Here is a 72,089-nt window from a genome sequence, read left to right as displayed (position 1 = left end):
CCTAAGCTTCATGATCGTATCAAAAGAGTGGGGTATTATTGGCCCTCAATGGTTCAAGATTGCATGGAGTTTGTTAAAAAGTGTGAAGCATGTCAATTTCATGCAAACTTCATTCACCAACCTCCAGAACCACTACATCCAACTGTGACATCATGGCCATTCAAAGGATGGGGTCTTGACGTGGTTGGTCCGATCACACTGTAGACACCCATTTGTGTCTCCCCAAAACCAAACCAGTGATGAGTACCTTTCGCGTCGAATCATAATCGAATGAAGTGAAAGTGTGGAAAGTTTAGTGTTGCGGATAGTTTTTTAATTTCTTTTCTTTTCTCTTCTCTCTGTTTTTGAAAACTTATTTTAAGAAAACAGCCAATTCAGTTTGGTTGGTCCATGATATGGGTCCAATAGTAGTGTAGTTGGATGGGGATTGACAAGAGCTTTCCAACAATATATTATAAGCCCAATTCCGATGAATAATGAGGAAGTTATGGCCAATTTACTAAACTGGACCCAGTTTGAGCATTATGTACGGCCCAATGATCTTGGGGAGGGCCTAATATGATTTATCATTCCTAATGCAATTAGGAATGGTTTTAGTCTTCTAGATTTTTCTAGAAAGTTCTTTTCATTCCTAATTCAATTAGCATTGATAAATTGACTTTTGTTGACTTTTCAGAGTTTTAATTAAAATCAAAGAGCATTTTTGAGGAAAGATACGATTTTATCCTCCTGTACGGCAAAATTTATCTAATTTTAGAAAACACGTCAAAAACAAGATTGGCGCCTAACGCCAGGCATTGGCGCCTAGCGCCAGCATTGGCGCCTGGCGCTGACGTTGGCGCCTGGCGCCAATGGCCAATGCCTGGCGCCAATCTCGTTTTGCGTGCGCCAGACTCTGTTTTGTTAATTTTATCTTTTTGGCTGATTTTCTCTATAAATAACATATTAAAAACTCCGTTTTCATTCATCAACAACCAGCTTTTCAATTATATTCACCTACAACCAGTTTTCAATTCTCTCTCATTCTCTTTAACCATTCGCCAATTCTCATCAACTCTCATCAAGAAATTCTTGATTCTCTCTCTCTCTTTCTAAGCCTAGCCTTTTACAAACAAAATTCTTCATACATTAGCACTAGACATACCTAGCATAGTTCGAAGTTGCCTTCGCCCTAGACGTGAAAGGTTTAATTTCTGAGGGTTTGGTCCCAAATCTCTCTTTCAATTATTTAATTTAATTGTTTTGATTATTATTTTCCTTGAAGTTACTAACGTGTGTATTTTGTTATTAGAAAGAGGTACGAGGCATCAAAGTAAGTACTTTAATGGTTGTTATTGATCTTATGATGTAGAAATCATGTTTAATTTGTTATTATGATATTCCTAGTATCATGTCTAGGGTAATTTTAATATTAAGTATGATTAAAAGTACGATGCTTCCTATGTTCTTCCTAATATTTATATTTGTTAGTATCATGTTAGGATTAAAGATATGATTTTTATTGCTTAGTGACATGCTAGGGTTTGTTATTAATCTTGTTAGTATCATGCCTAGGATCTTGCTATTATTATTATGCTTTAACATGAACATGATTATTTTTATGATTATTATTATTATGTTTATAATAATTATTTTGATTTTTATTATGTTGCTTGATTATATTTATTTATTGTTATTGCTTGATCACGCTTTTTATGCATGTTTAAAGGGAATTTGTGCTTGTAATCACGCTTAATAAGATAATTAGTAATCTTGTTTAGGGTTAATATGATTATAATTTCAAGTGATCGCCAATAATAGATTTATTTGAGCATAATATTCAACCAACATAGATAAAAAGGTTTAGGGTTAATCCTATTGATTGCATGTTAGTCAGAAAGCGCACATGAATACGATCAGAATAAAGTAGAGGCCTATTATTAGGGCAGATTCAATCTCTTTTAGGTTGGATTTGTACCTTCATCCCCGAACCCTTATTTGGTTCAAGACCTTATGGAGTTAACGATCTCTTGGATCGTTAAGGGGTGTAACCTTCACCCTGTAAACGGTTTACAAGTTCCTAAAAAATTTGTTGGCGACTCTTTTGCTCTATCTTCTTTGCCTTTGGACGCCACCGTACTTTAGTGTATGATCACAGTGGGGTTCAAGCTAGGGGATTAACGCTTGAAATTATTCCCTACACACACCAAAGTCATCTGGTGGCCACGCTTATATACTGGCTGCCACTGATTACTTTTCTAAGTGGGCTGAAGCTATTCCCCTTCGTGAGGTGAAAAAAGAAAATGTTGTCGATTTCATTCGCACCCATATCATTTATAGGTATGGAATTCCTCAAAGAATTGCCATTGGCAATGGAAAGCCATTCGTCAACAACTTGATGGATAGTCTTTGCCAAAAGTTCAAGTTCACGCAACATAAGTCATCCATGTACAATGCTCCTGCAAATGGTCTAGCTGAAGCATTTAACAAAACACTTTGTAATTTTCTAAGCAAGGTCGTTGCAAAGTCTAAGCGTGACTGGCATGAAAAGATTGGGGAAGCACTTTGGGCATATACGACGACATACAAGAATGCAACACAATCTACCCCATATTCGTTGGTGTATGGTGTTGAGGTTGTCCTACCCTTAGAAGTTCTAATTCCATCACTAAGAATTGCCATTCAAGAGGATTTAACTAGTGATGAAAATGACAAGCTTTGATTGGCTGAGCTTGAAGCACTTGATGAGAAAAGATTACAAGCTCAACAGAAATTGCAATGCTATCTAGCTCGCATGACACGTGCATTCAACAAAAAGGTTCGACCTCGTTCTTTTCAAGTGGGAGACATGGTCCTGGCAGTGAGAAGGCCTATCATTACTTCGCACAAAACTGGAAATAAGTTCACATCAAAATGAGATGGTCCTTATGTGGTACGAGAAGTCTACACTAATGGAGCATACAAAATTGTTGATGGTGAGGGATTGCGCGTAGGTCCAATTAATGACAAGTTTTTAAAGCGCTACTATTCATAAAGTGAAAGCCTTGTAAACTCCTAAGTAAGAGGATAAATTACTTACAAAATAAAATAATAATAAAATAAAATAAAATAAAATAAAGCATTGTTTGAACTACGTTGGCTTGATCTTGCAAGATAACCCGTTTATTTAGCAAGTACGTAGGCAGCTTGAAAAAAAAAATCAAGTGCAGCCACATCAAAAAAAAAAATCCCTACTCCTGGCCCGCAAGAGTATAAACTGTGTACGGTTAAACAAAAAAAAAATCTCTACTCCTGGCCCGCAAAAGTATAAACTGTGTACGGCTAAACAAAAAAAAAATCCCTACTCCTGGCCCGCAAGAGTATAAACTGTGTACGGCTAAACAAAAAAAAAAAATCCCTACTCCTGGCCCGCAAGAGTATAAACTGTGTACGGCGAAATTTAAAAATAAAAAAAAAAAAAAAAAACACTCCTGGCCCGCAAGAGTATAAATTGTTTACGGCAAAACAAAACAAAAAAATATACTCCTAGCTCACAAGAGTATAAACTGTGAACGACAAAGCAAAGCAAGCAACAAAAAAAAAAGGGTGTACTGTTTGACATGATATGGCATATGTATAATGAGTATGTCATGAAGTCAATCTCATATTGGAATTTCGAGTAGGCCAGTCTTAAGATGTCAAGTTCATAACAATTGGCATACATGACTTGACATCTCCTATGGGTTCATAACAAAGGGTCCTGACCCATCGCGACATGGGCGACTCAAATCTTCAAGTTATCAGACCTGTCTTAAAGACGTCAAGATCATAACGACTGGCATACATGACTTGACGCCCCCGATGAGTTCATAACAAAGGGTCCTACTCATCGCGACAAGGGCGACTTCAAATCTTCAAGTTATCAGACCTGTCTTAAAGACGTCAAGATCATAACGATTGGTATACATGACTTGACGTCTCCGATGAGTTCATAACAAAGGGGCGACTTCAAATCTTCAAGTTATCCGGCCAGTCTTAAGATGTCAAGTTCATAACGATTAACATAGATGAATTGACATCCCCGATGGATTCATAACAAAGAGTCCTGACCCATCGCGACATGGGCGGCAACGTATGGCTACCTTGTGAATCTGTCATATGCACTAATGCTACAAAGAACAAACACACATGCATATACATGTAGACAAAAAGGTCGTCTACTATTTAACGGCAGAGTATAATTAGTCAAGAAGTCAGGATTGATGATCATAATATACAAAGTGGCGCATCACATTGCAATAGCTACTACTCGAGTCTTCGGCCGCAGTATCTCAATATATACAAGACAAAATTGCAATTAAAAAAAAAAAAAAAAAAAAAAAAAAAAAAAAAAAAAAAAAAAAAAAAGTAAGCAAGCAAACTTACTGGACGTGAGTATACAGTATTTGTTTTCTTGAAGATATCTTGATAACCCATATAATGCAAAGTCAGAAAACTCCAAATTATTATGCTCTTATTGCTGTAAATTCATGGAGTATCATTCATAGTTGACTCATATTGATGGTAATTGATTAATTAAAAAAAAAAAAAAAAAAAAAAGAAAGAAAATCAGAAACTAGGTGCTGACTACCTTTGCGACTGCGGATTCAAGAGAAGAACAAGATTGATTAATTCATCAAATTTGTGGCAAAGCAAGTCAGATCATCAAGGAAGTTAGGCGATACAAAGTCAATATGCAATTGCAAATATGGATAGCCTAATTTAATCACCATGTGAACGACATTGTCCAGATAAAAAAAAAATCAAGGAATTGAGATTCTTTACTCTAGATGTCGAATGATTAAATAGGCGTGGAAGAGAATTGCCTAGATTTGACTGCGGAAGTTGGTTAAACGTGGTCGACGACGGTGATGAGTTGATCAAAATTTGGTCGCTCAGCAAGGAGGTGCTGTTCGACAACTAAATACGTAGTAAATTGTTAGCTACCTTAATTTATAAGTTAGGGTGGACAATGGTCTTTTAGGAGATCAAAACCTAGTGCAATTAGGAGTCTAACCTTGGGGCTCAAGAGTTCCCATAAACCAAACCTAGTACTTAAAAAAAATAAATTAATTAAAAAAAAAAGTACTAGTGATTTCCAAGTCAAATAAAAGGGTCAAGACTTTGTCACGCCAAACACTTCAAATCGTGTATGTGACACAGTCTCGAGGGGGCAATTTGTAGACACGGAAATTTTATAAGTGTCATTGTTGATCTTAAGTTTTGATGATGACTCAAGGAACCTAAGCAAACCCATAAGGGCCTTAACATTTGTCTATTAGCTTTGATGTGTTGACAGGTTTTATATGCCACGATATTCTAGAGTCAGAATGGAGCATGGAACAAGGTCAAAGGAAGAGCTTTGGATGAGCATAGAAGACAATCAGAAGCCAAGTTCCTTGAGTGAGGAACTGAAGCTCCAGAGTCGAAGCTTCACTGAGTTTCAAGAAGTCTATTGTAACTTTATTATTTATTTTAGACTTCTTGTATATATGTTAAGTACTTTGATTTTTGATAGGATTTTAAGTGGATTGAATTTCAGTTTATAAAGATTTTATTTTCCTTGTTTAAAAAAAAAAAAAAAAAAAAGATTCTATTTTATTTCCGGAAAATTATCTTTTAAACTATTCTATTTTCTTAAAGATTTTCTGTTTTAATTATCCTAATATTTTGGAAAATCTGACTTGGTAAAATCTCCTTTGAAAACTCTCTTTAAACGGATCTTTTACTTGGTCAAGGAGGTTGAGAAATTTAAGGAAGCAGTAAACCACTTCCTCAAGTATACTTCAGCTTGTTGCCCAAGCCTCCACGAACTGCACTTCCTAGTTTCATGGGAGTTGTGGTGAAGTGGAAGTCAAGGCAGACGTGGGAGTTTTTCAACTGATTTCCTCTAGTATAAATAGAATTGGCTTTCTATTTTGAAGAGCACACTTGAGCATTACAATCTTATAAGCTTTTCGAAAAGAGTCAAAATCCACTTAAGTCCTTGAGTGTCTTTGTACTTAGCATCTTAGAGTTTTAATTCGAGTTGTATTGGGAAGAGTTTGGGTAAACTCTAGAGTGTGTAGATTGCTTTGAGTGAAGCAAAGAGAAAAAGAGAGATTTGAGAGCTCAACTGATTGAGGGATCAGTTGAGGGGGAACTTAAGTTCGTAGAGGAACTTGAGTTTAGAGTCTTAATTTGTAATAGGTTGTTTGCCCTATTATTATTAAGAATTGAGTTTAAAATCCTTTGTGGTCGTGGTTTTTCTTCTTGATTAGGGCCAAGAAGTTTTCCACGTAAAATCTCTCTTGCACTTTAAAGTTTTTGTTTGAGTTTCTTTTAGAACCACGCAAAAATTACCCCAGTTCCTCCTCAATACAATTCACCCCCCCTCTTGTATTGTTCATTCGAGTCAACAATTGGTATCAGAGCTGGTTCCTCGAAGAAATCAGGAAACCCTGACGAGTTAAGTTCCTGGAATCAAGATGAACAATCACAAGAAACTGGAAGAAGGTTACTCTACGCAGCGTCCTCCTATGTTCAATGGGAAATTCTACACCTACTGGAAGAATAGGATGGAAATCTTTATCAAAGCTGACAACTACCAAGTTTGGAGAGTTATCGAAGTTGGTGATTTTGAAATTACCAAAACCAACAGTGAAAATGAGGTAGTACCTAAACCTATGTCTGAGTTTGATAAGGAAGATTTTGAGAAAATGGAAATTAATGCACTTGCTGTTAAATTACTTCATTGTGGTCTTGGACCCCATGAACACAATCGTGTTATGGGTTGTAAAAATGCTAAAGAAATTTGGGATTTACTTCAAGTAACTCATGAAGGAACTAACGAAGTAAAACGCTCTAAAATTGACTTGCTTATGTCAAAATATGAACGGTTTGAAATGCAACCAAAAGAATCAATTCAGGAAATGTTAACTAGATTTACTAACATCATTAATGAGCTTGTTTCTCTTGGAAAGCAAATCCCTATTGATGAGCAGGTCAGAAAAGTCCTAAGAAGCCTCCCTCAAGATGAGAGATGGAGAGCCAAGGTAACAGCCTTACAAGAAACAAAGGACTTCACAAAGTTCAATATTGAGCAACTTGCTGGTTCCCTCATGACTCATGAGTTGCACCTAGGAACAAGCAACAGTGAAGGAAACAGAGGAAAAGGCTTGGCTCTCAAAGCTGGAGATCAAGAAGAATCTGAAGTCGATGAAGAAGAGGCTGCTATTCTGGTGAGAAGGTTCAAAAGAATGTTCAACCGAAACAACAAGTCAAGAAACTTCACCAAGAAACCTTCTACTTCAAAAGCTGACTCCGGTTGTCACAAATGTGGATCTCTAGAACACTTTATTCGTGAGTGTCCACTTTGGGATACAGAGAAAGGCAAAGGGAAGGCAAAGGAACAAAGCAAGAGCAACTACAACAAAACTCCTTTCAACAAAACAGACATTAGGAAGGCTATGATTGCTGCATGGGGAGATTCTGAAAGTGAGGATGAAGAGGAACAACCTGAAGAAGAAGCAGCTCATTTGTGTTTGATGGCCAAACGTGATGAAAAGGCTTACAATGATGAGCTTGCCAAAGAGGTATTCCTTGATCCTAATGTGCTTAAGACTTATACTAAAGATGCTCTCATTGATTTAGTATTTGAACTGGAAGATGACTGGTCTCATACTAGTATTCGTCTAGGTGAATGTCAAAGAGCTCTCAAAGTATGCAAGGAACACAGTACGTGGATTGAAAATCAACGAACTGATGTTCAGAGTAGATTTTTTGAACTTTTTGACAAGAATCTTCTCTTAAAAGAAATAAATGAGAAACTCAAGTTTGAAAATATCATGGTTAATGTAGAATTGACTCAATACAAACTTGCTAGTGCAGAAGTGTCTCCAAGTTCCTCCTCCGAATCTTTGCCTAAATTTGATGAGGATTTTGAAAAATTAAAACATAATCTTGACGAGTAAAGGATTGAAAAGGCAAATTTGGAGAAGGAACTGGAGCTTCGAAAAGAAAGAAGCATTAGTCAGTTTGGAATTCCTAAGTGGATTGAGAATGCTCAAACCAAAAGAACTGAAGGTCTAGGATTCATACGGTCTAAGCATAAGGGCAAGAAAAAATACGTAGACCTGCCTAGTTATAAAGTATGTACCTTCTGTGGTAAGACTGGTCATCTTGTTGCTACTTGCAACAAGAAGGAACAGTCTCTTAGCAAGAATGTTAGGCAAGTTTGGGTAAAGAAATCTGATATTGCTTCAACGTCCAAGGAACCCAAGGAAACCCGGGTTCCTGAATCTAACCAATAAGTTCTTTTGCAGGTCCTAGTGAGGGGGAACAACACGTGGTACCTCGACAATGGTTGTTCAAAGCATATGACAGGAGATAAATCAAAGTTTCTCTCACTAGAGGCCTATCCAGGAGGAACTGTGACCTTTGGAGACAACAAGAAGGGTGAAGTAATTGCTAAAGGAAAAGTAGGAAGGTCCAGTTCTCATTCAATAGAAAATGTACTTTTGGTCGAGGGTTTAATGCACAATTTGCTGAGCATATCACAATTTTGCGATAAAGGAAACTCTGTAAGTTTTACCTCTGATTCATGCAACATCATTAATGATAAAACAGGAAGGGTTGTTCTTGAGGGAACTAGAAAAGGGAACACATACATTGTGGATCTGAATTCTGTTCCAAGGAACAACCTTACCTGCCTGAGTGCCATCAATGATGATCCTTTATTATGGCATAGACGTTTTGGACATGCTAGCTTCTCACTCATGGATAAACTTAGAGCAAGGAACTTGGTCATAGGGCTTCCCTCAGTCAAGTTCCTCATACAACATATCTGTGATGCATGTGTGAGAGGCAAGCAAGTCAAGTCCTCCTTCAAAAGCAAAAACATGGTCAGCACCACAAAGCCATTGGAGCTAATCCATATGGATTTGTGCGGCCCCATGCGTGTTCAAAGTAGAAGTGGAAAGAAATATGTTTTAGTTATTATTGATGATTTTTCTAGATTTACTTGGGTGATTTTCTTGTCTAGCAAGGACGAGACTTTTGATGAATTTGTGTCCTTTGCCAAAAGAGTTCAAAAGTCCAGTGGAAATCAAATTATCCACATTCGATCAGATCATGGAACAGAGTTTGAGAATTCAAGATTCGATGACTTTTGCAAAGAAAATGGCATGGATCATAACTTTTCAGCTCCAAGAACTCCTCAACAGAACGGAGTTGTTGAAAGGAAGAACAGGACTCTAGAAGACATGGCAAGAACTATGCTCATAGCAAGTGGTCTTCCAAGGAACTTCTGGGCTGAAGCTATTAATACTGCTTGTTATATTATTAATAGAGTTATGATGAGACCAATCATCAATAAGACTCCTTATGAACTGTTTAAGGGCAGAAAACCCAATATTTCTCACTTTCGAGCTTTTGGATGCAGGTGTTTTGTCCATAATAATGGGAAAAGGAACATAGGAAAATTTGATGAAAGAAGTGATGAAGCTGTGTTCCTTAGCTATGCATCAAATAGCAAGGCTTACAGAGTTTACAACAAAAATACATTGTGTGTAGAAGAAAGCATTCATGTGATATTTGATGAATCTAATATGTTTATGAATGTACAGGAACAAGACATTAATGATTATGAAATTGGAATGATTAGAGACAGGAAAGAAGAGGAAGAAGCTTCCAAGTAAACCAAGGAAGTAGAAGAGGAACCTGAGCAAGAACATCAAGAAAATGCTGAAGTTCCTGATCAAGAAACCCCGGGGGAACAAGATCATGAAGAATCCGGCAACGAGGAAAATGCAGAAGAAACCGAAGAAGAAGCGCCTCGAATTGGAGTTCCTGCTAGAGAGTTTCATCCAAAGCTATTCAAATATCAAGGCTCTCACCCAACAGATCTTATCATAAGTGATATTGGTAAAGGAACTCAGACCAGATCACAGATGAGGAACTTCTGTGCCTTCCAAGCCTTCTTATCCACAATTGAGCCAAGAAATCATGACGAAGCTCTGAAGGATGCTGACTGGATAATAGCCATGCAAGATGAACTAAATGAGTTTGAAAGGAACAAGGTCTGGCATCTTGAAGAGAAACCAGAACACAAAAAGGTTATAGGGCTCAAGTGGGTATTCAGGAACAAACTGGATGAATATGGAACAATTGTGAGAAACAAGGCCAAACTTGTTGTGAAGGGCTACAATCAGCAAGAAGGTATTGATTTCGAAAAAACTTTTGCTCCTGTTGCTAGATTAGAAGCTATTAGAATATTAATTGCTTTTGCTTCTTTCATGGGTTTCAAACTGTATCAAATGGATGTTAAATGTGCTTTCCTAAATGGTTTTCTTGAAGAGGAGGTGTACGTAGAACAACCTCCTGGTTTCGAAAATCCCCAATTTCCTAATCATGTCTTCAAGCTTGATAAAGCTCTTTATGGGCTGAAACAAGCTCCTAGAGCTTGGTATGAAAGGCTCTCTAAGTTCCTTCTTCAAAATGATTTTAAAAGAGGAAAAGTAGATAAAACTTTGTTTTTAAAATCTGAAGGAACTGATTTACTAGTTGTTCAAATATATGTTGATGATATTATTTTTGGAGCAACTAACGAAAACTTGTGCAAGTACTTTGCTGAACTAATGAGTGGTGAATTCGAGATGAGCATGATGGGGGAACTCAACTTCTTCCTTGGACTACAAATCAAACAAACAGAAAGAGGTATTGCAATTCACCAACAAAAGTATGTCAAGGAACTACTGAAGAAATATAATCTTGACCAAGCAAAGACCTACCATACACCTATGGGAACAGGCACAAGGTTAGATGAAGATCTACAAGGAACTAGTGTAGATCAAACTGGATACAGAGGTATGATTGGATCTCTTTTATACTTAACTGCTAGTAGACCTGATATAGCATTTAGTGTTGGCTTATGTGCAAGGTTTCAATCTATCCCTAAAGAATCACATCTTACAGCAGTGAAAAGGATCCTACGGTACCTCAAAGGAACTGACAATCTTTGTCTCTTCTATCCTAGAAGTGATACTTTTGATTTAAAAGGTTTTGCAGATGCTGACTATGCAGGGGATCTGGTGAATAGAAAAAGTACTTCAGGGATGATTCAGTTTCTTGGGCCATGTCTAGTTTCTTGGGGATCCAAGAAACAGAACACAGTGGCCTTGTCAACTGCTGAAGCTGAATATGTGGCAGCTGCTGCTTGTTGTTCCCAAGTACTCTGGATAAAACAACAACTAAGGGACTATGGTATGAAGTATAATTGCATTCCTATTTATTGTGATAATACTAGTGCCATATGCATTTCAAAAGATCCAGTTCATCATTCTCGTGTAAAGCATATTCATATAAGGCATCATTTTCTTAAGGATAATGTGGAAAAAGGCTTAATTAAATTAGATTTTTGTGAGACTGAAAATCAAATTGCTGACATTCTTACTAAGCCTTTGAGCAGGGACAAATTTGAAAAGATGCGCATGGAACTTGGTATGATACAATTGAGTTAGAAGACCTTAAGGTTCCCCAAGGTATAAGTCAATCATGCATGCATTATATTTGTCTTACACAACGTGTATATGTGAAAACATAGTCCTGAGTATTAGAATGTATGGCATTGCATATGGGATTGTGGCTGTATGTGAAGAAATCAAATTGCACTTGCTTATCTGTATTACTAACAAACTATGTTGATTTGTTCCAAGTTCCTCCTAAAATTTCTTAAGATTTCGTTCTATCTATTCCTAAATTAATTAGCTAGTCAGTTAATTAATTTTATCTTTTTGAAAAATCTTATCATATATTCAGAATTTTTGAATCATCCCTTAAATATCTATCCTTTGAATTCAAATCTATTTAAATACCCTAGAACCTTCGCATTTAATTTCATTCTGATCAAGCAATTAATCTAGACCATCTTGTCAAATCACTTCAAGATTAATCTGACCAAGTGAGAAGCATTTTTACCATATCTCTTCAAACGACACATACCCCATTCAATTTACCTTCTACACTATTCCACCGACCTAATTCACCTCTCAGAATTCACCCCACTATAAAATGAAACCAAACCCTAACCACTGTTCCTCACCACCCTACTCCGTAAAATACACACTTGTCTTAAGTGATTCTTCTCCAGTTCCCATGGAAATCTCACCAAAAATCCAAAATTCACCTCAAAAAGCATCACCCATGGAAGTTGAGACTGAAACCTCAACTCAAGCTATCGCTGAAACCCCACAAAACAAGCCCATGGCTCGCAGTGATTCAAAGAAGAGGAAGATAGAGGTTGAAGAGGAATTGGACTACGAGGAACTCGGTGAACCGATTCAGGGGGAAAAATCAAAGTCACCTGCTGTCAAGAGGCTTGAAGCAAGCTCTGATCGATTCATCGCTGGTCTCTGCATTAATCTCAAGTGGTGTGAGATAAGTAAGTATACTGAACTTCTTGATATTCTTGAGGCTCAAAATTGGGTTAAGTTGTTTAGTGAATGTTATGACAATGTGATTGCTCATGCTCCGTTAAAAGAATTTTGTGCAAATTTTAAGAATGTGAATGGTGTGTGTACTAGCCGAGTTAAAAATAAGAAAATTAGTTTTGATGCTGATGATTTGGCTGCTGTGTTTGGAACTCCTATTGAGGGGTTTGATGAGTATTTTAAAGGAGAAACTGAATTAAGTGTTGATGATGTTTCTATTGAAAAAATTGTTGAGTCAATTGGAGGTAAAGCTTCCAAAGTAAAAACCAACCATAACCTGTTCTCTCCCATCCAAAAACTGCTGTTTATCTTTGTTCACATGGCCATTATACCAAGAACCCAGCACAGGAACGAGGCTAACCACCTTGATGTTGTGCTCATGTACTGCCTTGAAAACAAGATACAAATAAACTTCCCCTCCCTAATGATCCAGCATCTCACTCACTGCCTTGCCAACCATTTGAAGGTTGGATATGCAAATTTGCTAATCACTCTCCTTGAAAGTTGTGGTGTCTCCATGACTAACTATGAAAGCCTCAAGCTAAAAACAAACCATTATGTACAACCAAGAACCCTCGAGGCCAGAAACCTAACTGTTATAGATGGAGTCACCCAATTCCTTTCCAAAACTCTTCCAAAACCCAAGCAGGATGAAGGTAGTGTGAAGAAAATGGAGGAAGAGGAGTTGGATAGATGGCTGGAGGGAGAGGACAGTGAGGGTGAGGGAGAAAAGAAGGCTAAGGAAGTGCTCACAATGCCTGCAAAGAGTGCTCCTAGTGTTGGAAAAAGGAAGAGTACAAGGTTGGCTTTTAGGCCAAAAGGAAAAAACAAAGCTGAATCAACTGCTGTTGAAGATTTATGTGATGATAAGGGAGAAGAGAGAACTTTTGTTCAGGGGGAATAGGGCACTTTCACTGAGGCTGCAGTTCAAGTAGAAGATGAGGTGGGGTTGACTGGTCTTGGTTTTGTCAGCTCTACTCTACAACTGAGGGCTCTCAAGGATACAGTGCAGAAACTTGTTGATGCACAGCCTGTTCTAGTCCAGAGGATTGAGTCTCTGGAGAAGATGGTGGCAGAATTGGCAAAGGCTTCTACTGAGCTCACATCAGCAGTACAGCAGAGCACCTCCAGTATATCTCAAGGGCAATCAGATCTGTTGAAGAAGTTGGAGGATCTGGTCATTGAAGAGGTGCCAGCAGAAGATGCAGGAGAAGAACATCTATCCTCTGCCCCTGAAGCCTAATTCTGTTTTCTCTTATGTCTTAGCCATGAAACTTTTTATCTTTGAACTTGGTCTGGATTGAACTTTGTCTTATTTTGCTTCTTTTGGTCTGTAAACACTTAAACAGGGTATTTTGTTTGCTTTTGGATGTTCTGGAGGAACATCAGTTTGTCTATATGGATGTTGCATGCTTGCTTTATGACTATTTGCATACTATTTCTGCCTATATGTGCTTTGTTCTATGCTTTGGACACAAACCATTATCATGGTGCTGTGTTTAGATATATATATTTGTGTGCATTAATTTTGATGAACGCCAAAAGGGGGAAAAGAAGACAAACTCAATTGTTGACAAGCTTTCCATCCATCTAAAACTAGAAGGTATAATTTTCAGTTCCTTGTTAATTTTTAAAGCTAGTTCATTTTTATTTTAAAGTAGTTTTTCCTTTTCTGATTGTCTTTCAATTTTATTCATGAGTTTGCTTTGGTTTGTCATTCATCAAAAAGGGGGAATATTGTTGATCTTAAGTTTTGATGATGACTCAAGGAACCTAAGCAAACCCATAAGGGCCTTAACATTTGTCTATTAGCTTTGATGTGTTGACAGGTTTTATATGCCACGATATTCTAGAGTCAGAATGGAGCATGGAACAAGGTCAAAGGAAGAGCTTTGGATGAGCATAGAAGACAATCAGAAGCCAAGTTCCTTGAGTGAGGAACTGAAGCTCCAGAGTCGAAGCTTCACTGAGTTTCAAGAAGTCTATTGTAACTTTATTATTTATTTTAGACTTCTTGTATATATGTTAAGTACTTTGATTTTTGATAGGATTTTAAGTGGATTGAATTTCAGTTTATAAAGATTTTATTTTCCTTGTTTAAAAAAAAAAAAAAAAAAAAGATTCTATTTTATTTCCGGAAAATTATCTTTTAAACTATTCTATTTTCTTAAAGATTTTCTGTTTTAATTATCCTAATATTTTGGAAAATCTGACTTGGTAAAATCTCCTTTGAAAACTCTCTTTAAACGGATCTTTTACTTGGTCAAGGAGGTTGAGAAATTTAAGGAAGCAGTAAACCACTTCCTCAAGTATACTTCAGCTTGTTGCCCAAGCCTCCACGAACTGCACTTCCTAGTTTCATGGGAGTTGTGGTGAAGTGGAAGTCAAGGCAGACGTGGGAGTTTTTCAACTGATTTCCTCTAGTATAAATAGAATTGGCTTTCTATTTTGAAGAGCACACTTGAGCATTACAATCTTCTAAGCTTTTCGAAAAGAGTCAAAATCCACTTAAGTCCTTGAGTGTCTTTGTACTTAGCATCTTAGAGTTTTAATTCGAGTTGTATTGGGAAGAGTTTGGGTAAACTCTAGAGTGTGTAGATTGATTTGAGTGAAGCAAAGAGAAAAAGAGAGATTTGAGAGCTCAACTGATTGAGGGATCAGTTGAGGGGGAACTTAAGTTCGTAGAGGAACTTGAGTTTAGAGTCTTAATTTGTAATAGGTTGTTTGCCCTATTATTATTAAGAATTGAGTTTAAAATCCTTTGTGGTCGTGGTTTTTCTTCTTGATTAGGGCCAAGAAGTTTTCCACGTAAAATCTCTCTTGCACTTTAAAGTTTTTGTTTGAGTTTCTTTTAGAACCACGCAAAAATTACCCCAGTTCCTCCTCAATACAATTCACCCCCCCTCTTGTATTGTTCATTCGAGTCAACAGTCATACACACATCGGGGTGGTGCACTGCTGCGCTGCCCCCTTGACTGACCCGTGCCGAGCCCACCCTCCCTCCTGGACCACCACCGGTGCGGCAGTCGCCGTGGCTGCCGCACCTTAATAACTTTTTTTTTTTTTTTTTTAATTTAAAACAAAACATTTTTATTAAAACTAAAATTAATGTGGTCCATCCAATTTTAAAATTAAATCATATTCAATTTTAAAATTAGGGTTCTTCATGAATTTAATCCCAATTCAATTTAACTTTTAAATTAAATAGGTTGATCATGAAATCAATTAGATTAAATTCTTTAAACATAAAACTTTTGAATTAAATCAAAATAAAAAAAACACAAATTTCATAAATTAGGGTTCTTGATTTCGAAATTTTCGAAATATTAAGGGGGGGTTCAAATTTTTGAACTTGATAGGGCAATTTTCGGATCAATTTAGGGCTAATATGGAGCAAATTAAACACCTTTAATGATTCTATATTGTTAAATCACATTTAATATAATAATTGACCCATAATTAAATTATTCTCCCTCCTAATTGAATTAAAATTGTGGATTAACAAAGGTTTAATACTCAATATATGTAATTGCAAGAGGCTAACTGATACCACTGTAGGGGATTATAGGTACTGCGCAGCGGAAATAATTATGAATCATATTCATATAACACCTAACCAAGGATCTCATGCATAACACATAAAGAGTAAGAATAATACCTTTGAAGTGTGATTCCACAAGTGATCGAGCAAGAACAATAAGGAGAACAAGAACCCCACGTGTGATTTCTCTACTTAGTCCACGAGCACGGATTAAACCTCCACTAATGCTAGTTAGTTGTGACTGAACGCTTCAATCAACCTTCAACGGAGATCCGAGTCACGAACACACCACACCACCACCCACGCGCCGCCCACAAGGGAGAGCCGTACACACAGGGAGGAGAGAGAGAGAGGGCCGAAATAGAGAGAGAGAATTAGGGTTTTGGGATGCTTGTTTGCTTGTGTGACAATTTACTGTATGTCAAATTGTTCTGTCATGCAACCCTAGGCATAGTTTATATTTATAGATCATATCTAAAAATAAAACCATGTCATGTCCAAAAACCCATTAGACTCTTCTAATTCTCCAAGCCCAAATATCAATGTGGTATGTCATGAACTCATGAGGCCCAATAATGGGCCTCTAACTTGTTTAACCCAATACTCTTATGTGTGACCTTGTAGGATCCATTCTATAAGGCTTTGGGCCATTAAGCTAGCCCAAAGATCAATTGTCATATCTAGCACCAAACATTGACGACCCTATAGAATGAACTTATTATCTCCATAATAGTGATCCTTGGTATATCTAGTAATTGCACTTATCGAAGACATAACTCCTTCAGTGTCAGCTATTAATAGGTCAAATTATTTTTTTAATTATTAAAAAACAAAATAATTAAAATATAAAAAATATAAAACAAAAAAATAATTCAGAAACTTAGCCCCACCCTCCTTCCCTGACCACCCCATCCCCACCGCCCACCAACCACCTGCCACCGGAACCCAGCAACCCCATTCTCCTCTCCACCGGAAAACCCACACCACTCCTTCCGCCGGTTAGCCGCCCTACACTCCATTTCCAATTTCCGTTTCAGCAGCCCTGCAACAACCACAATCACAACCACGCACCACCCTCCAACTCCAACCTCACGCTGCATCTTTCCCACAAATCCCCAATCCACATCCACCTTGCTCGCCACCACATGACACCAGCAACACAACCGCACAATTAACCACACACTTCAGCCCACCAATTTACCCAACTTGATTCTATCAAACAATCTCAATCATTGTTTTTCCTTTGCTTTTCTCTCTAAATATGCTTTCTGGGCAATTTTCTAATCTCATACTTCTTTACCCAACTTGCTTTTTTCAATCAATTTTTTTATTAGAACTTGATTAATTGTTTGGTAATTTGATTAATTGTTTGATGTTGTTTGCTGATTGTGTTTTTTGAAATTGATTGAGCGTTGCCACCATTCGAACCTCAAAAAGCCCCAACCTCAAGAAACAATTTACCAACCCAAAGGCAACCTCCACAACCATTATTGCCTCACATCGCCACCAATCGCAAACCGCACCCAACAACTCCCATTCAATCAACCATTGCAGCCCCAAAATCAGAGCAAATCGCAAGTTTAATCGAGTCTGGGCTTGTGGTTTTGAGCATAGGTAGGAGTGGGAGAAGGGTTTTCAGTTCTGGGTTTGGGTAGGGTGGGGTAATTGGTGGCAGAGGTGGTGGCGGCGGCGGCAGAGGTCCGTGTTGGTTATGTTGTTTCAATTTTTAGGAGAGAGGAGAGAGAAAGAGGAGCGAAAGAATTAAAAAAAAAAAAAAATTAACCTGTTTAACTGGTTAAAGGTCAAATGGGCCTGTTGGAGAAGGTAGGGTATAAAGGTTGGATTTTTGAGGAATAAAATGAAGGTTAGATTTTAGGAGGAAAAAGTGTAAAGGTTGGATTTTTCTTTTCCATTTTTCCTCAAAAAAAATGAACATTTAGTATATTAGAAATGAACATTTATCATACAACCATAAAATGGGATCATATACATCGGAAATTGTCCAACTTAAAGGCAAATTCGTTGTAATATCATATACTTCTTCATCACTTCTTACTTGTTTCTTCACTAATTCAGAGTCTTTGTCTTCTACAAATACAATTAATCTGTACTCACTAAAATATAACAAATAATCAAAATTCATAATCATCATAACATATGTTCATAATAATTATTTAGAATGTTCATAATATATAATCATTAATACAGTAGTTAAAAATATAAATAATTATCACTCTATATGTCATATGTGTTCATAATCAATAACAGATATGTTCGTAATGAATAACAAAACATATATATTCATAATAAATTGTTCATATTTTCAACACTAAATGTTCAGATAATTTAACTTTCAACGTATTATATTTTTTTTTCAACCTAATAAAAATTAACATTTAGTATTAAAAAATAAACACTTATAAAATGAACATGTAAAAAAAAGTTATGAACATTTAGGATATTAAAATGAACATGATTTTCATAAAGGTTCAAATTCATTGTATATAACTATTAATGAAAAATAAAGATAAAATAAATTGTTGAAATATGTTCATTTTTTATGTATGTAATATTCATTTTCGGTGTACTAAATGCTCATTTTGTAAAAGATGTTCATTTTTAAATTCCTACGTGATCATTTTTTTTTTACTGAAATTATATTCAAGATCGATTGTAATTATTGAAACTCTAAAAAATTGAATATACACCTTAAATCTAATCTTGATTCATCATAGAGAAATTAATTATTGATTTGTAACATGATTAGAAATCAAAAGAAAAAAAAAATCAAAAGAAAAAGAGAGAAAGAGAGAGGGGGGGGGGAGAGAAAATAACTACAAATTAAGCAATACAATTGATATTCATTAACAATTAAGCAATTTAATTGATATTCATCACAAACTCATAATAATTTCAAACAATCAAAGAATAAATCATCATGCACGGTCAACGAAATCATACAAAATACAATTACAAATTGATAAAATCTAACCTCCATTGTTTTCTTTGACATTCAACTTTCTCTCTCCTCCATTTTTTTTCTTTCCTCTTTGATAAAGCCAAATGATTAAATCTGAAACTCATACCCATTAAAACATGAATTAGTAACTCAAAAATTTATATAAAGAAGAAGAAAACTTTAAAGATTGAAGGGACATGAGGTAAAGAGGAGAGAGAAAATGTTAAATTGAGAAGAAAACTGAAGAGAGAGAAAAATAATAGAGCTAAGGAAGAAGAAGAAAGATAATTAAGATATAAGGAAGAAAAAAAAATGTATGTTCATTTTAACGTACTATATGTTCACATTTAATGGTGTTGCAGCTAGCTTGGCTGCACTAGAATGCAACCAAGAATTTGCACTCTAGTGGGTAAGAACTAACCTACTTTGCTTGGGCCCTAGCAATAGTTAGAACAATTTCATTAATTGACTAATTCATCTTAAAACTTTTTATGCCATATTGGAAAAACTGTTGTCTAGCTACCTAAAATTTATAGTTCTATACCCTCATAAACAAACAAATAGCATGTGTTTGGGTCCAATTTAGCCTAATTGGGCCTGATCCATAAATGATTCAATTATAGCCCAAGGTTAAAGGTCCAAATCTCCAATCCATGCCAAGTCAAGCCAAAGGCCTGGTCAACGTGGTCAGCCCACTTGACCTCAAGCCCATTTCTCCTTATTATGCTAAGGTATAAAAGCCATCAATTGTACCATTTTACATTCATTCACATAAGCTTCAAGCAATTAATTCTCTTGTATAACTTTCTCTCTCTACACATTGTACTGACTTCGGCATCGGAGGGGCCTTCCTCGGCACAACCCCCGAGGCTAGTTTACGTGTGTTTGCTGTGCAGGAAACCCTCGGCCAAGCATTACTTGGACCGAGCCCAGTCTTCAGCCACCTCAGAAGGACCTTGCCGAAGGTCCCATTGTTTTACCCGAAACAACATGTTTATTCACCTCTTCGTATAGTAGTCTTCACACTATTTATAAGAGTATTTTCCCACTTTTTATAAGGTAAGGATTATCACTAAACAATTAAATAACAACGTCATAGCTCAACGCGAAGGCAACAACACACTTTCTATTCTAGGACTGAGTAACCAAATGAATTTCACCTCACATACTAGACCCATTGGAGAGTGGAGATTAAACAAACCCTTTCCTTAAACCCCAAAGTCCCAAATTCGACCTAGTAATTATAATCATAATCATACAAAAGAGGGATTCAAAAACCCTAACCCCTCTCTAATACTCTTCTTCATTTCCCCAAATTGAAAGCTCTCAACTTCCGTCAACAATGGCGGAACCACGTCAAGCAACAATGGCGGAATCGGAACCTCCATCATCAACAACACTGGAAAATCCAAACGATTCACTTACAGAACAACAAACCCTAGGAAAGCGAAAACATTCCGAATCCGAACAACCATTACTTCAACAAAACTCACCAGAAAAACAACAACAACAAAATCAGCAACAATCTCAGGAAAACTCAGAATTACCAAGCTCAAAACGACGAAATTCGACTCGAACTTGCGTACACGAAGTAGCAGTACCGAAAGATTTCACCTCAGACAAAGATTCAACCATTTATGGAACTCTTGCAAACCCTAGCTTCGATGGTCCAATGGCGAAAACGTATGCTTTTACTCTCGACCCATTTCAGCAAGTTTCAATTGCTTGTTTAGAGCGTAAAGAATCGGTTCTCGTGTCCGCCCACACTTCCGCCGGCAAAACCGCCGTTGCCGAGTATGCGATTGCCATGGCATTTCGCGATAAGCAGCGAGTAATCTACACTTCGCCTCTCAAAGCATTGAGCAATCAGAAGTACAGGGAATTGAGCCAGGAGTTCACTGATGTTGGTCTTATGACTGGTGATGTTACTATCTCTCCTAATGCTAGTTGTTTAGTGATGACAACGGAGATTCTTCGCGGTATGTTGTACCGGGGTTCTGAGGTGTTGAAGGAGGTTGCTTGGGTTATATTTGATGAGATTCATTATATGAAGGATAGAGAAAGAGGGGTTGTTTGGGAGGAGAGTATTGTGTTCTTGCCTACTGAGATTAAGATGGTGTTTTTATCTGCTACTATGTCGAATGCAACCGAGTTTGCTGAGTGGATTTGTAATATTCATAAGCAGCCTTGTCATGTTGTTTATACTGATTTCCGGCCTACACCGTTGCAGCATTACGTGTTTCCGGTTGGAGGGTCGGGGTTGTACTTGGTGGTGGATGAGAATGAGCAGTTTAGAGAGGATAACTTTTTGAAGCTTCAGGATACATTTGTGAAGCCTGGTAATGGGATGAAGAATGCTGCTGCCAAGGCTAGTGGGAGGATTGCGAAAGCTGGTTCCGGAGCTAAAGGGGGTTCGGATATATACAAGATTGTCAAGGTATATTTTGTTGTATTGCTGACTAATTTATTGCAATTCAAGTAATTATCATGTTGTACAGAGTAATCTTTTTGGATCATGATAGCTTCTCCATGAGTTTTGAGGAGGTTAACTATGGTATCTTTTTGCTAGAAAGTTGTTGATTACTTGCATTGTTAATTCATATTAAGTGTTATCATGTTGAAGTATTGAGGGACTGATAGTTTAGCTTACCAAAAAGAGTTTGGGGCAATTGTTACTGATCAATTATCCTTAGAGAGAAGGGTTATAGACTTTGAGCTACTATGGGAGGCTCTTGAATCTGATAAATGAGATGCTGTTAACAGCCAATCAATTCAAAGTTTTCTTTGATTTGACTTGAGCTTGTGTATGTACATGTCACCTGAACTTCCTCTTCCGACACTAGCTCACTTTTCATCTTGGGCACACTGATAGGTGCGATTCCTACCTTTAGAAATCACTACAAGAAATGAATGGTAGCAATGTTGCCAAGTGGCTCAACTTGAATTAGTCTAGTATTGAATGGAACCTGAAACAATTGACTCTTTTAGATAATATTGCATTGGATGGGGATGAGTTGAGGAGAGGGATCTGCATGAGCCACTCATGGTGATAGTTGTCCAACAAGTGTTTTTGCAATCTTCTTTTCTTGAGTATACACTATGTTAGATTTCAAGAGTGATAATATTTTGATTTAAGAGAATGTGGCTAGAATTTTAGTGAATTTTGTACTTTGTGGATGAATTTCATATAATTATTTTGTGGCATTTGTTAGTTGGATTTTTATTCAAAATTTAATTTTAGTTAGTGTGTGTTGGTTTGTGCAAAGCAAAAAGGAAACAAGAATGATGGAAAGCTAAGCCTGTAAATTTACATAGTTCTTTGTTATAGAGATAAGAAAGGGAATTCCCCCTTCAACCATCAAAACCTTTCCCGTTACCTTTCAATTAAATGATTATTAATTGTTGAGTTTATAAATTGGCTGTAAGACTGTAAACCACTTTATCACTGAATACCTGAGAGGTAAACCAACCTTTATGCTACACTGGCATTCTTTGTCATTCTGAACAGCAGTGTCGCTCGTTATCCTGATCCATCCAGATCATAATTAATTGTTTACACTTCCCGTTTGTTCTTTCTGGTTTATACTGACTAGGGGTAGGGGTGTGTTATGGTGGGATACATACACTCTCTGTTCATGTTGTTGTTCCTGTTAGTTTTCTCCGAGCCAAAAATTTGACTTTATATCAACATTTTGTCAATTATTTGTGTTGCAGATGATAATGGAGCGCAAATTTCAGCCTGTCATTGTATTTAGTTTCAGTAGAAGGGAGTGTGAACAACATGCAATGTCCATGTCAAAGCTAGACTTTAATACGGAAGAAGAGAAAGATATTGTGGAGCAGGTTTTTAAAAATGCAATTCTCTGCTTGAATGAGGAGGACAGGAGCCTTCCTGCTATTGAGTTGATGTTGCCACTTCTTCAACGAGGCATTGCCGTGCATCATTCTGGGCTTCTTCCAATTATTAAGGAATTGGTGGAGCTCCTTTTCCAAGAAGGGCTTGTGAAGGCGCTATTTGCCACTGAGACAGTAAGTTTTTTTGGCATATACCAGCCATCATTTTGATTAGGATTATTTCTTCCATTTATTACATTATTACTAGATGCTTCATACCTTATTTTGTATCTTTTCAAGATACCCAGTTATAGAAATTTTCTAACTTTGATGTAAAGTAAGATACTGGTTGGCATGAGAAAAAAAAAAAGCATGTCATGTCCTCTGTCCTTAACTTTTTATTTTGTCTTCTATTCTGAAACATCTTCAATGATTGTATGTAACTAATGATAATCTTTAACACATTGGGCTTAATTTTTGTAGTTTGCAATGGGATTAAATATGCCTGCAAAAACAGTTGTTTTTACAGCAGTGAAAAAATTTGACGGTGATAGTCATCGTTATATTGGATCTGGTGAGTATATTCAGGTGAGTGAAGTCTATCAGTACTGTGCTGTGATCATCTGAAGTCTGGTTTTGTTTTTGTACTTATCAATGTCTCTTTGCCTTTTCTTCAAAGATGAGTGGAAGAGCTGGTCGCCGTGGCAAGGATGATCGAGGCATTTGCATTATAATGATTGATGAGCAGGTAAATCTTGTGGTCTAAAAAGTTATCAGCGATCTGCTATACCACAGTTTTTTATGCAATGTGTTGATGATCATATTTTCTATGAGAGGCTTTTTATATGGCTTGTTTAGAGTTATGTATGTATTGGATTTATCTGTAGAGCAGATGAAAAAGAAAACTGTAATTCCAAGATTTTTCCCACTCAGGGCAATCTTTTCTCTCAAAACCTTTTGTTAACAAATTCATGGTGTTAATTTCTTTCCTCGCATATTCTTCTTTTCTTCCATTTTTTTTAATTATTATTTTTAATGATAGTCATCGTTATATTGGATCTGGTGAGTATATTCTTGTGGTCTAAAAAATTATCAGCGATCTGCTATACCGCAGTTATTTTTTAATTCATGGTGTTAAATTCTCCTTACACCTACTTTTAAATCGTACTAAACATACTCTGCAGACCTTTTATACGGCATTTAATGATCATTGTCTTTCTTTACTTATTTTAGATGGAAATGAATTCTTTAAGAGATATGGTGTTGGGTAAGCCAGCTCCTCTTGTCAGCACTTTTAGATTGAGTTACTACTCAATCTTGAATCTAATGTGCCGCGCTGAAGGCCAGTTCACTGCGGAACATGTCATTAGAAATTCATTTCACCAATTCCAGCATGAGAAGGTTATCCCTTGTACCTTTTTTTTTAATTAGATCTTCTTGTAGATGAGGCATGCATAACCAATTAATGTTTCTTATACAGACTTTGCCTGAAATTGAAAAAAAGATAGAGAAACTTGAGCAGGAAGCTGCCATGCTTGATGCTTCTGGAGAGGTACTGTTTCTTTTGGTCAGAGAATTTTCTTTACAATATAATTGATTTTTCTTTTTGAAGAAAAATTCACTCAAGTCAGTTTTTTATGTAGTCTGAAGTTGCAGAATACCATAAGCTAAGACTTAATTTAGCTCAACTTGAGACGAAGATGATATCAGAGATTACAAGGCCCGAGAGAATTCTTTACTATCTTGTTCCTGGAAGACTGGTAATCATCTGTAATCTAATGTTCATGTCATTATCATTCATCATCCACTTTAATGGTGCATTGGTGCTTCCTTAGCTACGATATTACCCTAATACCCTTTGATTTTATACAGCTCAATGGCCCAAATTTATATACTAATAATTGGCTTCATTACTTTGTCTGAAAATTTTTTAGGTTAGGATACGTGAAGGAGTAACTGACTGGGGTTGGGGTGTTGTGGTCAATGTGGTGAAAAAGCCTCCTGCTGCTGTGGGAACTGTTCCACGTGGTGGGGGCTATATAGTTGATACACTGCTTCATTGCTCCCCTGGTTCAAGTGAGAATGGTTCAAGACCTAAACCATGTCCTCCTCGTCCTGGGCAGAAGGGTGAAATGCATGTGGTGAGTTAACTTGTATGCTCGCAGCCACGCAATTCACTATTATGATCTGTCTAGATTAACTTTTATTTTTCTTGAAGGGTCGAGCACTTCACTAATTTGGCTGTTAAATGATTTTATATATGCTGTAGGTTCCAGTGCAGTTGTCCTTTATAGCTGCCCTCAGTAAGCTCCGGATTTCTGTTCCTCCTGACCTTCGACCTGTTGATGCCAGACAAAGCTTACTTCTTGGTGTGCAGGAGCTGGAAAAACGTTTTTCTCAAGGTCTCCCAAAGCTTAATCCCGTGAAGGTCTGTCTACCTTCTCAGTATTTCTTCCTTTTGGTGGTTCATTGCTTTGGCTGTTAGAGGTTGAAACAATGGGTTATCATTTAGCTAACTCCAATTTATTAGATAAGTTCCTTGTGCTGTCCCTTTTTCATTTTGAACTTGTACAATATTGCTTCATTAATTTTAATTCCTGATTCGGGAACTACTTTTTAATCATGTATGATGCAAAAGGTTTTTCTACTATGACTTGAGACTTTTAAATTTTCGGATAAGGTGCCATAGGCAGTAGAGGTAAACATTGAGGCTAGGACTAGTCGGCAGCTGGTTGGACATGCAATTGTTGGAAACTGGATCTTAGATAGCATTGTATTTATGGTGGTGGTTATGGGAAAAATTTGTGGTGATTATTTCTTTTATCCTCATAACTGCATTGCACTAACTGGAGATTTTTTTTATCACAAAACTATCTCTAGTACATGCCTCAATGGATGTGTTGCATATGAAACTACATGTACTGGGTTGATGCTATAGAATTCTCTAGTCTCTATCATTCATTATATTGGAAAGGCATAATTTTTAAATTAAATATGTCAATTTGTCAAATCACACTCATATTCATGATGCCATTTCATTTGTAATACACCATTTCCATACTGTCTCAACTAATTCCTTGACTCAATGCTTTGTCTTTTGAGACCATTATTTAGAATTTTTCTCATGGCAATAGGAACAATGATAGTTATATGATACTCATTATTGTATTATATTACCATAAACTTTGTAAATCTTCTTTGTTTTCCGCTATCAAATGCAGTTAAATAACTTAAATATCCCCTGCAATATTTTTGGGTACTCTACAGAATGTAGGCCTGGAGGGATTTTCTGTCTGATTTCTAGTGTTTTTATATCATTTTAGTTTGGATTTGGTAATATTTGAATGTTTTGTTTGGTCTTGGGAATGGGAGGCCTTCATTGCTGATTTTGGTAATTAGATGTTCAGCATCAATATCAAAAAAATTTCACCACTCACAGTTATATTCTTACTGCAGGATATGGGTATTGACGATAAGGAAATCGTTGAGTTGGTCAGTCAAATTGAGGAACTTGAGCAGAAGTTGTTTTCGCATCCGATGCACAAGGTTTGCCCCATATTCTAAATTTTCAGCTCATGGTTTCTTGATGCAACACTTTGTAATATTTCTTCTCTTCCTTGATCAATCTTCTTAATGCTTCACAGTCTCAAGATGATCATCAGGTCAAATGTTTCCAAAGAAAAGCTGAGGTGAATTATGAAATTCAACTGTTGAAGTCGAAGATGCGTGAGTCTCAGGTACCATTTCGTGGTTCTGCTAGTATTGCTCAGTAGATCATCACTTGATTGTTAAATAATGGATAATTATTCTAGAGTCCCCCACTATTCTAGATGTATTTTTGTTCTCTTTTTCTTTTCCAGATAATTTCTATTTATTCATTTTTTATAATTGTATTATTATAATTTTTTACTGCTCCCTCTGTCCAGAATTCAATGTCCCATTTTACACGTGCACACTTCGTTAGGAAAAAAATTGGGGTTTAGTCGATTAAAGGTATTTTAAAAAAAATAGTAATGGATTTTCTTAATTTATTTTTGAGTTAGATGGGAGAAGTATCACATGGGAGAGAATGGAAGAATGAAAAAATGAAACCAAATTAGTTGATAACAATATTTAATAAAAAAATGATATTTTTATTTGGGGATAGAGGGATTATTTTTAAAATTATGTACTTGTATATTATTATTACTCCATTAGTCTCTTTTGATTTGCTCCATGAGACTTTGCAAAGATTTTAGTAGAGTCGAAAAGTAGAGAGAAAAAATACTCGAGGAAAAAAAATAAAGAAAGTAATTACCAAGTAGGAAACGGACTCATTAGGGAATTTTCATGAGATTGAGCTCTAAGAGGAAATATTATGGCACTCGCCCCACAAATGACCAAATGAGTGCGGACATTGAAAAAACTAATCATCCCTCCTCCCCAACAAAAGCACCGATAAGAAGGCCAAAAAAAAAAAAAAAAAAAAAAAAAAAACTTTCGCCAAAACCTCTACCCCATACACTTTTACAGCTTCATGTACTGAAGGCTTAATAATTCAGAAGTTCAACTGTATAAGGGGCTGTCATTATATATATATATATATAGCATCAACTTATGCATAGTGCTTGTTTTTCCTATTCTTTTAAGGGAATATGTGTGACAAACTTGAGCTGAGTGTATATATTTCCTTCAATTTTTTTTCAGCTTCAAAAGTTTCGTGATGAGCTGAAAAATAGGTCACGTGTCTTGAAGAAGCTGGGTCATATTGATGCTGATGGTGTTGTCCAGTTAAAGGGACGGGCTGCCGCATTGATAGACACCGGAGACGAACTTCTTGTTACCGAGCTGATGTTTAATGGTATGTGGCTAAGATCTGTACATCTTAGGTTGTAGTTGTGGTCTAGTACTTGAGCTATGACTAATTGACTTTAAATTCTGCCCCGCATCAAATGCAGTTCTTTTGGACTATGTATGTGATGTTTTGGCCAGTGTCTCTTCATATATACAGATTATATTACTTCTTTCTTGAACTCTCACTACCTTCATAATACCATGCACAGCTTTATATTTAGTGTGAAAACTTTTAGTGGTTGTTCTCTGCAGCTATATTGTGTAGGCATCTATGTTACTCGGACTCTTTCATTTACCTCACGTGTCCGTGTCGACACGACACGTGTCGGACACCGACACGTCATTTTTAACTAAAAACACAACTTTTTCCAAGAAAATGGATGAGTCCGATGCTTGGACACCCGTGTCTAATTTGACACTTCATCCAAGTCCAAGTAACATAAGTAGGCATTTTCCTCGTAATGAAATTATTAATGATGAGCTTAGATTTGCTTTTATTTCAATTTTGTTTTTGTGGGATGTGTCAGTTGGAGTCTCCTGCTTTGTGGTTACCTATCTGGAAGTTCGTTTAGACGTACCTCTGGAGTACTTCTTTTTACTGTTTAGGATCTGGTGTGAGAAAATCAATGAAAATTATTTTAAAAAGGTCAAATATGTCCTTGCTAGTTTGTATTACCCTTTTTTAGTTTTTCTTGTCTAGTATCCCTTGAATTTAGCTTCCTTTTCAAGATTCCCAGGGCTGTTGCTTGTAATGAGAAATTGTTTTGTATGGTCTAAATTGGATACAGAGTTGAGGGACCCATAGCCCTGTCCAAATTTAGGATGGTTTCAGGACTTTCTGTATGCTAAAATGTATCGGACACATGGATCTGTACTCAATACCCATACCTGAGTCCTGGCAACATAGATTTAGACCCCTCGGTCTCTGTCCCATGATGGTTTCTGTACACTGTACCCATTGTGTGTCCAATATATGGTCTTTGTAATGCATATGGCGTGTCTTGCTGTATCCAGAATATGGCACATCCTATATCAAGCTTAACAAATTGTCAGGGGCGAGAATACTATTGTAATATTATTACCCTTAATGGAGTCATTTACTTGCTTTATCATTGATATGGATTACTTCTTTTTTTTTTTTTTTTTTTTTCTTCTCCTTTCCTTCTATTATGCTTTTGTGGTTCTTCATACAATGCTACCTAATAACCCAGTTGATCTCAGTCTAACTGGCTTCTGGGGTATCTATTTGTCACTGCAGTTTTACCTTTCGAATCATGTGTACTTAGGGTGACACACTGTCTAACTTTGTTTGCTAACATTAATCAGGTACATTTAATGATCTGGATCATCATCAAGTTGCCGCTCTTGCAAGTTGCTTTGTCCCGTGTGATAAATCAAACGAACAGATTCATTTGCGAGCAGAACTTGCAAAACCCTTGCAGCAACTCCAAGACAGTGCCAGAAGAATAGCAGAGGTCACTCCCCCCCCCCCCCCCCCTCTTCTCTCTCTCTCTCTCCTGCTCTTTTCTTAAACTTTAGACCTTTTCTTTATCCTTAATTCCTGCTGCTTGATTCGACAATCTGTTTATGTTTCAGATACAACATGAATGCAGCCTGGATGTAAACGTGGAAGAGTATGTTGAGTCAACTTGCAGACCCTACTTGATGGATGTGATATACTGTTGGTCAAAGGTTAGGTCTATTTTGTGCTGAATAACCTTTCGTGATATTATACAATTCCTTTAATTTTGATATTATCACCTGTTTGATCATTGTTGACCTTTTTTGGAGTTAATGCTCTTATTTTCCTTGCCCCCAAAGTAAGGTGAATATTTGCTGCAGCTTCCAAAGGATATTCTTCAATATTCTTTGATCTCTTTATCATGTCGATCTGAATGTTGATATCCGATTTCCTTTTTCTGGTTTCTGATATTGCATTTGATCAGGGATCCAATTTTTTTGAGGTTATACAAATGACTGATATATTTGAGGGAAGTATCATAAGACTGGCGAGGAGACTGGATGAGTTCTTAAATCAGGTGAGTGAAAAATTTGAGAGTTCTCTTTTTACCCCCCATCCCTCCTTGTATATGTGTGTGTGTGTGTGTGTGTGTGTTCGTGATCTTTGTTGAACTTCTGTAAACTTGCATGCTCCATCATCCTTCCTGATAGATGTAGTTTTTTTTATTTTTTATTCTTTTTTTTTTGAGGGGATGTAGTTTCATATCTGCTTGTATGCTTCTAAGTTTATACTGGAAAATGCTTGCTTTTGATAAAGAAAAAGTTATTTTTTCAAGACTGTTTTACTCATAAATTGTTAGCGGCATAGATCGACCAAAATTTATCCAACAGTTGATATCATGTAGGATATGATTTAGAAATAAATCTTGTAAAAGGGTTTACTTTGTAGGTGTGCTTCATATAATGTAAAATCTGAAGCTCATTTGTGGGCTAGCAATTCCTAAGCAGCCATTAAGAGGATTCATTAAAAGAGCTTGAGGAATAGCCCAAATTCCAAATTAAGAAACTAATTGAGTGAAGTTTAGACCTCAGTTTGATAATGAGGATATAGGTTTGTTGGTGTTGTGGAGATTGAGACCAAGGCCATCTTTAAGTCTTGACTTAGCAGCAAATTCCTTGTTTCGTTGTAGATGGTATATTATCAAGTCTCTTTGTGTAATTCCTAGTAACTGAATACCCAATAGAAATGTTACATTTGTTCAATATATGCCTTTTTGGGTCAAGCTGGTAACAGTTTCTCATTCATTTAATCATTTACTGTGGTACTATAAAAGTAACCATGTTCTTTCTTACCTTTTCTAGTTGAAAGCTGCTGCTACTGCAGTGGGAGAGACTGACCTGGAAAACAAGTTTGGAGACGCCAGTACCAGCCTCCGTCGAGGTATTATGTTTGCTAACTCTCTATACTTGTAGTTGCTATGTTCAAGTCATCTTACATTTTTTTCCCAATCTTCAAACTGTAGTCAGTTGTATAAATGTAAGGTTTTTTGTTTTGTTTTATATAATTTTAGATTCAGAACTAGTTAAGTGCTCGTCAATGAGAAGAATGTATACTCCATATTTATCAATTGATATCCCTCAGTTCATCAGTTTTGGGCTTTTGGCCATGAGCTTTTTGATATTCTTAACTGGTCGGTGGAAACTGGATTGTGATACTCTACTTTGACCATCTTTTTATACAAGGAAGATTTTTTATTTTTTATTAATTTTTTTCCCCATGTTGTTTTGTTAGATTTGTCTCGATAACTTCTAGATCATCGATTTTCTACAAGTATGTATTTAACAAAATATAGTTGTAGATAAAATTTATAACTTGTACATAGGCAAGCTACGTTTTTCACTTACACCAATGATTTATTTTTTCAAAATCAATAGGAGTAGGGCACACAAGTAGGACTAATGGCACGGTGCCCATGCGTCTGTGTACTTGAAATGTTGTGCATTTTGTTCAAAGAGCATGATTGCATGACTATTCGTCTCTCGTTCACTTGTGTTTGATCCCTTTAGGGAGTTTAGGGTGAGCTTTCTAGCGAGTGGCTTCACGTTCTTTCAGCCGTTGTCGCTAAATCCGTCAAGTACCTCCATAACTTCTCTACTCCATTTCAACGGTCAATGTATCCTTTACTCCGATGCCTCTGAAGAGGGGGTGTATTAAAGAAAAAAAAAATAAAATAACCATAATTTCCATTTTGATATAAAAAAGACCTCCACAATAAAACACAGTATATGAGTATATTGTTGTCTGAATGTCCAATGTTTACAATTTACCAAGTGATCAGGGCATGGTCTGGGTTGTGGAACCCCACAGTTGTGTCAATGGTTCCCGTGCGCAAGCAGGTTATGACTAAAATGGGTCTTAAAAATTGTGATATGTCGGGCTCATAACTCGTAAACCGTTGTGTAATGCACTAGGGTTTGCATTGAGCCATTGACACATCTCACATATGAGCAGTGGCAAGGCCAAAAATTTGGTGAATAATTTCATGACATTAGCCCATTTAGTGTTAAAGATGACTACATTTTCCCTTATTACGAAGTATGTGGAACTCTTACAGAGAAAACTAGAAATTTACAAGTTGTCTTGAGAACAAATTACAAACAAACTGTAAATTACAGTATAAGATCTCAAAATAAACCTAGGTCTTATAGCTGCGCAATATTGGCGCATAAATCATAAACCATTATATGGGAGAGAAGAGGACAGTTGAATGCTTGGCAATATGCAAACTAAACTGTCCTCCTTCCTCACTCACATCAATCTTTTCTTCTCCTGGTGGAGGTTTCATCTCAAAATTAGTCACCAATTTCGAAATTATAAGCCCTAAAATTGGCATTGCCAATATAATTCCAGGGCAACTCCTTCTCCCTACACCAAATGGCAAGAACCTATAATCCACCTTCCCACCACCCACTGTTGCATCCGTTGATCCTTCCTCCTCAATGAATCTCTCAGGGCGGAACTCTTCTGGATTTTTCCACCACTCGGGGTTGTTAGCCAACCACCACGCGTTTACCACGACTTTTGACTCTCTAGGTATAGTATACCCACCAAGCTTAGCTTCTTCAAGGTTCATATGGGGTACCAACAAAGGTATAGGGGTGTGTAACCTTAGGGTTTCCTTTACTGTCGCTTGTAAGTAGGGTAATTGTTCAAGGTTTGCTTCTGTCACTGGCTTTCCGTTGAGCACAGTGTCGATTTCTTGCCGGATTTTCTGTTGGATTTTTGGATGATTAACTAGCTCAGCTATTGCCCACTCCATGGACCATAAGGTCGTTTCAATGGCAGCTACATTAATGTTCTCAACGATGTAGAGAACATTATCCTTGCTGATTTCTCCTCTGTTTTCGGCATCAATAATGTAGTCAATAGCACAACTTATGTTGTGATTTTCTCCATTTGCAGCCATTATTTTTCTGTAATATATGATTGCATCAGTTGTCTCATATTGACTTTTAGAAGAAATTTATGCATACTTTTCCAATATGTTTTTGTCAATAATACTATTTTTCATTCTTGCTCATTAGGCTAAATACTTGTTATTTCTTTATTATACGCTTTTATATACATAGCAATATAGCATGTCATGAATGATGACAAAATGAGCTTCTAGTGAGTTCTAGGTATAGATTATTTACTTATTAAAACCCGAATTCGCTTAAAATATTCTATTTTAGCTCAGTATTGATAAGCAGGAAATACGAGTAATTCCAAATTAAAAGCTATTAAAGAACTTTCTATGGATAAACACTAGTCAATAGACTCATTACTGTGTCCGGTTTTATTGTCAAGGTTGAACTAGTTATGTGAATATGTGACAACTAAATTCATATTGATTTTCATTTACATTAAATAATTATTAGGTGATGGTATAGTGTGTATAGCAAAAGTCTGTCATTGTTTTCTTTCAATTTGGAAATTCTAAAGTTTATCTCATTGATAAGTTATTGTAAATTGGTAATATACTTATAAGTGAAGAAAAAGGTGGCATGTAATGTCATACCTTCGTTTCTCAACATAGTAATTGTTGAAGAAAGCCAGCCTCCTCTGCTGCAAGTCTCTGCACTTGCTCAAATACCTCCTCAAAAATGGTCTAAGCAAAGGTATAAAATCACCATAATTATACTCGAAACTCTGAGCTAATCTACTCCTTTCGGAGTTAAACTTGGTTGCCTCCATAAACTTGGGATCTTCCATAGACTCAAAACCTTCATCAAACATCATCCTATACATTATGTTATACAACATAAGTTGCAGCCTCTTCCTAATCACAAACCCTTCGGTTTTCGCTTTGATGCCAATCATATTATCATTTTGCTTCAAATCTCTAACAACCTTGTCCATTTCATCTTCCCACATATTGCTATAAGTATTCACCACCTTGTTGGTGAAGAATGGCAACGTCATTATACGCCGCATCTTCCTCCAATGATTGCCATAGACAGTAAAAACCATGTCTTGACCGCCTCCAGTGAAGATATCAAAGACAACATTCCTAGGTCGGGAACCAAACTCCACCCCTTGTGCATGGAGGACCTCACATGCTAGCTGAGGGTTGGAGACCACGACTAGGTTTCGAACACCGAGCTTAAGGAGGAAGATGGGGCCATAGGATTTAGAGAGGTTTGCCAATCGGCGGTGATTTAGGTCATTTCCTACTTGGAGCCAATTGCCAAAGATGGGGAGGGCAAATGGACCAGGAGGGGTATTTTCGTAATTTTGTGCATGGGAAGAGAATAGGGAATGGACCAAGTACAGTATGATGGGTAAACATATTGCAAGATATAGGGAAAATTTTGGGTTAGTTGATGAATATGTTAGTACAGTGATGAAAATGGCAAGAAGGATTAGGTTGCTAAGAAAATTAGTTTTGGACATATTTTTTGAGTGTGTTCCCGTATTTGCCCTCTTATGGAGGTATGTAATGATCTTTGATTATATATTACTTAAAATGTTTGATATAATTGCAATTATGAGCTGTGTATATATATGTATAGTTTTGTGGGGTTGGTAAGAAGAAGATGTCGAAAATTCTTGAAGCAGTGGTTTTGAGGGTGAATCCAAGGGGCTTTTTTTTTTTTTTTTTTTTTTTTTATTTTTTTTTATTTTTTTTTTTTTGAATATGTAGAAAATTCTTGAATCCAAGGGGCTGTTTATTGATGGTTTTATAAAATAAATCTAGGTAGGAAAAAAAAGAGAGTGAGGATAGATTTGCCTTTGTAATAAAATATTATTGGTAAGTCACTAAGTTGGTAGGTAAGTACATGCTCAAAAAACATAAATAAATATTATTTATTTTTTTTTCAGAGAATTGGTAGGTGAGTGGGATGGCGTGGTTGCTCTCTAATGTCAAATATAGTCATTTGGCATGAGAAAAATGGTCAGACATAATTTAGAATGCCAAGTCAAAATTTTGTTCTTGGTAGCTGAATGTAAAAAAAAAGTGTATAACGATGTCCAATGTCAAGTTATTTGGCGCAAATTCGCTATAGCAGGGTATTTGTCATTTCGCATGAGAAAATGGTCAGATATAATTTAGAATGATAATGGTATATTAAAGTATATATTGACTTGTGTTATGATATATAATAACGTATGTCCATTATGTATTAGATCTCATAATGGTTAAGAGCCCGTTTAATTGGTAACTAATTGATATAATTAGTTGTATTTTGACTAGGTTCGCTGTAAATAGTTGTTAATTAATTAATTGTTAGTTATTTAGTACTTCTTCCATAATAGAGAGTTAAAGATATTAATGATCAAAGTTGTGTCTTGATAAATGTGTCAGTTAAACTAATACATTATAAAAAAAAATTATAAACACTAAATAAAAGTTTTGTGTAGAACGAACTCACGTGAGTCCGGTCATACAAACGGGCAAAAAAATCTTAATGGCCAGGAATTAGATAATAATCAGATCTTACATTATAATGGTCAGAAATTAGATTATTATAGTAAGAAATTAGATTATAAATATCAAATACTATATTAAAATTGTCAGAAAATAGGTTAAATATATTAGAAAATAGATTGTAATGGTCGATATTAAACCCATCATTTCTTCCTCTCTTTCTCTCTCCTCAACAACCCACCATCTCTCTCCTCTTTTTCAGCAACTCATATTTTCTCTCTCCTCCATAAAAATGGCGAGACCACAATTTGCACCACCAACAACACCGGCCTTCTTGATTTTTTAATGGTCCTCTGGTGGACCACAACCGTAGTCCTAGGAATTATTGTAGCGGCGATGGATTCGCTGGCACTCGCCGCGGGTTCGAAAGCCTTCCTCGGCAATTACCCTCTGTTTGGTTCTTCACATTTGGTTTTACAACTACCTTCTTCTTCCTCTATTAATCCAATAATCCCAATTCAGAAAAATACATAAACAACAGGAAGGAAAAAATAAATAAATTTAGAGTAGTATTAATAAGTGAGAAATTCTTACATGAGGAATCGACCCATTGTAATTCTTGAGCCCATTTGATATTGTGAGCTTGATTTCTAGAAATTCTACAGGTTGAAAGCAACACAAGACGACGTCGTACAGTTGCCTTGGTCGTTTGTTATGATCTCCACGATGCCGTGCCGCCAAACAGCCACGCATGAGTAGGTGGTCCCCAAGTATATTCCGACGGCCGGATGCTTTCCCTTTCCTTCCACGAGAACAGTCGTCCGACGTTTAGATGCACTGTAGGAGAGTCGTAGATGCACTTTAGGAGATTTGTCGAGGTGTTAGATGGCCAAAGAAGTCGGTTGCCTGGAAGTTGAAGGAGGTTGCCTTTAGGAGATGTCCACGTACTGCTTTAGGAGTATCAGGGTCTGTCCATGTACTGCTTGAGTTGTAGCCAGGTCTGGTGGTTGAGTTGATCGCATGACAGATGAATCGTTGTCGAGGTGTCAGGTGGCCAAAGAAGTCGGAGCGCCCTAATGAAGAGAAAGAATGTAATGCTCTGAAGAAGGAGGTTGCCTGAAAGCTGAAGAATGTAATGCTTTCGTGGCTTTTTTGCTTTTATTGTTTTCGTCGCTCCCTTTCGGCCGACACGGTACTCTTTGGAAGACGGAGACTCGGATTGGGCAAATGTCGGGCAAATGCTGACTCCGACGAGAACAGTCGTCCGGCGTTTAGATGCACTGTAGGAGAGTCGTAGATGGTGCAGATACCACACCGACTATGGCCACTTGACAGAAGAATGTAATGCTCTGAAGGAGGAGGTTGCCTGGCAGCTCAAGAAGGGCAAATATCAAACGGCGGTACGGTGAGCCCTTTTGGGTAAGCGTGGGTACTCGTTGAGCCCTTTTAGGTTCCGCTCACCAAGTACCGCCGTCTGACATTTGCCCGACAAGAACAGTCGTCCGACGTTTTCCCTAAAGCAGCCAGGTCTGGTGGTTGAGTTGATCGCATGACACATGGTTCGCATGGAAATTGGAGGCATCAGCCCTGATAGAATGGTTCGAATGGAAATTTAGAGTATATGTTTAGTTAGTTATGATAGCATATATTTTGGGTAAAAGATATTTTCTTTCCTAGATTATATGATATATCATAAGATATAGTTCGTTGGAGATTTGGGAAGATTGCCATGTATTATAAATATTCATGTGAGTAGCTAATAATATTGTGAGCTTGATTTTTAGAAATTCTACAGGTTGAAAGCAACACAAGACGACGTCGTACGGTTGCCTTGGTCGTTTGTTATGATCTCCACGGTGCCGTGCCGCCAAACAGCCACGCATAAGTAGGTGGTCCCCAAGTCTATTCCGACGGCCGGATGCTTTCCCTTTCCTTCCATGACTCTCTCACTCACTTCCTAATTATTTATTCAACTCAATCTTTTTTCTTTTTTTATTTTAAAAAAAATGGATGAAGAAATGAGATGAAAATGAAAATTGAAGATGATTTTAAAGATTGATGATGAAGCAACCTTTCACTGCATCGAAAAAAAACACCCTTTCACCTTCAGTCGTGTCATGCCTTTAGGAGATGTCCACGGTACTGCTTTAGGAGTATCGAGGTCTGTCCACGTACTGCTTTAACGTGGACGAAGCGGGAGTCGTAGATGCACTGTAGGAGAGTCGTAGATGCACTTTAGGAAATTTGTCGAGGTGTCAGGTGGCCAAAGAAGTCGGTTACCTTGAAGCTGAAGGAGGTAGCCTTTAGGAGATATCCACGTACTACTTTAGGAGTATCAGGGTCTGTCCACGTACTGCTTTAACGTGGACGAAGCTGAAGTCGTAGATGCACTATAGGAGAGTCGTAGATGCACTTTAGGAGATTTGTCGAGGTAAATGCTGACTCCGACGAGAACAGTCGTCCGACGTTTAGATGCACTGTAGGAGAGTCGTAGATGCACTTTAGGAGATTTGTCGAGGTGTCTAGTGGCCAAAGAAGTCGGTTGCCTGGAAGTTGAAGGAGGTTGCCTTTAGGAGATGTCCACTTACTGCTTTAGGAGTATCAGGGTCTGTCCATGTACTGCTTTAACGTGGACGAAGCTGGAGTCGTAGATGCACTGTAGGAGAGTCGTAGATGCACTTTAGGAGATTTGTCGAGGTGTCAGGTGGCCAAAGGAGGTTGCTTTGAAGAAGGAGGTTGCCTGAAAGCTGAAGAATGTAATGCTTTCGTGGCTTTTTTGCTTTTATTGTTTTCGTCACTCCCTTTCGGCCAACACGGTACTCCTTGGAAGACGGAGACTCGAATTGGGCAAATTTCAAGCAAATGCTGACTCCGACGAGAACAGTCGTCCGACGTTTAGATGCACTGTAGGAGAGTCGTAGATGCACTTTAGGAGATTTATCGAGGTGTTAGGTGGCCAAAGAAGTCGGTTTCCTGGAAGTTGAAGGAGGTTGCCTTTAGAAGATGTCCACGTACTGCTTTAGGAGTACCAGGGTCTGTCCATGTACTGCTGGAGTCATAGCCAGGTCTTGTAGTTGAGTTGATCGCATAACAGATAGTTCGTTGTCGAGGTGTCAGGTGGCCAATGAAGTCGGAGCGCCGTAATGAAGCGAAAGATAAGTCCAAGTGGTGCGGATACCACAACGACTACGACCACTTGACGGAAGAATGTAATGCTCTGAAAAAGGAGGTTGCCTGGCAGCTCAAGAATGTAATGCTTTCGTGGCTTTTTTGCTTTTATTGTTTTCGTCGCTCCCTTTCGGCCGACACGATACTCTTTGGAAAACGGAGACTCGGATTGGGCAAATGTCGGGCAAATGCTGACTCCGACGAGAACAGTCGTCCGACATTTAGATGCATTGTAGGAGAGTCGTAGATGGTGTAGATACCACACCGACTATGGCCACTTGAAAGAAGAATGTAATGCTCTGAAGAAGGAGGTTGCCTTGCAGCTCAAGAATGTAATGCTTTCGTGGCTTTTTTTGCTTTTATTGTTTCCTGGCAGGAGATGTCCACGTACTGCTTTAGGAGTATCAGGGTCTGTCCACGTACTGCTTTAACGTGGACGAAGCTGGAGTCGTAGATGCACTGTAGGAGAGTCGTAGATGCACTTTAGGAGATTTGTCGAGGTAAATGTTGACTACGACGAGAACAGTCGTCCGACGTTTAGATGCACTATAGGAGAGTCGTAGATGCACTTTAGGAGATTTGTCGAGGTGTCTAGTGGCCAAAGAAGTCGGTTGCCTGGAAGTTGAAGGAGGTTGCCTTTAGGAGATGTCCACGTACTGCTTTAGGAGTATCATGGTCTGTCCATGTACTGCTGGAGTCGTAGCCAGGTCTTGTGGTTGAGTTGATCGTATGACAGATGGTTCATTGTCGAGGTGTCAGGTGGCCAAAGAAGTCGGAGCGTCCTGATGAAGCGAAAGATAAGTCCAAGTGGTGCAGATACCACAACGACTATGGCCACTTGACGGAAGAATGTAATGCTCTGAAGAAGGAGGTTGCCTGGCAGCTCAAGAATGTAATGCTTTCGTGGCTTTTTTGCTTTTATTGTTTTCGTCACTCCCTTTCGGCCGACACGGTACTCTTTGGAAGACGGAGACTCCGATTGGGCTAATGTCGGGCAAATGCTAACTCCGACAAGAATAGTCGTCCGACGTTTAGATGCACTGTAGGAGTGTCGTAGATGGTGTAGATACCACACCGACTATGGCCACTTGAGGGAAGAATGTAATGCTCTGAAGAAGGAGGTTGCCTGGCATCTCAAGAAGGGTCAATATCAAACGGCGGTACGGTGAGCCCTTTTGGGTAAGCACGGGTACTCGTTGACCCCTTTTAGGTTCCGTTCACCAAGTACCGCCGTCTGACATTTTCCCGACAAGAACAGTCGTCCGACGTTTTCTCTAAAGCAGCCAGGTCTAGAGGTTGAGTTGATCGCATGACAGATGGTTCGCATGGAAATTGGAGGCATCAGCCCTGATAGAATGGTTCGAATGGAAATTTAGAGTATATGTTTAGTTAGTTATGATAGGATATATTTTGGGTAAAATATATTTTCTTTCCTAGATTATATGATATATCATAAGATATAGTTCGTTGGAGATTTGGGAAGATTGCCATGTATTATAAATATTCATGTGAGTAGCTAATAATATTGTGAGCTTGATTTCTAGAAATTCTACAGGTTGAAAGCAACACAAGACGGCGTCGTACGGTTGCCTTGGTCGTTTGTTATGATCTCCACGGTGCTGTGCCGCCAAACAGCCACGCATGAGTAGGTGGTCCCCAAGTGTATTCCGACGGCCGGATGCTTTCCCTTTCCTTCCATGACTCTCTCACTCACTTCCTAATTATTTATTCAACTCAAGCTTTTTTCTTTTTTTATTTAAAAAAAATGGATGAAGAAATGAGATGAAAATTGAAGATGATTTTAAAGATTGATGATGAAGCAACCTTTCACTGCATCGAAAAAAAACACCATTTCACCTTCAGTCCTATCACTCTGTCACAGTGTCATGCCTTTAGGAGATGTCCACGGTACTGCTTTAGGAGTATCAAGGTCTGTCCACGTACTGCTTTAACGTGGACGAAGCTTGAGTCGTAGATGCACTGTAGGAGAGTCATAGATGTACTTTAGGAGATTTGTCAAGGTGTTTGGTGGCCAAAGAAGTCGGTTGCCTTGAAGCTGAAGGAGGTTGCCTTTAGGAGATGTCCTCGTACTGCTTTAGGAGTATCAGGGTCTGTCCACGTACTGCTTTAACGTGGACGAAGCTGGAGTCGTAGATGCACTATAGGAGAGTCGTAGATGCACTTTAGGAGATTTGTCGAGGTAAATGCTGACTCCGACGAGAACATTCGTCCGACGTTTAGATGCACTGTAGAAGAGTGTCAAGAGTCGTAGATGCACTTTAGGAGATTTGTCGAGGCGTCTAGTGGCCAAAGAAGTCGGTTGCTTGGAAGTTGGAGGAGGTTGCCTGTAGGAGATGTCCACGTACTGCTTTAGGAGTATCAGGGTATGTCCCTGTACTGCTTTAACGTGGACGAAGCTGGATTCATAGATGCACTGTAGGAGAGTCGTAGATGCCTTTTAGGATCTTTGTCGAGGTGTCAGGTGGCCAAAGGAGGTTGCTTTGAAGAAGGAGGTTGCCTGGAAGCTGAAAAATGTAATGCTTTCGTGGCTTTTTTGCTTTTATTGTTTTCGTCGCTCCCCTTCGGCCGACACGGTACTCCTTGAAAGACGGAGACTCGGATTGGGCAAATGTCGAGCAAAAGCTGACTCCGACGAGAACAGTCGTCCGTCGTTTAGATGCACTGTTGGAGAGTCGTAGATACACTTTAGGAGATTTGTCGAGGTGTTAGGTGGATAAAGACGAGAATAGTCGTCCGACGTCGTAGATGCACTGTAGGAGAGTCGTAGATGCACTTTAGGAGATTTGTCGAAGTGTTAGGTGGCCAAAGAAGTCGGTTGCCTGGAAGTTGAAGGAGGTTGCCTTTAGGAGATGTCCACGTACTGTTTTAGGAGTATCAGGGTATGTCCATGTACTGCTGGAGTCGTAGCCAAGTCTGGTGGTTGAGTTGATCGCATGACAGATGGTTCGTTGTCGAGGTGTCAGGTGGCCAAAGAAGTCGGAGCGCCCTAATGAAGCGAAAGATAAGTCCAAGTGGTGCAGATACCACAACGACTATGGCCTCTTGATGGAAGAATGTAATGCTCTACTTGCAGCTCAAGAATGTAATGCTTTCGTGGCTTTTTTGCTTTTATTGTTTTCGTCGCTCCCTTTCGGCTGACACGGTACTCTTTGGAAGACGGAGACTCGGATTGGGCAAATGTCGGGCAAATGCTGACTCCGACGAGAACAGTCGTCCGACGTTTAGATGCACTGTAGGAGAGTCGTAGATGCACTTTAGGAGATTTGTCGAGGTGTCTAGTGGCCAAAGAAGTCGGTTGCCTGGAAGTTGAAGGAGGTTGCCTTTAGGAGATGTCCACGTACATCTTTAGGAGTATCAGGGTCTGTCCACGTACTGCTTTAACGTGGAAGACGGAGACTCTTTGGAAGACGGAGACTCGGATTGGGCAAATGTCGGGCAAATGCTGACTCCGACGAGAATAGTCGTCCGACGTTTGGATGCACTGTAGGAGAGTCGTAGATGCACTTTAGGAGATTTGTCGAGGTGTCTAGTTGTCCGACGTTTTCCCTCAATCACCCCTTCCGAAAACGTCGGACAACTGTTCTCGTCGGGCAAATATCAAACGGCGGTACGGTGAGCCCTTTTGGGTAAGCGCGGGTACTCGTTGAGCCCTTTTAGGTTCCGCTCACCAAGTACCGTCGTCAGACATTTGCCCGACAAGAACAGTCGTCCGACGTTTTCCCTGAAGCAGCCAGGTCTGGTGGTTGAGTTGATTGCATGACAGATGGTTCGCATGGAAATTGGAGGCATCAGCCCTACCAGAATCGTTCGCATGGAATTTTAGAGTATATGTTTAGTTAGTTATGATAGGATATATTTTGGGTAAAATATATTTTTTTACTAGATTATATGATATATCATAAGATATAGTTCGTTGGAGATTTGGGAAGATTGCCTTGTATTATAAATATTCATGTGAGTAGCTAATAATATTGTGAGCTTGATTTCTAGAAATTCTACAGGTTGAAAGCAACACAAGACGGTGTCGTACGGTTGCCTTGGTCGTTTGTTATGATCTCCACAGTGCCGTGCCGCCAAACAGCCACGCATGAGTAGGTGGTCCCCAAGTCTATTCCGACGGCCGGATGCTTTCCCTTTCCTTTCATGACTCTCTCACTCACTTCCTAATTATTTATTCAACTCAAGCTTTTTTCTTTTTTTATTTAAAAAAAAATGGATGAAGAAATGAGATGAAAATGAAAATTGAAGATGATTTTAAAGATTGATGATGAAGCAACCTTTCACTGCATCGAAAAAAAACACCCTTTCACCTTCAGTCCTATCACTCTGTCACAGTGTCACTTAATTCTTTAATTTTGTTTTTTCTTTGATTATTTCATTTTCCCTCTTTTTAACATGTACTGTAGTAGTGTACCGTTTTTTCTACATATAGCATTACTCCCTCTAATTTAAAATACAAGTAGTTGTTACATACTTACATCACTTAAATACTAGCGTTTTGAGCACACGATGCGTGCTTACATGTAAGTCAATTAAGCATCAAGAAACTCACTATTAGTTTCATGCTATGACATTGATTTTTTTAAGTACCTTAATTAATATTCAACAATTTTGACATTCGATCACAAATTAAATGAACTATTTAAAAAAATCTGTATTTTTATCTTGATCACAAAAAAATATTTTGTAACAAAAAAAAAAAAAAACTTGATCAATCATTAACAATAAGAAAATATTTTATTTTTAATGATGTTTTTAGCACTTTTAAACGTTTATTTTTTTTTTACAAAAAACATCTATTGTAATTTTTAAAAAAAGAAATTGGAATCTGTTGATCAATCTTTGGAAGATATTTTTAATTTTTGAAGTAAATTTTAAAGATAGCTCTATTTCTTTTTTTTTTGTCTTCATTTTTTATTTTACTTTGGAACTACAAATTATTTTCTCATCAAAAAACTTACAAATTATTTCTAACAACAAAATCATACAAGTTATTTAATGAAATTCAAGTATTATACTAAATTTATAATATCGGTCTCTTTTGCACCCTCCCGATACAGGTAAACACAGTCATAGAGTGAATACTAAACACCTCTATACGTAAAAGACTTGTAAGCTACAAGATCCGAGTCAAGTGTGTTATTAGCAATCTTGACTCCCCATTTAAATTTTTCTTGATTTTCCTCAAGTTTTGACATAGTTGCTCACCTCACTGAAAACACAGCTCTACAAACATTTGACAAGTAAAAAAAAAAAAAAAAAAAAAAATCAATATCTCATTATAAACACAAAAGTCCAACACTTCAACTAAAATATGCACAATATTACAGTCATAAACTTCTATTCCTAACCTACTTATTGCATTTAACTGAAACCATTTTACATATACTAGCTAACCTACAGCTGCATTCCAAAAGGTGATTGAGGTAGTAAAATTCAATGCTTACACTACATTTGCAAAAAAAAGGACAAATAAGGCAACACTAATGTTTATTTACTAATATCATTCACCAATAAACTCTAAGCAAGCAATTTGTACAAAATGTTGCTAATAAAAGAACATTCCTACTCACCATATTCTGATGCAAGGATCCCACCACTTCTAATTCTATCTTATTGTTGCCAGTTGCTAGTTGCTACTGCTCTAAGTTACGAGTTAAACAATTATAAATGCAAAAACTTAATACCTTTTCTTGATTTAAAGGCCAATAAAAAACTCTTGTGTACTGAGTTTTGAAGGCAAAGTATTTCCCTAACAGCAATGTCTTTAAGGAGGAATATGTTTGGAGTTAATTACAGAGAAGGTATTAAGATGGCTGATGGGAAGACTTAAAATGTATGACTGAGTGCTGTTTCTAAACAGAGAATGTTTGACTACTTTAGCTATAATAAAATACACTCAACAAGAGAACACTATGGCACTACCTGATATCATGTTTGGGTTTGTGGTTTAGGATATATAATAATAAGGGAAGTAGGCTAAGTTATGTTTTAACCCATGTTATTGCTAAGATTGATCTTATGTATTTTGGTATGTTTTAACAGAATTTTTTTCCTCAATAATGTTAATTAGATAAAAAATTACGGATATGCTTTGGTATTGAAACATTTTACCAAACTACCGTCCACGTAGGATCGGTAGTTTGGTTTAATTTTTTTTTTCATTTCTCGTTCATAGAATGCTATTTAAAATAGCGTTTTATCGAAATAAAACGCTATTTAAAATAGCGAAGTACAAAAATGTGACACAATTGAAAAATTGGGGAGTCGCTGTTTAAAATAGCGACTTATGGTAGGAAAACGCTATTTACAATAGCGTTGTTCCTTTTAATGATATACGAAGTAATTAAGAATATTGAAAAAAAAACACGTGACAAATCTCTTCCTCACTTCATTCGCACTCTTCCTCACTGCCTTCGCACTTCCCACTCTTCCTCACTCTGCCATCGCCGCCGCCCCTCCGTCAACGCCGCCCCTCCGTCGCCGCCGCCCCTGTGCTGCACTTCAGTCGAAAATCGTGGAGGTTAGTTCCCCTTGGAACCCTAATTTTCGTTTTTTTCCCAATTTTGTTGATTGTTGGTTGTTTAATTACTGGTTTGATTCCTACAAAGAAAGAAAAGTTATTCACAACTACAAAAAGGGCTAACGGGGTTTGATATTTCTTCTTAGATCAGTAATTGGTAATTTCTTCTTAGATCAGTAATTGGTAAAACATAATTCAAGCCAACTAAAGGTGGTTTATCTTGTGAGGCAAACATCGAACGAAGGAATCCGTCATTCCTCTTGGGGTAACACAAATTGATGATTTGCATTATAGGTTTAATTAATGTTTGTCTACCAAATGGTATGACTGTTAGCGTTGGGATTAGAAATCTGGTTAAATAGATAATTTCACTTGAAAAATTTGCATTATAGATTTTCTGAAACAACAAGGAATTTTGTTTGAAAGATTGTCGTTAATTAAATTTCTCACGGCTAACCATCCCTATAACATATGGAAAATCTGATCCATTGAGCCGGGCACAAGCACAAGTCTTTGGGTTAGTGCATATTAGTTAATCGAAACCATTCACTTTAATTTTTTGTTTGGAAACACAATCTCAAATAGATGCGTGCATGTAAGACTAGTAGATTATATATGAACAGTGATAAAGTATTTTTTATTTCTTATTAAGATACCACATCAAAACAAAAACAAAAACAAAAACAGACACCAAAATAAGATAATCTTGTGTAAGATACCTGGTAGCCATCTGTTTTTCAATGAGTCAATTTTATAATTGTAATTATTGATTGATAATCGAACAATCCACTTTAGTTTTTTGTTTGAAGTTTCAATATCAAATAGATGCATGCATGTAAGACTAGTGGATTATATATGAACAGTGATGAAGTATTTCTTTTTTTTAAAAAAATTGTAGTTGATTTGTCAAATATATGTAACATTTAATCAATAATAATTTATTAAACTAAATTAATTGTTGTACATTATTTCTTTTAAAAAAGATTGTAGTTGATTTGTCAAATATATGTAACATAAAATTTGTCTTATCGGCCTTATAAATAGAGAATGTAGTAACATATAAAATGTTGCATAAAACATCCCAAATACACATAAAATCACACATACAGAAGTATAAGAAAACATCTCAAGTACACGAAAAACGTCAACCATAGGGAGACTTTATTTATTTACATATTGTCAACACCAATGAATTGACGTTGGTCAGATACAAATTTATGAAAAGAAACTTTATACATCAAGTAGTGAGATGGCTTAAATTTATCAAACTTGATATTACAAAAAGTGTGAAACAGTTTAGAATAAAAAAAAAAAAAAAAAAAAAAAAAAAAAAAAAAAAAAAAAAAAAAAAAAAACAAAAAGTGTGAAACAGTTTCAAAAAAAAAATAAAAATTGCTCCACTTACAAACCATTACAAAGCAAAAACATGCTCTTAGAGGTGGGAAGGTACCATCTTCATAGAGTGACATGCTTCACTGCAAGTTATAGATTTCGTTTTTTTGATCTGGGACGGTGTATACAATGGCTTATCTAAAGCAACTGAAGCAGATTTCTCGCGGTCAAAACCCCTTGTACATATATAGCCTACACCAATCAACATGTTAATATATGCACTCAAGTGCTCAACCCATTAATCATAACCTTGTGGCTTTAAGATGAGAAAGGGGAAAAAACATGAAGAAATGCACCTTCATTTAAAAGTCTTTTCACCTCACTGGCGGATAAACCTGACAAGACAAAAATCGTTAAGTCACTTGAATTATTTCAAACAACAAATTTTACGTCCATACATAGTTGCACCACTTAGTCCTATACTATATTTTGAAATTTTTAGTAATAGGTAGTAAAAAATAATCATTTTCTTCTAAATCATGGATTAAACTATATTTATTTGTTACTAAACATGACTCCATTAAGAATATGAAAAACTATCCAAGGACAAAGAGCTCAGGTTCTTAGCGCTCTTGTAAACAAAAAACAAGCATTTGTAACCTGTAACTATTTTGGATAAGTTGCTTCCACAGTACAACGTCGTCTTATGTAGTTGTTGTAAAGTTTTGCAACGAACATCAATTGGCACTTGGCTGGTCTTCTGATTAGCAAAAACCTAGTGGAATCTTCCGGTTAGGTTAGAATTCTTTAAGCATTGATAGCATCCTGAAAAATACAATGGTGTACCTCATTTGTTTGAAAATAAGTTCCATTTAGTGGAAAGTTCCCCCTCAAAGCTGTCCTAAAGGGAATCTGTAGATTTTTATTTAAGTTTAGAAATGGACATCTTTTTACATATTTATTGCATATAAATCAAAAGATCTAGCTTGCATCTTTCTCACCATAACTATCCCAGGAACTGTCTCAGACCATTTTCTATTACATAGACCTGAAGGCGGTGTGATTTCCACCGATGGATCTCCTGAACAAATGGCATGCGATTAGTAAAAAAATAAATTAAAATAAATTATGTCTTAACATCGAACAAATGACTACCTGATTCCCATACCAGAAGAAGATATGGGGATGGATCATCACACATTCGGTCATCAAACTACACGAGCAATAAACAGTCATGACAGATTTAACTAAGCATAGATAAGTTTCAAATAGATACAGAATTAGCACAGTCACCGTTTCTAGAATCGGATGCCAATCTGGAAGCTCATAACTGCATTGGCAATTACACGAGTTAGTATAAATATCAACATTTAACAATCTTTTTCTAGTTTTTTATATTGGTGCTAAAATATTGACAAGACTTGTATAGAAGTTTTTACTTTCCATGGATCAACAACAAAGTATCGATATACTCATTAAGCAAAATGTCAGTAAAATGGTTGAAAACTAAACCATTTTTTCTTCTAAGACTCCATACCTATGTTTGGGACGCATTTTCACAACAAATATAAGATACACCAAAACAAGGGCTTCAAATTATGGACTCTTTCATGCTTATTTGGACTAAAATTATTGAGCATTGCTTCAAATATTTGAGTGTCAAGCTTAGACTTGACACTTGCAACAATGCCTAATATGAAATGCTGAGTATGAGTAATAAGGTTTACAAGCAACTCACACACAGTGTTGTGTCCTTGTCTGGCTTTTTTTAGGTTTCCATCCTATTGAAGAACAAACATGTGTGTTCTTTTCTTTGTGACTTCTCGGTTTCTGGTGTGATTCATCTTTTGCTGGTGTTTTTGGAGCTTCAATACCACCAAGAGTGAAATGTGTCTGATCCTTCTTTACTGGACCTTCTTGTCCTCTCAGTTTTGATTTCGATGATCCCCCTTTAGCTCTTGTCAACATTCTTTGAGTGATAAGCCGACCCATGCCATCAGAGTCTTCTATGTCAATATCAGCATAACTTTTGCACTCCTTTCTCATGGGACATTCGGCACAGCTAGGTTTCTTCTTTGTACAGAAGACCTGTAATTAAAAATAACAAGCCACTATTACTTGTCTATAAGAAAATAAGATTATAACTCTGAAAGTTAGATAATAAACTTACCTTCCCAAATGTAATCATCAGATAATGCAGCTCATACCTAAATACTCAAAAGAATTAACCATTGAAGATATATAACATTATTTAGGCAAATGAAACAAGTCTTTTCGCATTTAAATGATTATAGTTTAGATAACATTACAAGGTATTATGGTCAAGTTTGCTCGCTCAGCCGGGGCCAAAGATATTGATTAATCAAATCATGAAGTTTAGAGGACCTGCAGACATATTTTTTATGATCTTTATCACTGCAACCAAAAGTGATTCAACGAAATTATAAAGTGATAATTCTCAGTTTCTTACTCATACAAAACAGACATTAGAAGATTATCACTTGTGTGTTCTGGGATTGGAACCCACCCAAGACGCACTGTCACTCGAGCAACATTCACATCAACCTGTTCCGCAAAATTGATGTCAAATTCCATTGTCAAAGACTATAATCTTCAAATTATAAAATAATCAGACTTCATGAAAAACCTTACAGGAAATGCTGGTTGTTTGAGGGTCAAAAGTTGGACACAACCTACACTCTTTAGCCCTAATCCATATATGCTTAGAAGAAATTCCCTAAAAGAAGATGTTGGTGAATAAAAAGCAGTACAAAATAAAATAGATGATTTCTGAGAGTTCAGTGAGGTTATTCAACAGTAAATGACTGTCAGGCTTACTTTGCTTTGAGCCGGGGAACATTTCGAACCCATTCAAGGTCCAAATTCCCGTGATCCTTCATAAGTCGGTCTAGGAATTCCTGCAAATGTAATACCCTCTGTTCAATAATATTTACTAATTCACAGAATCTTAGAAACAGGAAAATATATTCACACTTTAAAATAAACTCAGGTTTAAATATAATTTTCAAGAAACTCCGGTTTAACAAATCTTATATCAAAACCTTTTCTTTTTAGAATAGTACCAATTGTACCAACAACATACTTAGATGCGGTGAGCTAGCTTAATGTTCATGCCTCTTAATAAAATGGCATCCGAGATGTCCTCAACTTTAGCTCGCCTAACAGCATTCCAATCCACATAATCAACCGTATTAATGGTTCGTTTTATATCCACACTGCCATATTGCATCCTCAAGGTGTTCCAAAGTTTCCTCTTCCCTGAAACTTTTCCTTTTATCGAGTTTTTCACTTTCTTCTCATCCAAACTTTCCTTATTGTCAGCACTCAATTTCATTCCGTTCCCTTTTTTATCCTTATTATTATGGCAAACACGACCACCTTTAATTCTTTGATCTCTCAACATTCGATGATGCCGGCCATAAGCAACGCAATCACGGTCCTGGGGAAAGATCACGCCAAGTTCCATAAAAGCAGAACTGCACCGAGAATTGAAAAGTTATTTCCGCAACCTGCTGTTTTTACAATAGTTTCCCGAAAGAGTGCTTAAACATATGAGAATATGTACCTTGAAAAGTTGTCGCCCACCCTCTGAGTCAATAAAGCACCAATAACTGAGTCCAACACCGAGCCTTTCCATGGAGAATAATCTCTTTTACCTATGCAGAGATTCAAGATTAGCAAGATTATATCATTTCACTGAGCCTTTCCATGGAGAATAATCTCTTTTACCTATGCAGAGATTCAAGATTAGCTACTTTACAGTAAATATAACAAGCTACTTAGGTGAAAGTAAGCAAGATTATATTAATTTGGAGGAAACAAAAGATAATATAGTTTTCGAGAAAATTTCCTTTTAGTGAATGTCTCTTTGGCTCAGGTTTTGGTGTTAACATATATGCAGTTTAAGTAAAATGGAGAATTTAAGTGATATATCTTGATTAGTTCAGTAGTTAAGTAACAAACTTCTCCTGCTAATAACAATTTTTTGAAATCAACATCTTATCAATCAATCACCAAAAACATGCTAAGCTGATTGCTCACCCTGAATGGTACCCACTTTGGATATGAATGATTTCACCTTTCTGTGGAAGATTAATGAATTATCTTCCACTGAGACGGTCTCGTCTTTTTCAAAGACTGTGTCACAACTCTCAGCGATAGCTTTCTTCATCAAAGCTTGCCATACTTTATTTGCATCCTTTGTTTTTTTCAATGATAGCTGGTTTTTCGAGTTTAGGGAGACTCTTTTGGTATGCAACTTCAGCACACGGCCTATTCGTGTACGACTTACCATTTTATCTTTATCTTTTTCAATATCTATCAACACTTGCTCCATAATTGAACGAGTTAAATAATGCGAATGAGCAAACAATTCTGAGACTTCTTCCATTTTATTTTTCTGAATTTTCATGGTAGGCTTCGCACGCTTTCTCCTTGTTGGAGAGGGGGTTGGTGGTCCCACCACAAAAGCGTCTTTCCTGTTTTCTTTCTCAGACACCATTATTTCTTCTCCGTCATCACTTGAGACATGCTCACTAGCTGAGCCAACATTTGGCTGTAGCAACGTTAAACATTTTTGGAGTATCTCTGGTTCATCTTACTCCTTATTCTTTAAGTACCCTGAGAACAAATTATTTTGATTCAATGCATATCAATTTTCGATTGGACTATGTTTAAATGCTTAAGTAAAAGTGTAAAACCATCAAGTATCACTTAATCAATTAGGGATGGAACATGCTAGTTCATACTAGTAAAACCTTATAGGCAAGTCTTAACTCTTAAGTAGGTACGTACAGTTTTGGTCACGTACTCCATTTTAACTTTCATGCTTCATCCATTTATAGTTGTTCAACTTTGACTTAATTTTTTCTTGTCACATGATTTGTAGTGTTTGGTCTCAAAATGTTATCAAATTGTAAGTTAGTTGTAACGAAACAGAAATGAATATAAAATTTGCATCCAAGGTTAGAGGTCACATACAAATCTCAAGAGGTGGTTCAGGGATTTCTTCCTTTTGTTTCTCCAAGTCATCAATAGGGACAGTAATTCTTGCATTAAGATTTGAATCCTGCTGTGTACTTTCAGAAAACCCCATTTCATCACCAACTCGGCTTCTTTTTCCGAGAAAAGATGTGTCATCAAAATCCAGGCGTCTTTTGCAGTGAAAAGGCTTAGTACGTGCTTTTCGTGGCACAGCAAAAGGAGAAGACACAGATAATTTTGAGCAGCTAATCATACTTTCTTCTTTGATAAAGTCCATAACTTCCTGCACATAAAAATCCATCAACATTTCTTGGTTAAAAAATTACAATTCGAAAATTTAGTTTCATACTGATTACTACTATCTTCTTAGTTAGTTTCATATTGATTACTCCTATCTTCTTACACTGCAATGATAATTTGAAGCAATGTCTTCAAACAGAATCAGATACTGACTAAGATAGACCATTTATTTCCCGTCAAAAACAAAGATAGACCATTTAAAATTATTTTAAATTTTTTGTATGTGTAATAGGCTCAATCCTTTAATAGAGATTTTAAACAAAAGGAAAGAGTTTGAGTATATTTGACTTATAATAGAAATTACTGAACAATAATCAACAATTAAATTTTAAAATATAATTAGTATAAAAAAATATTATTTTAATATTTGAAGTTATTTGATAGACAATTTTTTATCTTAGAATTTTTTTATAAGATAACATTTTAATATGTCAAGTAAAATAAGTCACGTCAATTTAATTTTTAATTGAAAGTTTTCAAATGTAGTGCTTATTTAACTTGTTCAATATATACGACAAATTGCATGAATCAATGATTTAAGATATTTTTTAAAATAAAGTGAGAATTAATAAATAATACTTCCCCGTTTCTTAAAAATTGTGTGCAATCCTCGATTTCTTACACGTTTGTCAATGCACAATTTCTAAGAGTCTGTTTGGTAGAGGGGAAATGGCGGGAAAGGAAGTGGAAGAAAATATAACACTTTCCGTCATTCCTAATTTATTAATGTCTAAGAAAATAAGCTAGATTTCTTTCACTTCATTTATTTGAACCAAACATTGGAAAATAAGCTTGTTTTCTCTTCCTTTCCTTTCCCTTCCTTTCTCTTCTTTTCCTTTCTCTTCTCTTCCTTTACTAATATTCAACCAAACAGGTTGTAAGTCAAATATCTTTAATTGTACATGAGTAAAATTATAAAAATTGAAATTTAATAAACTAGTTGTTAATACGATTTTAACAAGACTCCACCTGACTATTCTGATATTTATTTTGACTACTAATGAATAGTGTTGATTTCCCTTATGGCCTTAGGGCATGAATTTAATTAGTGGAACCGAGGGAGTATATAATTTTTTTTATTATGATCACGTAAATGTATAGTGAAGTAAATTTACCAACACCCTTTTTTTTTTTATGAAACCTAAAAAAATAAAAATTGTTTGCATGCATTAGGCTCTGTCATCTAAATCGATCAAAAGCACTACAAATTGAATACTGTACATGAAAATTAACATGACAAACTGTGAATTGAGAACCAAGCAAGTAGTTACACATGCAAGCTATTTGAAAACCCCAGCAAAACAAAAGCATATGAAAATAAACTTTAAATTGAAGGAAATTCAAAGATGAATTGAGAAAACTTACATAAAAGCAATTGAAAAGAGTGAAACGAGAAATGACGAACAATGATCAGAGCAAATAAAAAATAAGTGAAAGAAATTAGAGCAAGTTTGAGGGCATTTGAGCTGGGAAAGAAAGCACCAGAGTACAGTGTAATCTAAGGATTCTAAGGTGAAATAAGGTCAAAGTAAGCGGCATATAAATGTCAGGTTATTCAAGCGGTAGCACTGTAGTCCTCCGCGGTTATCATTTGTTGTTCCCACAAGTTAATTGTCCGATCAAATGTTCGGTTTTAAATAATATTAGTCTAATTTACACGCCATGCGATGTTTTTTAAACTTAATACTCAATTTTAATAAAATAGTTAAAATATGAATTTTAATCTTGATGATGGATTTTACTATTGTATAAAAAAATATAAATGAATGTGTTAGTATAAAAAAATATAAATAAATAATAATCTAATATGAACCAAGAAATTGATAAGGATTTTACAAAAGTCAATAAAAATAGATTAAAGTGAAATTTTCTAACACACACAAGCATGCAAAATTATAATATCGGTAAACAATGTTTGAAAAGTGAAAAAATCATAAAAGAAAATTGTTGCAAACACAATCAACAACATTAGAATTAGAGAACAAAAGAAGAGAAAAAGAATTGTTATTAGTACGTAGAATAAAAGAAAGCAATGTGAATTATGTGAGTATTTATACCCACCAAGGAAGTGGATTTTTTTTAATGTGAATATTTTTTTTATCAATTATCATAGTAATTGATTGACTAATGAATGAGGAAGTTAATGATAATAGAGAATTAATCATGTTACTGACATGCTGTATTAAAGGAATTTATTGATTGATTGAAAGATTGATTTGTTGATTTAGGAGGCACATCTGGCACATTAGCAACCACAGTAGGTTTGGGGCAAAAACTAGGCGGAACACTGAGTGTATTGCTAACACCCTGATGGGAAAATCAAACCAAGAAATAGAGGAAATAATGTCCTCAAGCACAGAATCAAAATCAATCCGACTCGAAGAGCAAAGCAATTCTTCAATTTTATATATTAATTAAATGAAGAGTAGGTAGGATTATTTATATTTATATATTCATATAATTGTATTTTAATTTTGAGACAAAGATCAGATACGTATCCAATGACTTGAATGAAGAGAGCACCTCACCTTTCCTACAAAAACATGAATGGAGTGTAACAAAACTCATATTACTTAATGAATTGAAATATCATTCATTCTCAAAAAGAAATATATTCATCTTTTCGACTAAAATATTCATTCTGTCATATCAAATGTTCACTTGTATATATATATCCTCTAAGCATGCTGTACATACAAGCATTATATTGAATCTAAGATGATTTTAATGCCTTTACATCTAGCATTTCGATTCAAAATGTTTTTCCATATATTGTATAAAAAAATTACATAACATTTTTGTTTAATCTCATATTCCAAAAAATTACATAACATTTTTGTTTAATCTCATATTACATTTTCTAAGTTCAACCTCCTCCTCCTCCTCCTCCTCCTCCTTCTTCTTTACACGGATTGAATGAAGAGAGCACCTCACCTTTACATCAAGCATTTTTGTGATTTCATATTTGTTAGACCGAGTTGTTCAATCATTTGATTAGCTTCAAAGCATTTTTGGGATCTAATATTCATGGAATATACGAATAAAATTATCAATGTTCCTCTATAAAAAGAGGACAGTGGTCACTAAAATATACTAAATTAGTCTTTAAACTACCTTTAAACCAGAACAATAACAATAATATTGGTAATAACAATAATAATAATAACCAAATGGCTCTGAAACAGAAGAACCAATTGGTTCTAAAACTATAAAAGTTTTTTTTTTAAAAAAACCCACAGAACCAATTGGTTCTAAAACTATACAAGTTTTTTAAAAAAAACCCACAGAACCAATTGGTTCTAAAACTATACAAGTTCTTAAAAAAGACCCCAGCTCACCAGGGGGGTGAGTACACCCTAGGCGGATTTCGTGGACGATTGCTTCTCCGAGCATCCTCCACATTTCCATAAAACCGACGTTGACGACGACGAGGAGGAGGAGGAGAATGAGGAGCATCATCGCCATCACTATCATCGACTTCATTAATACACACTTTTTTATTCCACAATATAAGCTCCTTCTCATACGACTTGCAATAATTGTGCCCGTTAGAGCCACGATTATCAACAAATCGTATATGATGATCAAATATGGTGAGCTTTTCACGATCCATGACTTGGTCGAGTTCGAAACATCCCAATTGTTTTGTAACAAGATGTGGTTTTTGATGAACCACATAGTTGTTACAAAAAATCGGGCCAAGTCTTGTTACGAACTGTTGATCTTTTTTCAGCTCATTAGGAAGCACCCAATTCGTATAGGGTGTCCAGCAAATTTCCTATCATGAAAACATCAAATATATATCATCAGGGGACAGAACATCCTATAGTAAATATTTAGGTGAAAAATGAAAAGAGAAAAAGAATTGAAAGAAAAGAGATTAAAAGCATATCATATTATCATGCTCTGTAACAAAAGAATCAGAGTTTTCCCAGCTATAGTTCCCAGCTATAGTTCTGTATTCTCAAAAACATGATGTTTATTATCAGAAGCTTGATTAACTACTCAACTAACACCTTTTTTAAAATCGTTGTCTCATTAAACATCATCATTCCATCTCATTACACCACTTCTAAATTTTGTGACATTAGTCGGGTAGACTTATGGTAGAAATTTGAGTTTCAGTGTAGATTACAAATGTTGCCTTCGAGTACTAGCACAAGTGAATTGTATAATTGAAATTGACATGCTTTATCCTTTCAAGTTTTACAAGTCGGTGATAAGTCCTAGCATTGGTGATAAGTCGGTGATATGTCAATTCTAAAACAGATAGAATAATCACCCTTAATATGATTTGATATGTTTGGTTGAAAAAATATGAACATCCAATTGATTAAGCTTGCTTTTGATACCAATCTGCATGCATTCAAAATGGGTATATTTGACTGAAGATAAAAATAAAAATATAAAATTCAGATTTGTCAAAGTATATGAAATCATAAGATAGTATTCTTACAAAGTAACCTGTATTCTTTTTTTTCCTTCTAGCATATTATACTAGGATAATATTTTTGCAATGTTTAGATAACTTTTACTATTGTTATATATAGTAAGAATACTCATAAGCATGGCCAATACTATATAGATTTCCAGTACAAATCTGTGTCGGGTGATAATATCTAATGAATTATTATTTTACAAAAGAATGGTAATTTTAATTTTTTTTCCCCACTTTCCTTTTCAGAATTCTTCCAAGGGTGAAATATCGAATAAGAATAAGAATAAGAAGAAGTATGTGGATTAGTGGTTTACAAATTTTTTTAAAAATTTTTGCCCCTTATTTTAAATGCCCATGATGCATATTATACCGTCCATATTTGCTATATGGGAAGGTGATTATACCGTCCATATTTGCTATATGGTTATTTGTTATTTGAGCTCGCTCATTTGTTGATTATTTACTGTTTCTATATTGACTGAAATTTGTTGCGTTTTTGTTTGAAATTCTTAATTGATGTTGTTGTAAGGTTATAGTTCCATATACAAGTTATAGTGTCTCATACCCTCATATACAAGGATATCTTATAAAGTTGTTTATTCTTTGAATGGTACTATGTAGGATTCTCGTGTACCAAACTACCAACTACATGTACCCACTACATATACTATTTGTATTACCTTCACAATAACAATATATATGAATTATTTTCCATATAAAGTATACGTGTCGTGTATGAAAGATAGCAAGCACTACTTAATATTATTTTTGGTAAAAATTAAAAGTTTGATACTATTTCTTTTAGCATGAGAAGAATTTATCTTCAGAGGTTAATGTACGGGAAGGACAAATGACATGTTTTTATTGTTGGTCTGATTGATGAAATGTGCTTATTTGTTGAAATAATTGACTTTAGAATGTTTAGATAATTATCTGGTAGTTAGTATGAATGTGAAATTTGTGCTTGTACTTAGCATTACATTGTTTGAACACAATGAATTCAGTCTTCTTAGGTTGAGAAATAATGAAGTTGATTTGAGAGAGAATGAGTAGGAGGGGATGAAAGGAAGAGTGGAGAAACACATGATTTTGTTTATTCTTAGAGAAAATAATGGATTAGGATTATAGCTTCCAGAAGTAATTAGAAAGGAATGAAGTCAGTTAGATATAAACAAAGATGATGGATAGTAAAGAATATTTTGGATAATTTATGTTATTTTTCTTATGACAGAGTGAACTACATCAAACTTTCAACTTCATAGGATATCAAAATTATGTTACCCTTTTACGTATTTTACTTAGATTTTAAATGCCTAAATGTTCCTTTTATGCTATTTTTATATTATAATTTGGGTGATAAGTGGTAATGGACTAACTAAACAAACTAATTTGTCTCTGTCTGGGTTATACCAAATGACAATGCAGTGAGCACAAAACAAAGTGGTCCATGCACCGGAAATGGGTAATGGAATCTAATTGTGCCAGACTTCAAGAAGTCATACTTTGGTGGCAATTACTGTAACACTGTAAAAATAGGTACAAGGCTAGCTCTACTATTAGGGTTGCTGACAAAGTGGGCTACATTGAGTACTACAAGCAAGCAGGGGAAAGTTACAAGGAAGAACTATGACAAGAGTAGCAGTGACAAGTGGATATGAACTATGATAAGGGTTACATTCGTTACAACAACAACTAGCTAGGGTGGTGGCAAGGAGTATCTTTACTAGAGATCTCGGGGTCTTGCATTGATATGAAGTTCAACCAATGATGATGTTATTTAGTTTGATCTACTTCTTGTAGCTATGGTTTGTTTTAAACACTGAATAAACATTGGTGGTTTAAACTTTGCAAAAATAGAATGTTTTGTGTGACCTTGTGTCATTGTTAGGTCGTAGACTCTTTGAAGCTCATGGTATATGGAGAGGGATGTATAGAATAATTGAGATTGTGATAAATGGATTTGGTTTTTCACAATATTGGTTTGCTACTCCTATTCTACAACATGTTGCAAGTATATATTGTTATTGTCGTAATGTCATATATCACTTGGTATTTATATATAAAGGTATGATTTTTAATGGAAAAGGACGGAGTCAAGCACAAACATAAGCAAGCTTAATTAAGATAATATGAAATTTTATCCTAACAACCACTTCAAATGTATTGTAAACATGATAATTAAGCAAATAAAACATCACCGGGCAAAGCCGGGTAAAAAACTAGTTAGTACCTGATCTTCAAGATTGTTGAAAACAGGGTCCATCTTCTTGAGGTAACCCCCCCGTTGATCTTTGCCAAGGGTGGAGACTGCCAGCTTCTCTAGTATCCACCTCATTGGGAATGGGTGTTGAGCTAATTGCCCCGCCTCCATCTCTTCCCTCACAGATGTGAGGCCTATAGAATCCCACAACTTCGGGATTCGTACAAAGAAGAAACACTGTACAGTGACAATCACATTACTTTTTAAATAATATATTTCATAAAATAAAGATTGATTAAAAAAAAAGAAGCTTACTAGTATTAGCCAACCACAACCATTTATTTTTATATCTGTTTTCTCGGAAGTATTCTCCACAAATAACTTCTCCAAATGATGTTGGAGGAAGGCAAGCATGCCGGCCCCCCATGCATAAGTCCCACATGTCCCATCTGGATCGCTGAGGACCTCGAAAAATGCAGGATAAAAGTGATTCCCATGGTGAGACGATATTATAGCGCATTGCACTATTAACATCAATAGTGCTGCCTTGCGCTTGTCTTCATCCAAACTTGTGTCGCCGATAATCTCCTGGAGGTGGTCAAAATCGTTGATAGCCTCACCAAAAATAGCATGGCATTTCTTGTCGCTGTAATCTTTGAGAAGGACGGGAGTCCCATCAATCTTGATCCTAGCTAGGATAAACACATCTTCAAGTGTTATTCCTAGAACATTCCCTCGAATGTTGAACGTGTTGGAAATGGGATTGTATTATTTCACCAGCTTTGACAAAAGTGGTGTTGGAATCGTGGATTTGGGTAGGGTTAATAGGTTGTACAAACCTCCTTTTGACAAGCAATCCTCGAGAAACGGCTGAGAAGTTTCACGTAATAGATTTTCCGTATCACTAAGGGTAGTGAGCTTACCGACGAATTTATAGTTGTGCTCCATTCCCTGGTAAATGACAAACACATACAAAGCCCATTAGGCCAAATAAAAATCTTCAGTATATGATTTAACATAGTAAACTAAAAAGAAGCATAACAGCAGTGAATAAATCTGTATGCATGAACTGCATCAATAATGAACTTGCATCAATAACCGAGAAGTTGGAATTTGTAAATTTTAAAGGTGTCATCTTTATGATGTATTTGGTTAATGAATGTCAAAGTTGAATTTCTTTATGTTCAAAGACTAGAAATCTTATGTGGAGGAAATTGAGAACAAGGGACAAATTGTTTGATTTTGGAGTTGTGGAATCTGCAGATTGCCCTCTTTGTGGTTTGGAGGATGAATCTATGGATCATTTGTTTTTTTGCTTGTCCTTATAGTCAGAAGTGTTGTGCTATAACTGCAGCTTCTACTACTGTGCCTATTGATCTGTCTAATCTGGATGCTTGTCTTTCTAGCTTGAATGCAGTAAGGGGGAGATTTAAAGCGATAATCGGAAATCATATTTTAGTACAATAGTAAAGATGGCCACTACTATTTACAAGTGTAGGTTAACTTCATTTTTTGTATTTGAATCTAAAACTTTTTTTGTTAAATCTTAATCAATTACACTAACTCCCTTGAATCTAGGTGAAGGCTGCAGGACTTGGAAATCAACCCATATATAAGGTAATTCCAAAGCTGTTTTCAAAATTTAACAAAACTCAACTACAAGTACCTACAAACATAAAGTTTTTTTCAAAATTTAACAAAACTCAACTACAACTACAAGTACCTACAAAGCAAATGCGATCAACTTAATTTGGGTAAGACATAACTCGGCCAAGACAACTCCCTAACCACAAGGACATAACCTAAGCTCGTCTTCAAACGAGTAGAACTCGCAACTTTTGATGTTATTTCTCTGTCACATAACATTTAATAAGATATAACATTAAAAAAAGGGAAAAATAAACAAATATCATTCCAAAACAGATGAGCATTTCTGATACTGATATATGTGTGTTGTGCAGGACTGAAAGTGAGTCTTTGACTCATTTGTTCTTTGGTTGTTCTGTTATCAAGCTAATCTGGGACAAGATCAGAAGCTGGTTGCCTAGCTGCTTCTGTAATACCTATGTTCACAGCTTTAGGAAGGTGCAAAGGAGTTCTAAAACTAAATTTCAGAAAGCTTTCTGTTATGCTGTCATCAATGCTGCAATGTACTTAATTTGGAGAGCTAGGAATTGCTTATTATGGGACATTATTAACTTTGCTCAAGTTTAAGCCAAATTGTCATACATATGTGAGAAAATTCAAGCATGTTTTGACAACAATAAACAAGAAAGATAGAGCAAAATTAGTCAATCTTAAAGCAAGATAGAACAATAAACATGCCTGAACTTGAATTTTCAATCTTAGTTGAGCTGCTTTGAAATTTTGTAGAACTAATCACTGTTACAGAATAGGTCAAGTTTAAGCATGAATTCATGCTTGTTTGTGTGTTCAAGCATGAATCTTTCATCAATTTCAAGCTTAATTCCAAGTTAAGACAAGAGAAAATGGGTGGTTCAAGCCCAAGAGAACATAATCAAGGCTTCATAATTTTTAGGTGCAATTTTTTTTACTAGTCTATTTTTTTTTTACTACTATAAACTGAACAATACAACCAACAACAATCCAACCCAATAACAAGAATCTAACAAACTGGTCTTTCCGCTTCAATTTCAGCTTGAATAAATAACACATTGAAAGTAGGAAGGAATTTCAGCAATTACTGCAATCATTGTAATTGTAATTGTCATATTTGTGCTCATTTGTTCATAATCACTGTTGAATAAATAAAAAATTGAAAGTTTGATTTCGCATTTTAACAAATTTAAAGTTTGAATAAATAACAAATTGAAAGGTTGAATAAATATTATAACTCAGAAATAAATAAATTACCTTGAAAAAGTTACAAAAGCGGAGTTGAGTGGTGTGAGTTGAGCGGCGTGAGTTGAGCGATGGCCGGCGAATCGGGGGTGTGTTTTGAGGGTGTTGATTGAGAATCGGCGTGAGTAGTGGAGTTGATTGAGGGTGTTGATTGAGAATCGGCGTGAGTAGTGGAGTTGACTGAGGGTGTTGATTGAGAATCAGCGTGAGTAGTGGAGTTGAGAATTGAAATGTTTGAAAATTGTTAGAAAATTGAATTATTTTAAAAATTGTTAGAAAATTGAATTATTTTGAAAACTAGATAATACCCGAGAAAATGCTCGACTTTTAAATAAAATACGAAATACCGTAAATAAAGTCAAAACTTATTTTTTTAAATGTGATTATTTCATAATAATGTTTCATTTGTGATAATAAATAGAATTATATATGTATATCAATTAATAAATGTTTAAATTTTTATCCAAAGTACAATTATTAACCTAATTAAATGTTTCTTAAAATTTTTATGCAATAATAAATATAAATAATATAATAATAATAATAATAAATATATAATTAATAGGGTGGGAATGGGAGGGAAATTTGGGAGGGAAAATATGAAGGGGTGGGGATTGCTTTAGTATAGGTTATTAGATTATTAGATTGTATGACGAGAATTGAATTATCTTTTGACGAGACAGAATATTATTATGCATTTATGCTAAACCGTTAATTACATGCGGAAGGGCCAAATTGGGTACTTTTTCTAGAGCTGATCAAACTTGGTCCGGCCCGAACCAAATTTTGGGCAGACTTTGGGAATGAAATTTCATGTAATTTAGTTAATTTTCTGGGCCCGGCCCGAAAAAACCCGCTCAAATATTTTAGGACTCTAGACAACCTCAAGCCCGGCCCGCCCCGAATATAGGGTCTTATTTTTTTGTGTCAAGACTGGCCCGACCCGACCCATGGCCTCAAAGGCTGTGGGCAGATCCAGGTTTCGGAATGTGGATCATCTCCTTGGTGAACCAGTCAAGGTAGTACTGGGTAGATTCTCCGGGCTTTAGGGTGGTCCTGTACAGATCGCTAGACTACTTCTCCAAGGTTCAGCTATTGGCAAACTGCTGGTAGAACTTGTTCACCAATCCGGAGAAATTGGCGATGGAACGAGGCTTCAAGTTACAATTCGCTGCTTCCATTTTGGGAAGAAATTCAAATTTAAATGTTCTATCTTATTATGTTCTACATTCTTTTACTGCTCGAAGTTGTACGATGGGACTACCAACCCGGTTGACCATGTAGCCCAATATAAGCAGAGGATGTGGCAGTTATCTATTCAACCTGTAATATAATTGGTATTTGTTTCAAATCTATGAAATTAAATGTGCAAAACAGACACCATCATGTGGAAGCTTCGATTAATAGAATTATACACACAGTAATATAAATGCTATTACAAGTCTACAAGTAGATATATAAATCCAAGTGAAACAGAAACTACAATACTAATCCTAGTATTGAATAAAGACCAAAGCTTGAATGAAGCTAAGACAATAAAATTGTGAAGGTAATGACAAACTATATATGGTATTGGCCGGGTTCCTAGCAACTTGGTTCTGTGCAGCCTCGCCAGCTTGGTTGCCCAATCCGAGTCTCCGTCTTCCAAAGAGTACCGTGTCGGCCGAAACAATAAAACAATAAAATGACGAAAACAATAAAAGTAAAAAAGCCACGAAAGCATTACATTCTTCAGCTGCCAGACAACCTCCTTCTTCAGAGCGTTACATACTTCCGTCAAGTGGCCATAGTCGTTGTGGTATAATAGAATATCACTTGATTATCTATTCCATGGCCAGCACCATCTGCATTTTATCTCCAAAATAATTATAATAGAATTTCAAATGAAAAAACACACATGATTTGAAGTAGCGACATCAGTGGATGATTGGTCATGGAAAAAGGGCTAACTCCAAGAAGGCTACGTTGCTCTATCGGTACCTGCGTTACCCCACGGCAGTCACTTCTAGCGAATCTCTTAGCAACAAAATATGTGAGACCACAAATTTCAGATCCGCCACATATCACGTGGATCACCTTGACATTAGCTAGGGGAGGTGGTGGACCACCTGACTCAGCTAAAATCGTATCGGATCCTAAAAAAACATACTCCTATATTTATAACTTCCCTTTGAATATGTGAGACCACAAATTTCAGATCCGCCACATATCACGTGGATCACCTTGGCATTAGCTAGGGGAGGTGGTGGACCACCTGACTCAGCTAAAATCGTATCGGATCCTAAAAAAACATACTCCTATATTTATAACTTCCCTTTGAGATTTATCTCGTTCAACTATAAAGATGCATGTCTTTGCTCCTCCTTATCGAGTCCTCGATATTGCTCCTCCTTATTGAGTCCTCGACATTGAGGCTCTATGTATTAAGTATCAAGGCAGACACTTTTAGCGAATCTCTTAGCAGCAGAATATGTGGGACCACAAATTTTAGATCCGACACATATCACGTGGATCACCTTGGCATTAGCTATGGGAGGTGGTGGAACACCTGACTCAGCTTCTTTCGGTTGCTCTGCTCCTTTACCCTTCTTGTCCAACAGATGATTAATTAAGGAGACCTTTCTTCAGCTGCTAGGCAACCTCCTTTTTTAGAGCACTACATTCTTCCGTTAAATGGCCATGGTCGTTGTGGTATCTGCACCACTTAGACTTATCTTTCACTTCATCAGGGCGCTCCGAATTCTTAAGCCACCTAACACCTCAACCAATCTCCTATAGTGCATCTAGGACTCCAGCTTCATCCACATTAAAGATGAAAATGAGAAGAGTGTTATTATGCTTTAGGAAAAAGAGATATTATGCTTTAGGATTTTCTTTATAAACTTGTACGGAGTACTTCGTAGAAATATAGTAGTGGGCCTTCTTTTTATTTGGGCCACTACACACTAACACACATGTCATATGAACAAAAATGTTAATATAAATTGTACAATTACATAAAAAACGCAAGCATATATGGCATACCTGGGCATGAAACTTGTATAACCGGGTACCCGCCGGGTACCGGGTCCTAAAAATTTCTACTCGCAACCGGAACTAGTCACAACCGGTTCCTATTATTACCGGTTCCGGTTCTGGACCCGCCGGTTCCAAGCCGGTTCCAGGTACCAGACCGGGTACCCAGTTTTTTTGCTCATCCTTAATTTTGGTACGGTTTTAATACGATTTTAACAATTCTTTTAATATGTTTTTTTGCTCATCCCTAATTTTTGTTTTTTTAATAGTCAGCCAGGGATTTTGGGGAAGTTCCCCGAAAAGGGTGACTTAGGGAGATTGACTTAGGACCAATCTTCATTCGAGAAATCTCTCGCTTCCTAATTACATTTTCTCAATGAAGATTGAATAAGAAAATGAAGTGTTTATTATCTATTCCATGGCCAGCACCATCTGCATTTTATCTCCAAAATAATTATAATAGAATTTGAAATGAAAAAACAAACATGATTTGAAGTTGAAATTTGTTTGAAAGATTAGAGTAAGAAACTTGTTTGAGAGGATCAAATTAAAATGCCGGTATTTCTTGTTTTTAGAATGGATTGTTATCAATATCACTTGATTATCTATTCCATGGCCAGCACCATCTGCATTTTATCTCCAAAATAATTATAATAGAATTCCAAATGAAAAAACACACATGATTTAAAGTAGCGACGACATTAGTGGATGATTGGTCACACTGGTCGAGGTGTTTTCCCTCAATCACCCCTTCCGAAAACGTCGGACAACCGTTCTCTCTGCAGCCTCTTCTGATGGAAAAATTGTATTCGGAGGGGTTTTAGTGTTGGGTTGAATGATTTTTACTTCCCCAAATTTGAGCTGCAGAATATTCAATCTAATATACAAGACCTATCTGAGTTTGGACTTGTGAAGAGCTGTTTCTTCCATGGATTAGATCCCTATGAAGAAATTGTTCACTCCATTGCGACCAGGGAGGTGATCATGAGATCATCAAAGGGACTAGCTGAGCCTGGGACACTATCAGAATTCCTGAGAAGACTCGGACGAACTTGATGGCTGTTCTTAGAGATGTTGTCATATGCTATGACGGAACAATTAGAAACATTAGTTTAACTCCATTATTCAGTTTGAGTATGGGGTTGGCGGGCCAGCGTCTCAGAGTCTGTTTCCAACTGGAGAGCCTGTTGGGTTCTTGGCGGCAACTGCCATGTCGAATCCTGCATATAAGGTTGTTCTGGACTCTTCTCCTAATAGTAATTCCTCTTGGGATTTGAAACTACAACCGAAAAGAAGTGATCTTAGAGACAAGCCATGTCATTTGAATCCTTTGTTTGTGGGTAACATCGGACGACAATACTCGGTGATCCTTTTCGGCCAACACGGTACTCTTTGGAAGACGGAGACTCGGATGGGGAAAATGCCGGGCAAATGCTGACTCCGACGAGAACAGTCACCCAGGTGTTTTCCCTCAATCACCCCTTCCGAAAACGTCGGACAACTGTTCTCTCTGCAGCCTCTTATGGTGGAAAAATTGTATTCGGAGGGGTTTTAGTGTTGGGTTGAATGAATTAGTACATCTGCAGTTTGATAGTCACATTCGACAATTGAGAGAACCTGTGCAAAATTTCATTGTGTAATATTCTAAGGTCGATAAGGTCGTTCAGCAAATCGGATTTTTGGGCTATCGATATTCGACAGTTGATTCTAGAAGTGATTCAGCTATCGACAGTTTTTTGGGTTTTGGTTCGGGCGTGGGCGTGGGGTTTCAGTTTGGGTGTGGCCGGGTAGTAAAATTTGGAACCAAAACTAAAACGTATATAATCGGTTACAACATCCTTAAAAAAATCATACTTAGAAATAATTTTTTAAAAAAAAAAGTCTTATTATGGTTAGTTTGACTATCTAATCTAATAACTCTTACTAAAGCAATCCCCACCTCCCACATTTTCCCTCCCAAATTTCCCTCCAAAACACACTTCATTAATTAATTGCATAAAAAATGTTAAAATAACATTTAATGAATGTTAATAAATGTGTTTTTGAGTAAAATTTTATATTGGGTATGTATTTATTAATTTATATGCTCCACGATAAAAGAATATTTTTTTCGAAAATAAAACCTTATTTATAAATAACTAGATTATTCCCGTGCGATGCACGATTTGGAAAAAAAACAATTTTATAGTATACTAATTTATTTTTAGACAAAGTTAAAGTGATAATAAGATAGAATAGCAGTTGTTATGCCTTTTTTTATTCAAGTTATACAATTCTTATAAATTTCAAGTTTATACTTCGTATATAAGTTGTTGATTTAATAGTACTAATATAGGATATAGTTGTTGTTTTTTAGGTGGGATATAGTTGTTTTTTTCATATTGTTTTGATGGGATATAGTTGTTTTTTAATAGTTATTGTTATTTAGATTTAATTTAAAATAAAGTAAGATGGGATATATCCTTTTTTTATATTTTATTTAATTGAATTTAATTTTTTCCCCGGATTTAATTTAAGATAGAGTGAGTTGGCATGTAGTTGTCGTTTTTTTTTTTTGAAAAAAAATAATTTTATTTACGATGTCTTCAATGCTTTTGGCGGGAAATTTTTTTATGAAAGGCCGCCACATATGCATTGATGACATCATCTGTGTTTTGCTTTATTAGTATCTATATATCCTATACTATAAGACAAGCGGATCAACGTGGAGCTGACATTTGTCACTCCCTGATTCGCTTATCTTATAATATAATATAATTATTATTACATAATTATAAAAAATAAATAAAGAAAGAATTTATACTCAATCTTAACTATAATAAAAATAATCAGACAAGAAAAATATTTTGTATATTATAAAGGACAGAGGATCATAAAATATTTTCTATATCTTTAATATCATAAGAGTATATGCGTAATCACAATAATATTTGCAAAGAACCCAAATATTATGTCAGAGTAAAAATATTATAGAATAAGATATTAGTATCTTTTTATTTTTATTTTATGAGAATATTAGTATCTTTTTATATCATATCATATAATAATAATATTTCTAATTTAGGTATGAGATTATTTTCCTTTCCGTAAAAATCTCACCATCCTTTCATTTAAATAGTCTTCTTTTTTCATCGTTTTCACTTACATATGTTTTTTTTTACGAGGATATTAGTATCTTTTATATCATATCATATAATAATAATAATAATAATAATAATAATAATAATAATAATATTTCCAATTTAGGTATGAGATTATTTTCCTTATCGTAAAAATCTCACCATCTTTACATTTAAATTGTCTTCTTTTTTCATCGTTTTCATTCACATGTATGTTAGTTTGTTAGTTTTGTCTATTTTATTGTAAGTTTGTTTTCATTTCTTTTAAGGTGTTACTTATTATTGTATATTTTATTGTTGATCCGCTATAATATTGATATGTTATGATAGGTAGTAATAAAGTCAGAATATATATAAGCACTACAATATTTTTATTTTTTACTTTTTATTTTTTTAATTAATTTATTTTTATTTTTTTACAATATTTTTTTGATATGCTATGATATGGTAACAATATTTTTTTCTATATGATATGCTAGATTCATTGTACACTAATATTGGCTATATTCATTTTAATAATTTTGCTTACGAGTAGAATAGATAGGTTTTGGTTAATTATTTTTTTTAATTGAAAGGTTGATATTGTTATTTTAGTGATCATTAAAATTGCAATATCTTTTAGAAATTATTATGATTATTATATATCTGGTAAAAAAAAAGTGGAGGGATTTTTTTTAAAATAACATGTAAGATGGTTTATGAAGATATTAAAGATATTTTAAATTACACGTATAAATAAAAAGACATATTGATTGCAAGTGTAAGCCTGCAGTGCAAGCTTAATTTGGTTATCAAGTAACATTATGGACATTTTTAATAAAAAATTTGGCCATTCTTTGTATATTATATATTATATAAGTCTAACTTGGCCAGATATGCATTGTACGATATTTAATTGTATCATACATGTAATTATTTAATTATGTTTAATATTTTTATCCGAGTTCTTAATTTATAATTAGTACTCCCTCTATTTTATTTCAATTTAGAAAAGTGTTAAATTTATTTTATAATAAGGTACTAAAACCACAAAACACACCTTTCTGATCTATTATTACTCCAATATATCTATAATTTTTTACCCCACTCCAATTATTAGATTATTTTACTTGGTAATCCTAAAAGTAGTAAAAAGTGTAAGCCTGCAAGCTTAATTTGGTTATCAGGTCACATTATGGTCAGTCATAAAGAGTTGTAATAAAATTTTGGTCATTCTTATTATAAGTCCAACTTGGCCAGGTACGGATTGTACGATATTTAACTTTATCATACATGTAATTATTTAATTATGTTTAATATTTTTATGTGAGTTCTTAATTTATAATTAGTATGTACTCCCTCTATTTTATTCCATTTTAGAAAGGTGTTAATTTATTTTATATACAGGTACTAAAAGTACAAAGAACACCTTCTTTTTGATCTATTTACACTTTTATTACTCCAATATATCTATAATTTTTAGATATATTAGATTATTTTACTTGGTAATCCTCAAAGTAGTAAAAAGTAGTTTTATAAGCCGTGCATCGCACGGGCATTATACTAGTTTAGTTTTAGATTACAATTAAAAATATCATGTTTTGATTTAATTTGGAACAATTTGTATTTTATTAAAATTAAAATTGAGCAAATGCTCGGGAATTATCTAGTAAGATTATATATAAAAGAAGATGAAAATTTAGAAAAGGAAGAGAATAATTTCACAAAATATAAAAGACCGGCATGGATCTAGAGTCAACATCAAACAAATCCGCATTAAAAAAGACAGAGAAGGGGTGTCAACAGAATGAATACAATTTCCCCAAGTAGGATTCGAACCTACTACCAATCCTCATAAAATACATATAAATCCTCAAACAAATCCGGATTAAAAAAAATCCTCATAAAATACAACCAAGAGCAACATCCGAGTAGAAACATCCCAACCAAGCATCAGCAGCAGCATCCTTGGCAAGCATCATCATCTGATTTAAAATTCAGAATAACCATGAACATGATTAGTTATGATAACCATGATACCTAAGAATTTAAGCCTACAAGAACATTAATCAACAATTGATCCTCAGTTTCAAACAGAAACATACCTACTGCCAGAGGTACTAGCACCACCACAAAAGGTTGAAATCAACAAGCTGGCTTTTCGATGGTTTGGTACTCTATCATCTTTCAGGAAGTCAAGCCAGATACCTTCACGCAATCTGGGCTCTGCAAAGAGCTGAGCAACATTCTCATTTGATAATAAGTTATTATCCAACCACAATGCGATCACCTGTTGTTCAACGACTTTCAATCGACCACCGTCACTGTTGAGTTCCTGCTCGTTTGATTCATTTCCCAAAGTTCCAGAAGTGGTATTGGAATAGGAATTTGGTCCGCCCGGAACATATTTTGGGAAGACAGGGATCCTCCTCCGGCAATCAGGACAAGGTCTGAATACTTCTTCCATATCTTAATAGCCATAAGATTTATATCTGCTTCTGGTCATACAAAATTCACTTTGGAGATTTCTGCCCAGATCGAGAAATTCTCTGGGATTCAACAGCGGCAAGTGTGCTTCCCGTGCCAGATAATTGTACCGATCCTTAAATTCCAACCAAATTTGCAGGTTTCAATAATCACCTCCATTGTTGTAATGAACCTCCTTTGTTGAGTACTCCTTTAGTACTCTCTTACCCAATTTAAGTTCTGCGCCACTCCATTGACGTCTTGTCGTTGACATTTCTACTAGCTGCAGAACTAGCACATTAGAACAACATTAGAACAACACAGAATTAAATGCAGAACTAGCACATTAGAACAACACAGAATTACTCTCTAATTACAACTTAATTTGGGTAAGACATAACTCGGCCAAGACAACTCCCTAACCACTAGGACATAACCTAAGTTCGTCTTCAAACGAGTAGAAATCGCAACTTTTGATGTTATTTCTCTGTCACATAACATTTAATAAGATATAACATTAAAAAAAGGGAAAAATAAACAAATATCATTCCAAAAACAGATGAGCATTTCTGATACTGATATCTGTGTGTTGTGCAGGACTGAAAGTGAGTCTTTGACTCATTTTTTCTTTGGTTGTTCTGTTATCAAGCTAATCTAGGACAAGGTCAGAATATGGTTGCCTAGATGCTTCTATAATACCTATGTTCACAGCTTTAGGAAGGTGCAAAGGAGTTCTAAAACTAAATTTCAGAAAGCTTTCTGTTATGCTGTCATCAATGCTGCAATGTACTTAATTTGGAGAGCTAGGAATTGCTTATTATGGGACATTATTAACTTTGCTCAAGTTTAAGCCAAATTGTCATACATATGTGAGAAAATTCAAGCATGTTTTGACAACAATAAACAAGCAAGATAGAGCAAAATTAGTCAATCTTAAAGCAAGATAGAACAATAAACATGCTTGAACTTGAATTTTCAATCTTAGTTGAGCTGCTTTGAAATTTTGTAGAACAAACCGCTGTTACAGAATAGGTCAAGTTTAAGCATGAATTCATGCTTGTTTGTATGTTCAAGCATGAATCTTTCATCAATTTTAATCTTAATTCCAAGCTAAAACAAGAAAAAATGGGTGGTTCAAGCCTAAGAGAACATAATCAAGGCTTCATAATTTTTAGGTGCAATTTTTTTTACTAGTCTTTTTTTTTACTACCATAAACTGAACAATACAACCAACAACAATCCAACCCAATAACAAGAATCTAACAAACTGGTCTTTCCGCTTCAATTTCAGCTTGAATAAATAACACATTGAAAGTAGGAAGGAATTTCAGCAATTACTGCAATAATTGTAATTGTAATTGTCATATTTGTGCTCATTTGTTCATAATAACTGTTGAATAAATAACAAATTGAAAGTTTGATTTCGCATTTTAACAAATTGAAAGTTTGAATAAGTAACAAATTGAAAGGTTGAATAAATAATAAAACTCAGAAATAACAAAACTCATTTTAACAAGCATCAAATTGGAAAACAAAAATACCACTTTCTGATTTCGCGATATCAAATTGGATGAGGCGCTGCTTTCAGAACATCTTTTCCGTTTCTTCCCACTCTCCTCAGGACTGCCTTTCAAGGAATCACTATCTGATTTTAATAGCTTTAATGTCATGACTCAAAAAAATTGGAAAGTTTGATTGATAGTTTGATAGTGTACTGTATAAACAGTTCCCACGCAAGCGAAAATGGCAGAGTGCTACGCTCGAAGCAAAAGAAATTTGAGTGATAAAGAAGAGTCAATGAGCTTAATAAAGTCTCAACCAAATGAATTCTTTTCCAATCAATGCTGAAGAGATTAGGAAATGATCTGGGTTGGTGCATGCAGTTAATACAGAGGAGGGAAATGAGAGAGAAGAGATGAGAGAGAAGAGTTAAAAGAGATTCGAAAATGATATCTGAGTAATGATGGCAAAAGGTGAATAAGAATTTTGGATTACTATGGCAAGTTTTTATTTACCGATCTGAGTTTAATTGAACTGAACTAAATTGAATTAAACTGGACTTATTGGGTGTAGGAGTTTCGCGGTTAGGGTTCGAATTTAGGTGCCTTCATTGACGCCGTCAGATTTCTTTACCATCGCCTAGGTGAACTGAATGGAGCTGAACTGAACTCAACTGAAAATAAGCATAAGTAAACAGGCACCTAGTTGTAAACTTGTAATTCGAAATCCAAACTTGTCAATAATGAGCAATAAAGGTCATGTAAAGTCACTTTAAGCTTTTCACCCGTAACTGTAGCTTTTTTTTTTTTTTTTTTTTTTTTTTTTTTTTTTTTTAAGGGAAAGAGTAAGTGCATTAAATATTAAGGGATAACTTGTCCATGAGTACATAAGGGGCCACGGCATGAGGAACCGTATTACACCATACATGCTCATCAACTATCGGCACTACTCTAGCTAGGTGATGGGCAACAAAATTTCCATCAGAGTTGGCTAAAGTTCCTGAGTGCAAATCAAACATATTATTACAAGTAACACTTGTCAAAAAACGTGGCTTCACATCTATTATCTCCAAGACTGTAACAATGTTATTATCAGCAAAACATTGGCTTAACATATCAAGTCCTTCTGATCTTCTCCGCCTCTTGTTGCTCCTCCTCT

At 35.9% G+C, this 72,089-nt stretch overlaps 4 protein-coding genes across 4 annotated transcripts in view; 1 reads left to right on the top strand and 3 right to left on the bottom strand.

Moving 5' to 3' along the window:
• The first annotated feature begins 20,121 nt into the window (after window positions 1-20,121).
• Window positions 20,122-30,854, top strand: LOC145641973 (DExH-box ATP-dependent RNA helicase DExH10-like). Its single transcript, XM_081693011.1, has 16 exons — window positions 20,122-21,401; window positions 22,679-22,993; window positions 23,282-23,386; window positions 23,478-23,546; window positions 24,032-24,199; window positions 24,279-24,350; window positions 24,442-24,558; window positions 24,733-24,939; window positions 25,068-25,226; window positions 26,255-26,344; window positions 26,443-26,535; window positions 27,485-27,638; window positions 28,958-29,106; window positions 29,228-29,323; window positions 29,578-29,670; window positions 30,455-30,854. Exons 1-16 carry the CDS (start codon window positions 20,307-20,309, stop codon window positions 30,563-30,565), a joined length of 3,093 nt encoding a protein of 1,030 aa, XP_081549137.1. The 5' UTR covers window positions 20,122-20,306; the 3' UTR covers window positions 30,566-30,854.
• An 854-nt stretch (window positions 30,855-31,708) lies between these two features.
• On the bottom strand, window positions 31,709-33,738 carry LOC145641974 (cytochrome P450 CYP73A100-like). The gene is made up of 2 exons (XM_081693012.1): window positions 33,154-33,738; window positions 31,709-32,566 (listed from the first exon to the last, which is right to left on the bottom strand). The coding sequence occupies exons 1-2, from the start codon at window positions 33,603-33,605 to the stop codon at window positions 31,834-31,836; spliced, it is 1,185 nt and encodes a 394-aa protein (XP_081549138.1). The 5' UTR covers window positions 33,606-33,738; the 3' UTR covers window positions 31,709-31,833.
• A 21,706-nt stretch (window positions 33,739-55,444) lies between these two features.
• LOC145556238 (uncharacterized) lies at window positions 55,445-58,752 on the bottom strand. Its single transcript, XM_081617893.1, has 3 exons — window positions 58,306-58,752; window positions 58,021-58,227; window positions 55,445-55,708 (listed from the first exon to the last, which is right to left on the bottom strand). Exons 1-3 carry the CDS (start codon window positions 58,522-58,524, stop codon window positions 55,637-55,639), a joined length of 498 nt encoding a protein of 165 aa, XP_081474019.1. The 5' UTR covers window positions 58,525-58,752; the 3' UTR covers window positions 55,445-55,636.
• A 13,032-nt stretch (window positions 58,753-71,784) lies between these two features.
• Window positions 71,785-72,089, bottom strand: part of LOC145643164 (uncharacterized) — a 1,743-nt gene continuing 1,438 nt past the window's right edge. Inside the window, exon 1 of the mRNA XM_081694320.1 lies at window positions 71,785-72,089. This exon is cut by the window's right edge and continues 1,438 nt beyond it. Within this exon, the coding sequence (XP_081550446.1) occupies window positions 71,785-72,089 (305 nt within the window).

The sequence above is a fragment of the Chenopodium album genome, chromosome 8 (assembly GCF_948465745.1).
Source record: "Chenopodium album chromosome 8, dcCheAlbu1.1, whole genome shotgun sequence".
Taxonomy (NCBI): Eukaryota; Viridiplantae; Streptophyta; class Magnoliopsida; order Caryophyllales; family Amaranthaceae; genus Chenopodium; species Chenopodium album.
This window is presented reverse-complemented; position numbering and strand designations above follow the sequence as displayed.

Coding starts and splice junctions, on each gene's coding strand:
- LOC145641974 (XM_081693012.1), bottom strand. CDS start 33,605: ATGGTTTTTACTGTCTATGGCAATCATTGGAGGAAGATGCGGCGTATA. Junction 32,567..33,153: donor TACTATGTTGAGAAACGAAG/GTATGACATTAC, acceptor CATATATTACAG/AAAAATAATGGCTGCAAATG.
- LOC145556238 (XM_081617893.1), bottom strand. CDS start 58,524: ATGTTAATAGTGCAATGCGCTATAATATCGTCTCACCATGGGAATCAC. Junction 58,228..58,305: donor GTTGTGGTTGGCTAATACTA/GTAAGCTTCTTT, acceptor GTCACTGTACAG/TGTTTCTTCTTTGTACGAAT. Junction 55,709..58,020: donor TCAACAATCTTGAAGATCAG/GTACTAACTAGT, acceptor GAATGCATGCAG/ATTGGTATCAAAAGCAAGCT.
- LOC145641973 (XM_081693011.1), top strand. CDS start 20,307: ATGGCGGAACCACGTCAAGCAACAATGGCGGAATCGGAACCTCCATCA. Junction 23,387..23,477: donor GATCTGGTGAGTATATTCAG/GTGAGTGAAGTC, acceptor TTTTCTTCAAAG/ATGAGTGGAAGAGCTGGTCG. Junction 27,639..28,957: donor TACCGAGCTGATGTTTAATG/GTATGTGGCTAA, acceptor AACATTAATCAG/GTACATTTAATGATCTGGAT.